At 36.1% G+C, this 72,089-nt stretch overlaps 3 protein-coding genes and 2 pseudogenes across 6 annotated transcripts in view; 3 read left to right on the top strand and 2 right to left on the bottom strand.

Moving 5' to 3' along the window:
- LOC120073811 (glucose-6-phosphate 1-dehydrogenase, cytoplasmic isoform) overlaps positions 1 to 735 on the top strand; it is an 8,554-nt gene extending 7,819 nt beyond the window's left edge. For all 3 annotated transcript variants that reach the window (XM_039026667.2, XM_039026668.2, XM_039026666.2), the window contains exons 14-16: positions 80 to 195; positions 264 to 309; positions 392 to 735. In XM_039026667.2, the coding sequence (XP_038882595.1) occupies positions 80 to 195; positions 264 to 309; positions 392 to 559 (330 nt within the window). In that variant the 3' untranslated portion in view covers positions 560 to 735. The remainder of the gene's footprint in view (positions 1 to 79; positions 196 to 263; positions 310 to 391) is intronic.
- Positions 736 to 25,255: 24,520 nt separating this feature from the next.
- Positions 25,256 to 28,604, top strand: NBP35 (nucleotide binding protein 35). The gene is made up of 4 exons (XM_039027101.2): positions 25,256 to 25,473; positions 26,154 to 26,237; positions 26,350 to 26,451; positions 27,466 to 28,604. The coding sequence occupies exons 2-4, from the start codon at positions 26,201 to 26,203 to the stop codon at positions 28,395 to 28,397; spliced, it is 1,071 nt and encodes a 356-aa protein (XP_038883029.1). The 5' UTR covers positions 25,256 to 25,473; positions 26,154 to 26,200; the 3' UTR covers positions 28,398 to 28,604.
- A 28,108-nt stretch (positions 28,605 to 56,712) lies between these two features.
- LOC150037523 (uncharacterized) lies at positions 56,713 to 57,842 on the bottom strand (annotated as a pseudogene).
- A 3,143-nt stretch (positions 57,843 to 60,985) lies between these two features.
- On the top strand, positions 60,986 to 66,899 carry LOC120074524 (Mitochondrial ribosomal protein L37). Of its 2 annotated transcripts, XM_090311742.1 has the most exons (3): positions 60,986 to 61,394; positions 64,883 to 66,148; positions 66,371 to 66,899. In XM_090311742.1, the coding sequence occupies exons 2-3, from the start codon at positions 66,133 to 66,135 to the stop codon at positions 66,778 to 66,780; spliced, it is 426 nt and encodes a 141-aa protein (XP_090167868.1). In that variant the 5' UTR covers positions 60,986 to 61,394; positions 64,883 to 66,132; the 3' UTR covers positions 66,781 to 66,899. The 2 variants fall into 2 exon arrangements, with proteins under 2 accessions (XP_090167868.1, XP_038883607.1); XM_039027679.2 differs by lacking the exon at positions 64,883 to 66,148 and having other exon boundaries at positions 60,987 to 61,394.
- A 2,248-nt stretch (positions 66,900 to 69,147) lies between these two features.
- Positions 69,148 to 70,236, bottom strand: LOC150037522 (uncharacterized; annotated as a pseudogene).
- Between the last annotated feature and the right edge of the window lie 1,853 nt (positions 70,237 to 72,089).

Here is a 72,089-nt window from a genome sequence, read left to right as displayed (position 1 = left end):
TGCCCTGGTTGAAAACACTTAACAAGACAACCCTGTTCATGAGTTCTATTACTTATCTTATTTGCTGTGGACTTTGCAGGTCAAGAAACCTGGACTGGAAATGTCAACTGTACAGAGTGAATTAGACTTGTCGTATCGCCAACGTTATCAGGGTGTTACAATTCCAGAGGCATACGAGCGTCTTATCCTCGACACGTAAGACCTATCCTTTATCCTCTAACATTCGTGGTAGAATTCATTAATCACGTTAAGCACCCTTGCAGAATAAGGGGCGACCAGCAGCATTTCGTTCGTAGAGATGAGCTGAAGGTAATGGCTTAACACATTAAAGAATTACAAATCATCTGATTCTTGGTGACTTTTTGCTCACAAACAGTTTTATTATATCCAGGCTGCCTGGGAGATCTTCACGCCATTGCTGCACAGAATCGACAACGGTGAGCTGAAGTCGCTTCCATACAAACCAGGGAGCCGTGGTCCAGCTGAGGCTGACGAGCTACTGGAAAAGGCTGGTTATGTTCAAACCCATGGCTACATTTGGATCCCTCCCACATTGTAGAAAATATTATTTGATTTCTGTTGTTGATGTAAAAGCCTGATCTGCAACAGTACAGAGTGGGTATATGAGTTTGCTATTTATCATCGATCCAAAATAAGGATTTAGTGTGGCGTGTATAAAACAATACTGAAGTTTTAAATCCAGTGGCAATAATCATAATTCTCCTTCCACTTTAAGAGTCTTCCAGTTCGTCATTTTTTAAGAGTCCAATATTGAAGCTTATAAGCTACAATGTCGAAATAGTAGTTGGTTAGTAAAGTTTGTGTTTCTAGAATTTCTATGCAACATTTAGTGGAGATTTAAATGAGATTCAAGACGTGATAAAGAGTGATGTCTGTGTGTTTGCATTGATATTCGCTTTGTGTGGCTAATTTTGTATGGAGATCTTAGTCAGCGTTGGATGTCACGAGAGATATTATGTTTACCAAAAGAGAGTGAAAATTCAAAGGCATTCGACGATGTTCGGAGATTGGGGAGGACCGAATTCAATATTCGGTAAGCGGGTAAGGAAGGAAGGGGGGATGAAGCGCAAAGCTGAAGGGGTTGATGTGGAGGGCCAAGCTGAGATTTGGATGGTGAAGAAAAATAAGAATGAGGTTATGTAGAGCTCTGATTTTGTATCAGTGGACACTGCTGCTCAGCAGCCCTACTGATGACAATGAAACTTGTGCGTTGGAACGTCCGGGGCATAGGAAACCCAAGGACATTTAAAGGATGTTATTCGTTGTAATCATCCCAAGTGGTTATCCCTACTAAAACAAGATGTGAGCAGGCGAGAATTGAAAGCATGAAGAGGGGTATTTAGTTTGACAGTTGTTTTATTGTGGATGGTAGGGGCCGAGCGGGAGGATGTATTATGTGGAAAGAGGAAGTGGAGGTGACTATCCGATCTTTTTCTCATAATCGTATAGATTGAGGTGACAGTTGATTCAAGATTAAAAGACACTTCGATGGTTCTATAGCTTTAGCCCATATTGGATAATTCATCGACTATGTTGGAAATTTACCGATTGTCTTTATAATTTTTCTAAGGCAGTTTCTAGTTTTTACAATTGTCGTAAGTATTGTTTTAACATTTGTCTCAGACAAGTCGTTATCTTGCATAATATTTTTTCTTTCCTAATCTAAATTCATTTGTGGAATGTTTTTTATTTTCTAAACTGGAAAATCTTAACAGCAGTATTTTGATCGATATTTTCTTTTTTATGGTGGATATTATTTTGTCAAAAAGGGAAAATATTTTCTAGACATTCTTTCCTTATTAGGCCACGATTTTATAAGAAGTTTTTTGGCCCTCTCCTAGGGCTACCAGTTTTGTTAATCAGGCAAGACATGTTTTGTTCTACAACCATATTGTGCATTATTGTATTCTTGCTTATTGCTCACTATTCTATTGTGCGAGTTCTTCAACCGTTGAATGTAACACATTTAGATTATCATAAGCTTAGGGGGAGCCTAAGCCATTTCCACTGGAGAAGGGGTTCTCGGTCTTGGGGGAGCCTAAAATTCAGCTTCGGAGAAAAAGTTCTCCATCTTAGGAAGATTCTAAGATTCATCAGTGAATGGAGTTCGATGACTGGAGGAAAGATATCATCAGGAGAGAATCTTACTCATCGTTAGAAGCCAAGTTGCTTAACATTAATATTATCAAACTTAGGGGGAGCCTAAGTACGCTTGACAAGAAGTCTCACATCTAGGAGGAGCCTAGTTGATCAATGAGCTGAACTCTACATGAGTTACTGTAGTGGTCGTGTATTACAAATAAGTACTACATTGTAAACTGTTTAACTTTTTAACAATAGTGAATTATCTTTCTTAGGCACATTGTACCCTAGACGTAGGTAGTTTATCATTGAACTAGGTCACCAGCTTTTGTGTGCCTTTACTTGTTAGTATTTTTGTTGCTACAAAGCTTGTCAGTGCTTTCCGTTTAACATTCGTATTTTAAGTGGGCAATCATTCTATTGCCTTTTTAATTGGTATCAAAGCAGGTCACCTTCACCTTAAGTGCTTCAATTATGGATGAGATCAAAGAAGGTGGCTCTATCACTCGTCCTCTGGTTCTAATGACAACCTTTCTGAAGTTGATAGATAGCAAAACTTGGAAGGTTGTGATCTCTGGGTGATCTCATCCCACCATTAAAACTGATGATGGAAAGGAAATCTTGAAGCCAGAATCTCAGTGGTTTGGAGAAGAAGTTGAAGCTTCACTGGAGAATTCTCGTGCCTTGAACGCCATATTTAATGGTGCAGACCACAACGTATTCGGACTAATTAATACTTGTGTCTTTACTAAGGAGGCACGAGATATCTTAACCACTACACATGAGGAAACTTCTAAAGTCAAGATGTCGAGGTTGCAATTGTTGGCATCAAAGTTTGAGAACCTTAGTTTGCATGATGAAGAATCCATTTCCTAATTCAACGTTCGACTATTAGACATTGCAAATGACTCATTTTCTCTTGGAGAGAAAATTTCAGAAGAAAAACTTGTTGTAAGGTGCTTAGGTACCTAAGAGATTTGACATAAAAGTCATTGCCATTAAGGAAGCTCAAGACATAACAAAGTTAAGAGAGATGAATTATTTGGTTCCTTACTTACGTTTGAGATGTCCCTAGATGGGAAGATAGAGGAGAAGAATAAGGGTATTGCTCTTCAATCCTTAGTTAAAGAAGAGCTTGTTGATCCTGATGAAGAGTTAGAAGATTCCCTCTATATCATTGCTTCTAAAATTGTTTAGTCATATTCTCAAACATTTCGGTAAGAGGTCTGACACATATAACAACTACAAGTCTGGCGCTTCTCCTCCCTCAAACAATTCAGATCTCAAAATATTAAGAAGGAAACTGACAAGTCAGGTACCTTGGTGTCTAATAAGGAAAAAAACTTAAAATGCAGAGAATGTTGGCGTTGACATTCACAAGCAGAAGCAATTCGGGATCTTAAGTACTTTAACTACATTAATTTTAGATCTAAAGCATGTAAGGTCAAGATACACATAGGGTTTCAGATTTTTTTTACCTTTGAATAATCCTCCAATCCAACAACTCCTTAGCTCGAAATTAATCATAAACTTGTTGTAGACTGCCGCAAGTGTCTTCTCTACTATCCTCTGGCCTCGGATTAGATTATGGGATCCAAAATGAGAATGAATTTTGAGAGAATTTTGGAGAGGATAACAGGATTCTGGTGTGAGAATTTTGAAGAACAATTCTTCAACAATTCCCTTAATTGCATGATCCTCTTTTCTACAATTGAATTTCTGGTTTTATAAAACTATTTCATGCATTCAAATAACATGAAAATTTGACATCAAAACCTCTCATGCACTAGTGGAATTGGAGGTGTTTAAGTGAGTGGATGAAGTAGGAAAAACTCATTCACTCAACTCATTTTATTTAATTGATTTTTTTTTTACCAAAATTAAATTTAATTTGAATTTCCTAAATTCAAATATCAAAATGTATTTTTTAAATTTCAAATAATATTAATTCAACAATTAATATTAAATGGAATTCATTAATTTTAAATCAATTAATTCTAATAATTGATTTTTAAAAATTAATTATACAATTTAATTAATTAAATTGATTTAATATCGAATATTAAATTAATAAAAAATCTATTCCCAACATGAATCCCTATTCATGTAATTAATATTTAAATCATATTTAAATATGTTTCTAATTCATTTAATTTGATGATTAAACGTTTAACTATATCGTCTATAATTAATAACTACCTTAAAACAAATTCGAATGTTTCAAATTCTCTCATCACACTATTTTAATATTTAGTTCATTTATGAGCTAGTAAGCGAACTTAATGGAACTATAGATCATGAGCTCCAACGATCCAAAATTAGTTGGCTAAACTCTTTTAACCGAATTAACCAACAATCGTTAACTATCAGGTCACTCCACTAAAGCCCAGTAGTTATACTCTCCTCACTATAAATAATATTCTATCCACTTGATTTAACCATGATCAATAATCCGATCCTTCACAGGTTGTTCATATTTACAGCTGGGTTAAAATTATCATTTTACCTCTGTAATACATCTTGTTTCTTAGGTCTCCATTGATCCACTAATGAACAACTGGTTTGTGGTCCTACCACTAAACCGAGTCTCTCTCAGTCATAGAAAAGAGTGGGACCTCTTATTCTAATGGGATCGGTCCCACAGCGAAAACGTTGTAAACGTCTTGCATCCCACAAATTGATTTTTAAATAAATAAAACAATAAATTAAAATACAATATGCATAGAAAAAACATGTAAATTGAAGGAACTCTTATACAAGAGTACCTTTGAGTGGAAGTAGATTTCCAAAACATTGTGATAGAATTTTCACATTTACATTCACACATATAGATATGCATCAAACTAGTAAATTACACATGCTTAAAGATAAATAAACAAGAGAATAAGAGAACTTACCAGTTGAAGACTTTTTTCTCAGAAAATCTTGCTCTCTCCACGAATGGACTCCTTGCGCTCTCGCTAGAACAATAAGCTTTAGTTCAGCAACACCCCGGTCATCTGCCACGAACGGCTTCACACGAACAATAGGAAGATGGGGATGACATCACCACTTGAAGTCCTTAGTATTCTCGGAGTGAGAATCCAAAGAGTGGACTTTGTTTGGATTTGATAGAGGGGAGGAGGAAAAGAGATCATATACGACGATCAAGCAAGTGGGAGAAAGTAGCGTCTATTGTATAGACAGGGTGCTTGATCGTTTAGGCAAGGTACACGATCGTGTAGGAAAAGCTAAGCAATCGTCTATACAATCGTTTAGTAAAGCTCGGGCACTAAGCGATCGTTTAGTAAAAAGGTGGGCGATCGTTTAGAAGAAGCGCGCGCGGATGTAAGCGATCGTCTGGTAAACTTGCACTATCGTATAGGCTCTAATTTACTAAGCGATTGAATGCAAAACACTCCTTGAGCTATTAACCGTGTACTTTGCAAAATGAAAACAATTTTTCATTTTATTCTTCAATTATGAAAACCGAATTGGAACTTCCCACTAACACATGGTTACGGAGAAAACGCCGGCCAATTATCCCATAACTGTCCAATTAATAAAATAATAAATATAATCATATTATATTCATAACCTATAGTTTGATATCATATATCAATCATAGTATTTTCTTCTCCAATAGATATAAATCATATTTATATCCAATTTCCTCCATATTAATGTATCTCATACATAAAGTCAATTATATCATATATAATTAACTAGTTCAATCATATCATATATAATCGAACTCACTCTTGTCAATTTGAATATTCCAAACTGACCAAAAAACTTATTCTTAACTTAAATTCAAGTTACCAAGGGGACCTTATGGATCTTGGCTCGAAGTTCTAACGGTACGTGAATAGCTGACTAAAATCTTTAGCCACGAGATCCACCATCCGTTAACTGTCGAGCATTCCATTAAAGCTGACAGTTGAACTCTTCTTATCACAGATATATTTCTATGTCCATCGGATATAACCAATCATCAGTACGATAACCCTTCACAAATGTTCGTAAGTACAGTTGGGCTAGCTGGGCCAATTTATCATTTTGCCCCTGTAGTTACATCTTACTCCTTAAGTACCACTGATCCCTCTAATGAACAATACAACATAGTCCTACTATGTATGAACACCTCTCGAGCCATGAGAAGATATGTGGCCTCACATCATTCAAGCCCTAGGTTCAGCCTTTAAAGGAGTAATCTATCTACTTACCCCTGGTTTGGGGAAGGAGTAAATTTCATCTTGTGTAGCTGAGTTCCCAGCTTCCAAATTAGACGAATCCTCAAAGTGGTAGGTTTGAGTCGGAGACCTGGTCACTCACACCCATGCAAATCAAAGGACCGCCCTCAATGGCAGGAGTTTCCAACTCACTCAGGATTAAGGTTATGTTACCTATGGTCATCCTAGTGAAGTGAAGTCTCTATCATGAACGATGTTATATAATGAGACATTAACACTTCGTGGTTACGCCTTATACAAACTCTTTGTATAGGACGCCCCCGCTCGCATGTCCCCACACGAATATCAAGATTAGACCATCTGTAGCAAGTCACAACACTTGTAACTATTCTACTAAGTGGGCCGCATCCGTAGCGTTACCAGGATAATGTTTCCCTCCTATATCCATATACTACATACCATTTTGGTTATCACTTAAGACATAATTCACTTGTATGTCAACACATACATGCTTAATTACATAATGACAACTAGGAATTTTAGTTTATTGGTTTGTGGTAAAGCAAATAAAACATCCAATGTGTAAATCAAGTAGTGAAGAAAATATCATATATTATACATCACAAGCAATCGTACAAAATGTGTTTACAAACTACAGGACACGAGACTTTAGGGCATCATCCCCAACAATCTCCCACTTTTCCTAAAGCGAGTGGGGTGTACAAAAACTAGTACAAAACAATAAACTAGAACACTAAGTTCCAGTACAATAAGATCTCCTACTTACCTAGTCCAGCCGCAGGCGGTCCCATAGACCAATGCTCTGAAGGTGACCCTCAAACACTATAGTCGTGAGAGCCTTCGTAAACGAGTCAGCAACGTTGTACTCCAAAGCGATCTTCGTGACGATCACGTCCCCTCGATGCACTATCTCGCGGATCAAATGATACTTCTACTCTATGTGTTTGTCGTGCCTATTACTCCTGGGCTCCTTGGAGTTTGCCAAAGCACCACTGTTATCACAATAGAGGGTGATAGGCCTAGACATATCTGGAACAACTTCCAGTTCTGTCAGGAACTTCCTGAGCCAGATGGCCTCCTTAGCAGCTTCACCAGCTGCTACGTACTCGGCCTCCATAGTGGAGTCGGCGATGCACCCCTGCTTAGTGCTTCGCCACACTACAACTCCTCCGTTAAGAGTAAAAGCTGACCCTGAAGTGGACTTGCGAGAGTCCTTATCAGTCTGAAAGTCGGAATCCGTGTATCCAGTAAGTATTAAATCCCTAGATCTATACACAAGCATGTAGTCCTTCGTTCTTTGAAGATACTTGAGGATGTTCTTCACTGCAGTCTAGTGACCCTAGCTTGGGTTAGACTGATACCTACTGACTATTCCCACAGCGTAGCAGGTGTCTGGTCTAGTACAGAACATTGCATCATCAAACTGTCAATGACAGATGCGTATGGGACCCGTTTTATCTCCTCAACCTCTTGAGGCATCTTAGGACACATGTCCTTAGACAAAATGACTCAATGCCTGAATGGTAGTAGGCCCTTTTTAGAGTCCTGCATCGAGTACTTGAGCAACATCTTATTAATGTACGATGCCTGAGACAGTGCTAGCACTTTGTTCTTACGATCCCGAAAGATCTATATACCCAGAACAAACTAAGCCTCTCCCAAATCTTTCATTTAGAATTGGTTCGCTAGCCAGTTCTTAACTGCAATCAGTAGACCTACATCATTCCCAATGAGTAAAATATCATCTACATATAATACTACGAAAACTACTGAACCGTTGACGATCTTCTTGTAGACACAAGATTCATCAAGCTTTTGATCAAAGCCATACGATTTGATCGTAGTATCAAACCGAATGTTCCAAGATCGAGATACCTGTTTTAGCCCATAAATGGACTGATTCATTTTGCAAACTTTTTGCTCTTGACCTTGGGTAGTGAATCCCTCGGGTTGCACCATGTAAATGGTCTTCTCAAGATTGCCATTCAGAAATGTCGCCTTGACATCCATTTGCTAGATCTCATAATCATAATAAGCGGCAATGAACAGGAGGATGCGGATCGACTTTAACATGGAACTAGGTGAGAAAGTCTCCTTATAGTCGACTCCTTCCACCTAGGTATAACCCTTTGCCACAAATCAAGCCTTGAATGTTTGCACCTTCCCATCAGCATCCCGTTTGTGCTTATAGATCCATTTACAACCTATAGGTCTAACCTTATCAGACTAATCTACAAGATCCCAAACTGAGTTGAAGTACATCGACTCCATCACGAGATCCATGGCTTTGACCCATTCATCCCGACCTATATCCTTCATTGCCTTCTGATAAGACAACAAATCCTCAACGTCGCCATCCGCTACCATAGCAAGGATTTCTGTGAAACCCAGATAGCGAACGGGTGGGTTCGCAACCCTTCCACTGCATCGAGGTTCCCTCAACTCTTGAGGTAGAACCGACTTACTAGATGAACTATCATCAACAACTCTTGCTGATGAAGCAGACCCTTCAACAACTCTTGTTGAAGTTTCAGTAGTTTCGTTGGAAAGCTCACGTAATATGACTCTACTACGTGAACTGTGCTCCCTAATATGATCCTCCTATAGGAAATTAGTAGTCGTGGAAACAAACACCCTATTTTTCGACGAATCATAAACAATAACTCTCTCATGTACCTTTAGGGTAACCTACAAAGAGATATAACCTCGATCGTGGTTCCAACTTCTTGGGATTTGCCTCAAGCACATGTGCTGGGCAAACCCAAATGCAGAAGTGACGTAAACTAGCTTTACGCCCATTCCACAACTCCAAAGGTGTTCTCGCAACACTCTTGGAAGAAACACAGTTGATATATAAACCACTGTCTATTTAATAAAATAATAAATATAATCATATTATATTCATAACTTATAGTTTGATATCATATATCAACCATAGTGTTTTCTCCTCCAATAGATATAAATCATATTTATATCAAATTTCCTCCATATTAATGTATCTCATACATAACATCAATTATATCATATATAATTAACTAGTTCAATCATATCATATATAATCGAACTCCCTCTTGTCAATTTGAACATTTCAAACTGACCTAACTGATTCTCAACTTGAATCCAAGCTCCAAGGAGACCTTATGGACCTATGACTCGAAACTCCAACGGTACGTGAATGGCTGACTAAATTCTTTGGCCACGAGATCCACCATCCGTTAACTGCTAGACATTCCACTAAAGACCGATAGTTGAACTCTTCTTACCACAGATATATTTCTGTGTCTATCAGATATAACTAATCGTTAGTACACGAATGATTAGAATCAAACCATTTGTAGCAAGTCACAACACTTGTAACTATTCTACAAAGCGGGTCGCATCCGTAGCGTTATCAGGATAAGGTTTCCCTCCTATATTCATATACTACAGACCATTTTGGTTATCACTTAAGACATGATCCACTTATATGTCACCACATACATGCTTAAGTTACATAATGACAACCATGGATTTTATTTTATTGGTTTGTGATAAAGAAAATAAAAAATCCCATGTGCAAAGTCAAGAAGTGAAGTAAATATCATATATTTGACATCACAAACGTTCGTACAAACTGTGTTTACAAACTATAGGACACGAGACTTTAGGGTATCATCCCCAACAGCTAAACGATCATGTAATTAGCATGCCTCATCGCATAGTCACTGACTACATGATCACGCGGTATACGATACAAAGGCGCTCGCTTAGCGATCATTTAGACTATTGTGCTTCATCGCATCGTTGTCGTTTAGACGATCGTATAAGGCTTGCGTTGTGAAGGGCATTGCACGATCGCCTATATCATGCTCCATCGCATAGTAAAAGATACACGATCGTTGCTAAACGATTGTTTAGTTCTGGAAGCATAGATAAACAATTGAGTAAAGTGTTTGTTCTTTCGTGTAGACGATCGCGTGGTTTTGGTACACGATCAGTGGAGACGCGTTACTTTGCCTGGACGGTTCAAGACTCGATTTTCCTGTTTGAACCGGGGACTCCTTGTTTTATAATAGTTAGCTTTAGTTTTTGAGGATTTGAGGCAATTTTACCCGATTCATCAACATTTGTTTTTTATACATGTGATGTATGGTGTTTATATGGCAAAGTGTTTGACATATAGATTTGAAACCCACCTTAGGTTGTGCAATTGTTCATGCATCATGTATTATAAGAGTTATAATATTGCATGAAGAAATTACTTAAAAGCATGTGCATGCATCATGAAATATAAGAGTTATATTTTGGCATGCAGTGAGCATATTCATTCATCATCTTTGTATTATAAGTGTTATAGTATAAGGGTGAATGGAAGCATGTTGTGCTTGATTTGTTGCTTGTTTGTATAAGAGTGATATAAAAAGGTAGCAATGAATGAACAATGCATGAAGCATGACACTTAGGCTATTTATAATCGTTATGAATGCCTTCTATGTGTTTGCTTGGCGTTGTGCATGGTTTTGGTTGTTTCCGTTATAAGTGTTATAATTGAAATTAGAACTAAAATTGATAAGAAAGAGTTGCATGCGGACTTAGGATGAACTCATGTTTTTTAAAAAAGGGTTTTAAAATTGGATTGAGATAGACCTAAGTTCAAAAGGTTCTAATGAGATTAATAACCTAGTTTAATCTTTTGAATCGGATTAATAGGATTAAATTGATTGACATAAAAGATTAAAATTGTATTAAATTTATCTATAAGGGACCTTTTGTCTAAGGAGGGTTCTGTCTAGGCTGGGTTCTTAAGTTAACGGAAATGGAACACCCCTACCTGGGAACCTACCTGGAAAGATGAATTAGATAGATTTTCTACAAGCATACGACAGTTGGTCAAAGACTCCATTAAAGAACAAGGTAAAAGTTACTCTTGGGCAAACCTAAAAAGTCACTTAGTTAAAATTCTTAGCCGTGTTTTTTCTAAGTAAACTAAACCCTAGGTTATAAAATACTTAGTGGGAGGAAGAAATGTATCTGATATGTTAATGATTCCACTCACGTTTCTCCCTGAATGTTCATGCCGTGAGATTCATGCTTGGCCTCGTGGTGCCCTGGGAGCATCCCCTTTCGAATGGTGTTTGCATGAGTCAATATCAAGGTGGGCAGAGAGAGTGTTTATGGTAAGTGAGTGAAGGTGTGTATCAACACGTCCTAACGGTCTCTGTCATTGGTTCACAACGTGAGATCATTCTATACTCCCTCATGTCGCCTTAGGTGTGTCCCCTTCGGATGGGTTTTATGTAGTTGGTCAAGATCAAAGTGAACTCTAGAAATGGATAGAGTCGCTTTAGGTTTTGCCCTAATCGCATTTTTCCCTTCGTATTGGCTACTTGGGGTGGATCTCTAAGGCCTAAAATGGTGGGTCACACTTACGGGAGGTTGTTAAGTAAGTTAATGATCTCTTGACCAAATCAATGATGGCTAGTCGTTATAGGAGCAAGAGTTGTTTTGGTATTAATGACTGGTTGAGAATTTCTCAATTCAGAGGAGGGATAATTGACCTCCCTTCGGCAGCTTTTGTCCTAAACCTTTGAAGCATCATTACGAAACTAGATGTCACATGGGGTTCATGTTATTTTTGTTAAATGTTATTGGATGTTGTATGTTTTTTCAACGGGTATTTGCTTAAAACCTAACGTAGGTCAATGTGTTTTTGTTTTCAGCAACGCATTAGTATTTCCGCTTAAAGCCTTTAATTTGACCGATTACATATAGTGGAAAGAATATTGTAAAACGTATTTCGTAGTAAACGAAATCGAATTTGTCATGGTTGAGGAATGTCCTCAAGTCCCGACCCTTGATGCACCGCGAAGTGTTCGCAATGTATATGAGGTGTGGATGAAGGCTAATTCATTGGCGGGACTTCACATTTTGGCTAGCATACCTGATATTTTGACCAAAAGGGTAGAGAATATGGTCATTGCACGTGAGATCATGGACTCGTTGCAAGATTTTTTTGAACGTCAGTTCATACTTTTCGAGCACAAAGGGATGGATGACAAAACCAGTAGTGTCAGTTCTAAAGTTAAACTCTAGGAAGAGGAAGCAAGTATTGCTGATTCTGTTGAGGTTCATGGAAGAGAAATGTTCTCTGAAATGCAACTTGGAGCTTATTTAGGTTCTGATACAGATCCCACTACTCTCCAAAAGAGGAGGATGTCTAAAGATAGTAAATCTGATTTATTGGTCTTGAAGACGTGATTGATAGAGAATGATAATTCTACCTGGATTCTTAATTCAGGTGCTACTAATCACGTCAGTTCCTTTTACCAAGGATTCAGTTCCTGGCAAACGTTGTCACAGGGAGAGATGATTCTTAGAGTCGGCACTGGTGAGGTTGTTTTAGCTGTTGCTGTAGGCAGGCTAAAGTTATTTTTGGACAAGAAATGTTATCTGTTACTGGATAATGTTTTCGTAGTTCCTTATATTAAGAGCAACTTAATATTGGTTTATTGTCTTATTGAACACAAGTATACCATCTCTTTTTCTGAGAATAAAGTGTTTATTTTCAAGAATGGAATAAAGATTGGTTTTGGTTTGATGAAAAGTAACTTGTATGTACTAAGACCATTAGTCATAAAAGCCTTGTTTAATACTGAAATGTTCAGTATAGTGACAACAGCTAAAAAACCAAAGGTTTCTCCTAAGAAAAATGCCCATCTTTTGCATTTAAGGTTAGGTCACATCAACCTCAATAGGATTGAGCAGTTGGTGGAAAGTGGACTTCTAAAGAGTTTAGAAGAAAACTCCTTGTTGGTATGTGAATCATGCCTTAAAGGCAAGATGACCAAATGACCTTTTACTGAAAAAGGTTACAGAGCCAAGGAAGCCTTGGAGCTTGTACATTCTGACCTTGGTGATCCGATGAGTGTTAGGGCTTGAAGTGGGCATGAATATTTCATCTTTTTCATAGATGATTATTCAAGGTACATGTATCTCTACCTAATGCAATGTAAGTTTGAAACCCTTGACAAGTTCAAGGAGTATAATGCTGAAGTTGAAAACTTATTAGGCAAGAAGATAAAAACACTACGATCTGATTGTGGTGGAGAGTATATGGACCTCCAATTCCATAACTATATGATAGAATATGAAATTGCGTCCCAACTTTCGGCCCCAAGTACACCTCAGAAGAATGGTGTATCAGAAAGGAGAAATAGAACCTTGTTGGACATGGTTCGGTCTATGATGAGTTATGCTCATCTTCCAGACTCGTTTTAGGGTTTTGCCGTAGAGATTGCTTCCTATATTCTGAATAACGTTCCCTCGAAAAGTGTTTCTGAAACACTTTTTGAGCTGAAGAGAGGCCTTAAATATAGTTTACGCCACTTCAGGATTTCGGGGTGTCTGACAATGTGCTTGTGACTAACCCGAAGAAGTTGGAACCGCGTTCGAAAGTTTGCCTCTCTGTAGGCCACCCCAAGGAAACGAGAGGTGGATACTTCTATGATTCGAGTGAGAACAAAGTGTTTGTTTCTACAAATACTATCTTCTTAGAAGAAAACCACATGAGAGATCATAAGCCACGAAGTAAGCTTGTTTTACGTGAGATTTCTAGTGAGATTGAGACTATTGATGGTTCAACAAGAGTTGTTGAACAGATCGACATACAATAAGAGTTGTTGATGTCGGTACATCTAGTGAACCAACTCAAGAATTGAGACTGCCTCGATGTAGTGAGAGGGTTATGAACCCACCGGATCACTACATGGGTTTGACTGAAGCCCAGAACATCATTTCTAATGTTGGGGTCGAGGATCCGTTGTCTTTTAAGAAAACAATGGAGGATGTTGACAAGAATGAATGGATTAAAGCCATTAACCAGGAGATGGAGTCTATGTACTTCAATAACGTCTGGGAGCTTGTGGATCCACCTGATATGGTAAGACCTATAGGGTGTAATTGGATCTATAAGCGAAAGAGAGGTGTAGATGGAAAGGTGCAAACCTTTAAGGCTAGACTCGTGGCAAAAGGTTATACCCAGGTCGAGGGAGTGGACTATAAGGAAACTTTCTCACCTGTTGTTATGCTCAAGTCTATCAGGATATTGATAACATGCAGAAATGCATGTCATCTTAGGCCTTTTATTTAGAATTATGAGGGCTGTTAAGCTGAATATGCGGCAATTATGTTAGGAATTCATGAGAAAACGAGCTTGCAGCATTCAGCTTTGATAATCTTGGCTAACCCATTATTATGTGTTATTATGCATTGAATTGTCTATTTTTGTAGCTAACGCAAGAAGTTGACGCAAACGCGGAAGCCGGATTACCGCATAGACGACTGCATGTGGAGAAACTCTTCATCACAAAGGCGAATGCGTTCGATCAATGCATGGGTGTTGCGGTAATCAATGCGTCCATCGCATGGGAGTTGCGCTCGTCAAGCGATTGCGGTCATCGTGTCGAAGTTGCGGTATTAAGTGAATGCGATCATTGCATGACTGCGGCTACACGATAATGCATAATAGAGGAATCAATGCAAGGTTGGTGGAATGAATGCATCAACGCATCTACCTCGGGAAAATCAAAAGATGATGTTGACATCTCACCCACCACACCGTTAGCAGCAGAGATTCAGAAAAGAATAATGCTCCGCGAATGTCAGAATCAGAGCAGTCTATTAATGCTGTCGACGATTCAGGCTCTATATAAAGAAGTTGATGAGTAGAATTTCAACTTATCCAAGGTTTTTGCCTGAGGTTTGCCTTTGGGCGGATCCTTGTGATCCAGATAAATGCATGAGAAGAAAGCTTGAGAGTTCTTCATCTCCCTCTTCCATTCTGAGTGATGATCGAAGCTTTCGACCGGAGTTAGATCTCGAGAGAGTCAGCTCCACCGCCCTTCCATGGCATCACCGGCAGCCTTGATGCACATCCATTGGAAGCAAGACATTGCTTCTAGCCAGTCATTTCATTTTCTCTTCCTTTCTTATATTGTATTGTATTACATTTTGTGATTAAAGAATTAATACATTATGTGTTCAATGCATCTCTGTGTTTTCTTCGATTCCATCTCCATCTTTCTTTTCTTAGCATCCTTAACTTTCATTGCATCACTTAGTGAGATTGCTAGAGCATCACATACTTAGTCATGTGGATTAGAGATATGAAGCATGTAGCAAACCACCAGAAGGTGTGTATTGCGAGAGTGTGTGAGAAAACCTTATTTGCTTAAAGTGAAGCTGTAGCACGCTTGTCCATGAGTAGAGTCAGCAACAAGTAACTACCCGGGAGGGTAAGTGGTTGGTCGCATTAAGCAATGTAAGCAAGTATTCACTAGATATAGGAATAATCTTACGTTCACCAAGTTTATGTGGTTACCTTGTCTTATGTATGCGTCCATTGCACCTTTAGAGCTACTCGGGAGAGAGTCTAAAGAAAGAACCTAAGACTCGAGAGAGCTAGGTTAGAATCGATGCTCGGAAGAGCTAGATTAGGTTTGCCTAAGTAAGAATGAAGACTTAGGAATAAGCTCCGTTTGCCATCATACAGCGTATGCACCCTACGGATAGGATATTGCATGCGTCCAGGAAGTAGGATATGGTGGTGATATGCGACCATCACGTCATGCGGCGAAAGCACGTGAGTGGGTTATAGGGGTTTAGGCTGGCATAGGCTTCTCGGCACTTTTGCATATACATCGCATACGTCCTAGAAGTAGGCTCAAGTGTGTGTAGCATGACAGCATAGCTTGCGTTGACTAAGGTTGCCCTTGCGGTCACTCTTAAGGGTTGCAATGAAGACATCCCCATATTTTATCTATTTTTCCATCCATTCACTTCCTGTCAATAGTTGTTGTGTATCTACCTCTCATTCATATTTTCATTGTGTTGTCTGTTACTTAGGAGTAAAAGTAGTGTTAGCGTAGAAACCTCCCATCCATTATTTTATTCAACCGCCGCATGCACATTACCGCATACATCTCGCTACAAGTCCCTGTGTTCGACCTCAAATCACCCGAGAAACTTGAGTTCACGTTATACTTGGCATGAGCGCAAGAAAACTTGTGACAGGATGCATGGTCATCATATACATTTGTTAACGCAAAGTCATTCCAATGCATGACCACCGACGCATGATAATCAACGCATACACTAAGAACATGCATCACATATTGTGTCCATGGAATTTTAGTTGTCGAGTAATTGACATCTAAATTTTCGTCATCAGATACTACTATCCATAGCCATATTTTATGATTGAGATCTGACAAATGGATGTCAAGACTGCCTTTCTTTATGGTAATCTTGAGGAGACCATCTATATGACTCAACCAGAAGGGTTCGTAGTTCCAGATCAAAAGCAAAAAGTTTGCAAGCTTAATAGATCCATTTATGGGCTGAAACAAACGTCTAGATTGTGGAACATTAGATTTGACACTGCAGTCAAGTCATTTGGCTTTGATCAGAATGTTGATGAGCCTTGTGTATACAAGAAGATCATCAACAGCTTAGTAGCGTTCCTGGTACTGTATGTGGATGATAGCCTACTCATTGGGAATGATGTAGGATATCTGACCGACATTAAGAAATGGCTAGCTGCCTAGTTCCAAATGAAATATTTGGGTGAGGCACAATATGTTCTAGAAATCCAGATCATTCGGGATCGTAAGAACAAGAGGTTAGCCTTATCTCAGACATCGTACATCGATCAAATGTTGATCAGGTACATGATGTAGGATTCCATGAGGGGTTTGTTACCCTTTAGGCATGGAATCGTTTTGTCTAAGGATCAGTGTCCTAAGACACCTCAAGAGGTTAAGAAGATGAGGCAGATTCCCTATGCTTCGGCTGTAGGAAGCTTAATGTATGCAATGTTGTGTATCAAACCCGACATCTGCTATGCAATAGGGATTTTCAGATGGTATCAATCCAATCTAGGATATTGGACGACGGTTAAGATGATCCTCAAGTATCTTTGAAGAATGAGGGACTATATGCTTGTGTATGGAGATAAGAATCTGATCCTTACAGAATACACAGACTCTGACTTTCAGACCGATAGAAATTCTCGTAAATTGACATCGGGATCAATGTTCACTCTGAATGGAGGGGCTATAGTGTGGCAAAGCATCAAGCAAAGATGGATCGCAAACTCCACTATGGAAGCCAAATACGTAGTTGCTTGTGAAGCAGCTAAGAAGGCTGTTTGGTTGAGGAAATTCCTTTCAGATTTGGAAGTTGCTCCAAATATGGATTTATCGATCACGTTCTATTGTGATAACAGCGGGGCTGTGGCAAATTCGAAGGAGCCTTGGAGTCATCGTTGGGGCAAGCATATAGAGCGGAAATACCACTTGATCAGGGAGATTGTGCATCACGGTGATGTGATAGTCACGAAGATCGCGTCGGAGCACAACGTTGTTGATCCCTTTACAAAGGCTCTCACGGCTAAAGTGTTTGAGGGTCACCTGAAGAGTCTGGGTCTGCGGGACATGCGACATCTTGCCTAGGGCAAGTAGGAGATAATACTGAGGTATGTTCTAGTTTATTGTATATTGTACATGTTTTTATCTTGTATTGTATATTAGTCTCCCGAGGCATTAGGACAAGTGGGAGATAGTTGGGATTGGTGTCCTAATTCTCCCGGAGTCTCGTTGTTTGTAATTTATACACATTGTTTATGAATAAAATAAGTGTTATTTCATTTTGGCATTTATTCATATCCAATAAACAAAGCTCTGTGGTTATTGTATGTAAACTCAAGCATGTATATGAGATATACAAGTGGATCATGCCTTAAGTGATAACCTAAATAGGTCTGTAGTATAAGGATTAAGGTGGGATACCTAATCCTAATGATACTACGAATATGGCCCGCTTTGTAGAGGTTTGCAAGTGTTGTAAACTATTACATATGGTAGATCCTGACCATTCATGTGGAGACATGCAAGCGGGGGTGTTCTATACAAAGTATTTGTATAAGACCGGACCACGAGATGATTCATCTCTGTATATAACGCCGTTGATACTGGAGACTTACATCTCACCTAAACGACTATAGGTGACATGACCTCAATCCTAAGTGTTTTGGGAACTCCTGCCTTTGAGGGCGGTCCTTTGATTAGTATGGGTGAGAGTTACCAGATTACCCACTCAACATGCCTACCTTTTTGAGGACTTGTCTGATTTGGGGGATGGAAACTCAGTTACACAAGATGGAATTCACTCCTTCCCCAAAGCAGGGGTAAGTAGATAGATTGCTCTCTTAAGAGCTGATTCTGAGGCTTGAACATAGTGGCCACAACTTCTCTTTGGAAGAGAGGACTCAGTCATAGTAGGACTATGACTTATGTTCATTAGAGGAATCAGTGGAACTTAAGGAGTTAGATGTAACTATAGGGGTATAATGGTTATTGGTCGAGCTGTACTTACGAGCGATCTGTAAAGGGTTGTCGCACTGTTGATTGGTTAAGATGGACACATAATATATTTGTAATAAAGAGAGTTCAGCTGTCGGTCTTTAGTGAAGTACCTGGCAGTTAACGGATGACAGATACCGTGACTAAAGAGTTTAGTCAATTATTCACGTACCGTTGGAGTTTCGAGCTATAGGTCCATAATGTCCCTTTGGTAGCTCAATGGATTCAATTTGAGGATCAGTTCTTGGTGTTGATTTGAAATATTCAAATTGACAAAAGGTAATTCGATTATAAATGATATGATCGTTTTGGTTAATATAAATGAGATTTACATTAAGTCCCATGAAATAGAAAAAGAGCTATGGTTTGTATGTTTCATGAGATGAAATATTAAAACTATAGGTTATAAATATAGTATAATAAGTTGGTTATCATTTATATTTATAATAATAATAATAATTGGATAATTATCTCTTTTTCTCTAATAACCAATTGAGTGGGAGGTTATTGGTAGTTTCATGGTAACCGTGAGATAAAAGGAAAAATGTTTTCCTAAATTTAGTAGTTGTTGATTTGAGATTTCCATTCTCGGAAATTACTCACGGAAAGGTTGACAAGTAAATACGATTTACTAAACAATAGCTTGGAGAGACTAAATGATCGTGGAGTGTTTTTATATGATAGACACTACTCAGTTGGCCAATTAGCTAAACGATCGCATAGCTTTTTCCAGACGATTGCAAAGCTTTTGTTAAACGATTGGGCATCGTCTATAGGATATACTTTGACATCTCCCACTTGTTCAATCGTTTACATGATTGTCATCCTCCAGTCTCATCCTTTAACCAAGTCTACACAGAACCCACACTTCTGGATTCTCACACCAAGAATACCAAGGTAGCCATTGTGGTGGTGTCATACTCAACTTGACACTGTCGAGGTTATTCGGAGGCCTAGTGGTTTCATTGTTCGTGATATTGGAGATCATTCTGCTCGAGTTCGCTACGATCATGTTGTGTTGCGGTTGTGGTGTATAAGCGTTCAAGTGTTGCAATGTTGTTGATTGTTCGAGTGTTCATGATCAAAGGTGTTGAAGATGAGTCTTCAAAGGTATGTGAATTCTATCCCTTGATCGTTTAGTAAAGCATACTGTAATTTCGTTTTATGCATAGCCTGTTGTTTCTATTTGTGATTGTAATTGTAATGTTCATATACGATTGAAATTTGGAACGATCTTTCTGCTGCTCATGGAAATCCTCATGCACGATTTCCTTCAATATCTAGACAACATCTTGTAAATATAAGAGGTTTGAGATAAGGCTAGCGTTCTATTCTTGTGATTTCGAACTATTTGGATTCCAAGAACATACTATGCATCTCCCAAATCTTTCATTTGAAATTGTGATGCTAGCCATAATGTTAGCCAAGAATTTTACCTCATTTCCAATGAGTAGAATATCATCAATCTACAATACTAGAAAAACTACCGTCGTGTTGACAACTTTCTTGTAAACACAAGGTGTGTTAAATCTTATATTCCAGGATCGAGATGCTTGTTTCATCCCCTAAAATCTAAACATTTCAAATCAAATGGCTGACCCAACGACACCAAAAATATATGAGGACATAAAAGAATGAATTACAATGTATTTCTTTAAGAATCAAACACAAAATCTCCTTTGAACTCCAAGCTAAGAAACTCTCAATTACAAAGTAAGATTGGTTGGCAAAAAAAATAATTACAGTATAATTCCTCTTCATAAGTTTTTTTCTTAAGTTTTCAAGAAATCTAAAACATTGAGATCATAAATAAACTTGAGGAGATATAATCCAACATTGCAAAATTTAAACAAAATTGTGGGTTATGGGTATTTTAAACAAAATTTCGAGCATAGGGGTGCTCCATGGCAATATTAGCACTGACGATGACATTTGTAAAGTTGAAAAAAAAAGAAAATCGAACCTAGAGTTAAGATCCTCGATTAGCCTCTAGACCTCCATTCTCAAATAATTCTTCTTCAATCAAGTTTCACTGTTTTTCAAGAAGTTGTTAACGAGAAAATTGATGCTCCCTATAAGGTATCATCCCAGTTATCATAAAAAAGAAAAAAAAACTTTGGTGGTTAAAAAGCCATAACAAGATGAAAAAAGTTCAAATAAAACAACAACAAAAGATTATGGATGCTTATTTAGAGAAGCAACAAACCAAAAACAAGAAGCATATGGATGCTTATTTGAATTTGGTTGGCAAAAACAAAAAAAAAATGAAAATAAATTTGAAAAAAATCTAAATTTCAATTAGAATAAGCGTTTATTGAATTCAAAATATTATAGAGGTAAAAAAGCAAAAGAAATAACACAAAGTGATATAATATATTAAAATTAGAAAAGGCAAAAATAGGTTAAAATGAGGGAAAACTAAAAATAATTAGATAAATTAAGATTATTTGATATTTAAAAATAAAATCTAAGATTCACAAAAATATGTGGATAAAACGAAATAATTAGTTAAAATTGATTTTTGAAAATAAAGATTTGATCAAATTTCAAGATTCAAGACAACTTAAATAGATTCTGTTTATTATGAAATCTTTAACCAATCAGATTTAATTACGCTATATGGAGAGCATTTTGGGATTTTGCAGAAGTCCGATCTCATGAAAAAGGGTCAGTTTGCTACATTTTTGAAGATTTTCATATTTTTCTATTTTTCCAAATGAAAGTGTAATAATTAATGTTATATGACTAAATATCCATTTTTTTTAGGGGACAAATTAGAAGGGTTTCTTTTGAAAGTTGACAAGAAGTTTTAGAAATAATAAATATGGCAAATGGTTTTTAAAGATATTTTTGAATAAATAGAAAATGACCAAAATACCCATAAAACAAAATTAGCAAATAAATTAAAAAACCAAAAAATAAAAATCATAACAACCCAATTTTTTCTCAAATCATGACAACTCAATTTTTTTACTTATTTATTTTACTGAGTACCGTAGAGATTTTCTATATTTTGAAAAAAAAAAAAAAAAAAAAAAGGTTTGAAATATTCCAAAAATTGAAATAAACTGACGAAAAAAAATTCCTCCATTGCAAAACAAACCAAAAAAGAAAAGAAAAAAAAAAGAAGAAAAATGCTGAACACCATGGATGCTCCTGCAAGAATTCAAAGAAATTAGAATGGAGAAAGAATCTGGATTTTCAAAAAATCAATCATAGGAGCTTCTATTTCTGCCAATTTATCTTTATAATTAAATCTTCATTACTCCTTAAATATGAATATATAATACATATAGTATAGCAATAAAAGTACTCCATAATTTTGTAACTAAATCTCCGTGCCTCCTTGAACAAAAATTGTGTCCTTACCTAAATGCAATTATATTGTATTTGTTATCTACAAATTAATCAAGTATAACCTCTTAAATAAATAATAAAATATCAAACCTAGTATATAAAAACCATATAACGTAGGACAAAAATACAAATACTTTGTATTTTTTATGTGTAGATTAGAACTTTGTAATTACTTATATACAAGTAGAAAGTACACATTGTTCTTTGAATGTTCAATAAAATGCAAAATCAATTAACAAAAAAAAAAAGTGAAGTTGGAAGTTCAACTAGATATAAAACACCAAGGTTCACATATACCAAAAAAAAAAAAAAAAGGAAAAAATTAAGATATCATGTAAAAATTGAGGAAAAATCATACTTTTATTGAAACAATACGAGTACCTTGTATTTGCAAGAAAATATAATGGTATGAGAATGTAGTTGATTGCAAGTTGAATTTCTCACCAAAAATTATCTTCAATCCTTGAATTTTTCATCTCATATTGAATTAAATATGACTCATCCAAATTGTCTTCCTCACTTCCATCCTTACATACTTTATGCCGTTGATTTGGTGATTGGTTTTCATTTGTTATTACATTTAATTTTGTAGGAGTTGCTAGATGTCAACTACTACTAAAAGAGGAGTTGTGTGTGTTGTTGCAAAATAAGAGTCCAAAGTTAAATCTTTTACTTTTATCGTTAAAAAATAAAGGAAGTAATTGTAACGACCTGACTTTCTAGGACTTATACTAGGCCATTATTACATGCATGTATAAATCTCAAAACGACTTATCTCACAAATTTCTTTTAAATCAAACGAATTTTATTAAATAAATAACTTTTATAAAATCCTTGATCGGGGTCCCCCTAAAATATAAGTTCAAAATAATTTTTTATAAATAAAAATTTCAACCATGAAACTCTAAGTTCAAACATCAAGACTGGAATTTAAAACACTAAAATATGAAAACATGAGCGGAAGTAATGACACAATCATGGATTCCTTCTTCCATTCGCTGGTATGTCCTTGCACTTACTTGAAAAACATAAAATAACCCCACTACCGGGGCCAGGCTAAACATCTATCTCCTTTAGATGTCACTCTCTAGAGGGCGTGCATAAACCTCTACTTTCTATAAGATGGCTAACTAGTGAATAGTTGAACCCACTCAACCACAGATTAGGTATACCCACAAACCTATGGTGAATCCTAAATGAACACAAACCTCTAGTGAAATCACGAAAAACATCATCACCTATGGTGAATCCCGAAGGAAACACGAAACTCTGGTGAATCTCGAAAGAAACATGAAACCTCTGGTGAATCCCAAAAAAATACGAAACCTCTGGTGAAATCTCTAAGGAAATTACCGCCTTTGGTGAATCCCGAAGGAAACACAAACCTTTGGTGAAATCCCTGAGTAGATCACCACCTCTGGTCGGTGTCTAATTATGGGTAGGGGTAACGACCACTATCATAAACATAACATGCATCATATAACATAGTCCCACAACATGCAAATACATATCTTCATGCTCATTATTCTTCTAGTAAAGCATATAAAAAATTTAATCCATGCTTGCACTCCTAACATGCTTCAAAACATAATTGAGATAAACTTATTTTTCCTCGTGCATCTCGATGCAAACAATCTTATAATCCTCAAAATTATTCTTAAATTTATCGTCTGACACAAAAACGGATCCAGTAGTAAGATTACTTACCTCGAATTGAAATTCCAAAATTAATCTAAGAAATCAACCTCCAACAAAAACTTGAATTAATGTCTCTAACGATTTGTTTACTCCAAATTTATTCCAAACTTCACTCAAAGATTCAAATCAATTATGCACTCCAAAGCTCCGAAACTTGTTGAAAGTACACTAGTGACTTTCAAAAACTTGAACTGAGCGATGGTGAACGGCAGACGCACAATGACGAATGACTAAAAAAATATGAAAGTAACAAGAATTTCTCTCTAATTGACCTCCCTTTGGAATAAAGGGAATGGTTTGGAATGGATGGTATTTATAGAGGAAAAATACTCTTAACATTAAATTATTTAGATTCCATAACTTGAACTAGCGCATAAGACATTTTATGTAATTAGAAAATCCATATTTTAATTAGTTAGAAAATCCACCATCTAATTAATTTAAATTGAATTTTGAAATTTCTCTTATCAACCCAATTTAAATTAATTATCTTCTCTATTTTTTTTCCTTTTCTTTATTTTCAAATATTTATCCAAAATAATCCAAAAATTCCAAATCTCTTATCAAATTATTCGCAATCCAATTAACTTCTCAAACTAAGTTAATTTTGGGTCCAAACTAAATTTAAAGGAACATACAATCTAATAGTTGAGATAAATTACATCCTCCCACATGGTTAATCAATTTAAAAACACACTTTTCCCAAAATAAATTAATCCAATTTCTCCTTAAATTGAATTAAAATTATAATTCTTTACAAATATCTTTTAAATTGAAAATTTTGGAATGTTACACTAATAATACAAAATACTTAACGACACCAACCCAACAATCAAATAACAAAGGAAATAGTAGGTAGAGAAGTAGAACTAAGAATGAAACATAACTTTGGATACATATCATTCATTACAATAACATCATTTGATGTCTCCCGTAAAATATTACTACGTTCTCAAAGTGATTTATTAGTTTTGAAGGTGCCAAGCGAAGCGGCAAGAATCGAACACAATGCAGGAAATTAAGTTAGATCATTAAGGGTGATAGGACTCTTCCATTCGATTTCTTCATATGCTAGACCACTTGTTTTATGGTGAGCGGAATTTGAAAACAAAATAATATATCCATAAGATTTATATATTGAAAGTTTTTTCCTTTTATTTTTTTTATTACTTTTAAAAAGATATGGTACAATTAAATTTCATATAAATTGAATGAAAGATTCTATTTTGAGTGGATTTGGAATATGGATTTATTTGAAGATTTAATTAAAGAAAATTAGTTGCACAGAAGTTAGAGGAATGGTAAAGAATTGGATCACGTGCAAAGTAGTTCCTTTGCCATAAATTTAAACAAATTTCGTTTTTAACATTTTTTTCAAATCATACTATAGGCTTTGCTATGCAGTCAAATTTCCCAAAAGAACAATTGAAACCGGCCCTTTTGGGTAAGCCCAAACCAATCCCAAGCCCAAGCCCAAGCCCAGCCCAACTTTTTAAAACGAATTTAGGGTTTTATGTTTTTGTTTTGTTACTGTCTGCTGGAGAGCTCCCCTGCGATCACCCACGATTGTAGCTCCTTCGTCAGACTCCCCCGAGCTCCTTGCTTCCTTCATCCCACGACACGATTTTAAGACTCACCCACCGCCGGCGATTTGAAAACCCTCCACGCCGGCGACTTGAAGCCCCTTACACCGGCGACTCGAACCCTCCACGCTGGCGACTTTGGTCTCTTTCTCTCCCGTTTCCTTTTTTCTTTTATTTTTATTTTTTTCCTTTCCCGATTTCTGTTTGAGCATCCCGTATTTGTTATGATTTATATTTTTAGACCGTTCATCTTATCTAGTCTTTTACATAATTTGTATCGTTGTTATTTTGATGTTTGAAGGTAATATTTTCCGACGTGTTGTGACTTTTTTTTTATTGTTTTTAAAATTTGTTTTAGGAGGAGTGGAAGTTAATAAGATCCCATAAGCCAAGAATACTCATCTGATTTCGTTCAAGCAACATGTGTCATAGGATAGCAACCAACCTATTCTTTGTTTACATCACTTATGTTAAATCATTATTATATACTAGGTTAAATAGTTGAAGTACAAATTTATGCACCTAACAAAGTTCCACTACAAATTAGTTCATCAGAAATTATGAATTAATTGTTACAAGTTCATTTTGAATTAATCAATGTGTCTGTTTCATGTTAATGGTATATTGTATGTGTTGCAAGAGAAAATAGACTATCAGCCAAATTTGATTCTTTAGAAGAAGCTTGTCAATTTTTGAGAAAACCATGTCAGTGTAAAAGAAAATCCAGCAGGCTCGATCCACAGTAGGACTTTTACTTCTTTAACCACTAACCCATTCATATAATAAAGCTAATAGGCGAACAATTTTTCTTGTAAGGGCAGACTTCAAACTCACAAAAACCTCATCGGCATTGAAGCAGACATAGCCAATGGAGAATAACGAAATCCCAGAAAACGCCAATGAAAGTAATGGATTTCCTTCCTTTCATCGTTATTGTATATTGTTCAACTTATTAGCCTTTTTTGTTTTCTGTATTTCATTTTCGTTGATGTTCTCTTTGTGGGTTTTGGGGTTCAGATTGCCCAGGTCCTCAGTCGGAGTCGGCGGGGAAATCCGATGCCTGTCAAGGATGTCCTAACCAATCAATTTGTGCTACTGCACCTAAAGGCCCTGACCCAGGTTCCCTTTCTCCTCCTGTGAATCTATTTGCTTTTTGTTGCCTGTAGTAGAAATTTGGATTAGTTTAGAGAGATTGCTTTGTTGTTACAGCTCATGAGCTTTTGGGGCTGACTGGTTTATTCTGTTTAAATAGTTTTTGAAGCTAACTTGAATGTCAATTGATGAGATTACTATCCTATCCATATGGCTTTGTTTGAGATTTTTTCTTGATAATCTGGGTTTTGCTTCTTCATGGCCCACCCACTACTCTTTGGGGATTTGTCCATTTTGATCCTTGAACGTTTAAGAAGGGGTTATTTCCCCTTCTTTTTTGTTTTATATAGCTTTTGTTATCTTAATTTTAGCATAACACTGCAATCATAAGTATGTAAAAATATTTTCATAGTTTTTACATGGAAGGTTTTCACCTAGTATAGAATTTGTGTTGAGATTTTACAAACAGACACTTTCTATAATTACAGGAACCAAGAAATTGACAGGTTAGAAGTACAGGGACCAAAAAAAAAAGTTATTAAGTTTTCCTAAAACGAATGGTCACTTTCTAAAAGTACAGGAACCGAGAGTGAACGTTTTGAAAGTACCATCAAAATAGACAAGTTAGAAGTATTGGGACCAAAAAGGAAGTTATTAAGTTTTCCTACAACATTGTAGGGTTGCACAAGAGACCTCCTATTTCTATTTTTTATTCTCTCAAACCAAGCAAAACATGTAAGCTAAACTTTGCAAGCTTTAGATGTTGTTGGTTTACTGTACTACCACTAGGTGAAATTGTGGTGTGAAAGGCGGAAGTACTTTTAGATGTTGCCTTGTTTAGAATATACCTTAGTTCTCTATCTTCCTTTTATTTGGTTCAGGGGTTGCTCTACATTTTGGCAAATTGCTTCTTGGTCATAAAGGCATTAGTGTTTGGAACTCTGTGGTTTTCTGAATCCTATATATGAATACACTAGTCGAATCTATTATGTGTTTGTGTGTTTATGCTTTATTTACTATTCTTTCCTCACCTTTTTCCAGACCTGGTTTCAATAGCAGAACGAATGGCAACGGTTAAGCACAAGATTCTTGTTCTATCAGGTAAGGGTGGGGTTGGAAAGAGCACGTTCTCTGCTCAGCTTGCATTTGCGCTAGCTGCCATGGACTTTCAGGTGGGTCTCCTTGATATTGATATTTGTGGCCCGAGTATCCCGAAGATGCTCGGTCTAGAAGGTCAAGATGTGCATCAAAGTAACCTTGGATGGTCCCCTGTTTACATAGAGTCCAACCTTGGAGTTATGTCGATTGGTTTCATGCTCCCTAACCCTGACGAAGCGGTCATTTGGAGAGGCCCTCGAAAAAATGGACTCATCAAGCAGTTCCTAAAGGATGTGTATTGGGGAGAACTTGATTTTCTGGTTGTTGATGCTCCTCCAGGGACTTCAGACGAGCACATATCAATTGTACAATGCCTTGAGGCTAGTGGAATTGACGGTGCAATCATCGTCACCACACCACAACAAGTGTCTCTCATCGACGTGCGAAAAGAAGTGAGTTTCTGCAAAAAAGTAGGTGTAAAAGTTCTCGGAGTTGTAGAGAACATGAGCAGCTTGTGTCAACCACTTTTAGATATGAAGTTTCTGAAGACGACAGAAGCAGGAGAGCAGACAGACGTAACGGAATGGGTGGCAGAGTACATACGGGAAAAAGCACCAGAGCTACTAAACGTGATTTCTTGTAGTGAAGTGTTCGATAGTAGCGGGGGTGGTGCTGCGAATATGTGTAGGGAGATGGATGTGCCATTTCTAGGGAAGGTACCATTGGATCCACAGCTTTGCAAAGCAGCTGAAGAAGGAAGGTCCTGTTTCGGTGACCAAAAATGTGGGGTAAGTGCCTCAGCTCTGAAGAAGATTATAGAGAAGTTGATACAAAATCAAGGGTTTTCAACAATGTCAATAGATGATAAAGCGTAGGACAGCCCCTTTTTCTTTTTCTTTCCTTTTTTTTTTTTGAGAAGCGTAATATATATATGTTTTTTTATCTTTTTTATTTAATGTGGTCGTGCAATTATTTCATAGACTATATGTTTATTCTCTTTTGCCCTCGCAAATCATAGGGTTATTTCTCTTAGCTTGTAAGATATCATAATATAATCTCTCTTCCATCACTCTTTCACAAAACTTTGTTGTATTTTCCTCTGTTCAAAACACACCTTTGAATACCTTGCTCTTGTTGGTTTCAATATCTTGGCCTTTCATTTATTTCATTCTATCTTGTTTAATTTGTATTTTTTTTTAATATTATATCGCTAGACGGTAAGAATTTCGATCTATGATCAACAATTTGAGGTAGGAGTAGGATATCTAAGGTCATACTAAACTTTGCACATCATTTTATGTTTTCTAATACTGTATAGAGTTGTTAAAAAAAATTGATGACTTGAGAAAATCGATCAATCCAATGTATGATTTGGATTGGGTTATCAATTCTTTTGAATTGGGATGAGTTTAAATAAAAGAAAAAGTTATGGATTGGGTTGGTTCATAGGTTCATTTAAAAAATTTAAACCAACCTGAATCAATCTATATAAGCTTTAAAATGTATATTATTTTATTTATGATATAATTAGATATGCATATATTTATTTTAGTTTTATTTAATTTCATTAGTTTTTTTAAGATAATTTGTTCCCCAACTAATCCTAAAATATTCAGCACTTTGCAAAGAGATTTTATATTATAAACATTAAAATTGAGTTGTTAATTTGCTACATGATCGTGTAGCATTTACTACAAGATCATGTAGATTTTGCTACACGATTGTGTAACATTTGCTACAAGATCGTACAACAAGTTTGCTACACGATTATCGAGCAGTTCAAGATCTGGTTCACTTGTTTTGAACCGAATGACTCTAATAGTTAGCCTTTTAACTTTCTTTTAGGTGTCCTATCCCGGTCCATTTTAAATATAAATATGATGTATGTTTTTTCTTATAAGTCATATAGAATCAAAACCTACCATATGTTATACATTTAATTTCATGCATCATTTATATTATAAGTGTTATAATATATGTATATATATGATTTAATTTTATAGCATGCTCATGCATCATATAATATAAGTGATACTATATGCCTGCATGCATAAATAACATAGTCATGCATCATTTATATTATAATCGTTATAATATATAGTTTGAATGAATGCATGTAATGTATTTTATTTAATTTCATTACTTTGTTATATATAAGTGTTATGTATATGTAGTAATAAAATGAACATTGTGTGATGCGTGACATTACTTTAGGTAATCTTATAAACGTTATAATTTTATAAAGTATGTCAATGCAATGTAGGTTTAATTTTGTTTCATTTACTTTATAAGAGTTATAAATAAATGAAATTAGAAATTAAAATCAATAACTAAGAGTTGCATGCGAACTTATGTAAAATCGTTTTTTAAAATAGAGGTAATCTTATAAACGTTATAATTTTATAAAGTATGTCAATCAATGCAATGTAGGTTTAATTTTGTTTCATTTACTTTATAAGAGTTATAAATAAATGAAATTAGAAATTAAAATCAATAACTAAGAGTTGCATGCGACCTAAGTTCACAAATTTCTAATGAAATTAGAAATTAGATTAATCTTTTTTAATCGGTCTAATAGGATTAAATTGATTTCAATAAAATATTAAATTTGTAGCAAACATATCTATAAGGGACTCTTTATCTAAGGTGCGTTTTGCCTAGGCTGGGGTACTTATGACGGAAATGTCGCACTCCTACCTGGAAACCTACCTAGAAAGGTGAATTGGATAGATTTGCTACAAGCATGCAATTGTTGATTAACATTTGTTAAAGTGTTTAACAAATATTAATCAAAATTGTTTAACTTTCCAAAAGTAAGTGTTACTTTTGGGCAAACTTAAACAATCACTTAGTAAAAATAATTAGTCGTATTTTTCCTAGTCGGAGGAAAATATGTATATGATATGTCATTTTTCACTCATATTTCTCCCTTAATGTTCACACCGTGAGACTCATGCTTGGCCTTGAGGCGCCTTGAGAGCGTCCCCCTTCAGATGGTGTTTGCATGGGTCAACATCAAAATAAATGGAGAGAGTATTTATAGTAAGTGGGAGAGGAATGTGTGTCAACATGTCCTACGGTCTCTTTCATTGGTTTGCATCGTGAGACCTTCTTGCATGGCCTCGAGGCGCCCTAGGAGCATCCCCCTTCGAATGGTTTGTGCAGTAGGTCAATATCAAGGCAAACTCTAGATATGGATAGGATCACTTTAGTTTTTTGCCCCAAACAGTTTTTCCCTTCGGTTGGCTCATTGGGGCAGAACTCTATGATCTAAAATAGAGGGTCACACTTATGGAAAATTATTAAGCAAGTTAATGATTTATTGACCGAATAAATGATGACTGATTGTTATAGGAATAAGAGTTATTCTAGTGTAATGATTGGTTGAGAGTGTCTCAATTCAGTGAATGGACAACTGACTACCCTTCGGTGACTTTTGTCCTAAATCACTGAAGCATCATTGAAAAATTAGATGTTAAATGGGGTTCATTTAGATTTTTCTAAAACTGATTGGATTTTTTAAAAGTCATGCTAAAATCTAATGTAGATCAATGTGTTTATTTTTCATCAAATATGCCAATAGCGTTTTTTCTAGTTTGATTAATTTCAATTACACGACGTGGAAAGAATCCATTAAAACGTTTTTCATGGTAAACAACCTCGAAATTATCATGATTGAGGATTGTCCTCAAGTCCCAACCCCTGATCTACCACGAAATATTCGTGATACATATGAGGTATGGACGAAGGTTAATTCTAATGGTCGAGTTCATATCTTGGCAAGCATACCTGATGCGTTGGCCAAAAGGTTTGAAAACATGGTCATTGAACATAAGATCATACAATCTATGCGAGAATTGTTTGAATGAAAGTTCTCATGATTCAAGCAAAACGGTATTGATGACAATGAAACCAATAGTGTCAGTTCCCAAGATAATCTCCAGTCCATATTGAATGCCAAAGAACTAACAGAGAAAGCAATCATTGCCAAGTTTGATGAAGTTCATCGACGAGGATTGTCCTCTAAGATGAAACTTGGAGTTTATGACTTGGGTTGTAAAGCTAATCCCACTACTCTCTAGAAAAGAAAGAACTCCAAAATAAATAAATCTGATTTATTTGTCTTGGAAACGTGCTTAGTAGACAATGTTGATTCTGCCTAGATAGTTGATTCAGAAGCTACTAACCACGTGTATTCTTCCCATCAAGGATTTAATTCCTGAAAACAGTTGGAAGCTGGAGAGATGACTCTTAGAGTCGGTACTGGTGAGGCCGTCAGTTGTTGCTATAGACAAGCTTAAGTTGTTTTTGGACAAGAAATGATATATGTTATTAGATGACGTATATGAAATTCCTCATATCAAGAGGAACCTAATTTCTGTTTCCTGTCTAATTGAACAAAAATATTTCACATCCTTCTCTGAGAATAAAGTGTTTATTTTTAAGAATGGAATGGAGTTAGGTTTTGGTTTAATGGAAAATAACTTATATGTACTAAGGCCGTTAGTCATAAAAGCTGTGCTCAATACAAAGATATTCAAAATAGCAACAAATGTAAGAAACCAAGAATTTCTCCTAAAGAAAATGTCCAGTTTGGCATCTAAGGTTAGGTCACATCAATCTCAATAGGATTGAGAGGTTGGTGAAAAGTGCACTTCTAAATGGTTTAGAAGAAAATTCTTTACTAGTATGTGAGTCATGCCTTGAAGGCAAAATGACCAAACGACCTTTTATTAGAAAAGGTTATAGAGCCAAAGAAACCTTGGAGCTTATACATTCAGACCTCTGTGGTCCGATGAATGTAAGAGCACAAGGTAGGTATGAATATTTCATCTCCTTCATAGATGATTATTCTAAAATTGAGTATCTATACCTAATGCAACATAAGTCTGAAGCTCTTGAAAAGTTCAAGGAGTACAAGACTGAAGTTGAAAACTTATTAGGTAAAAAAAATAAAAACACTATGATCTGATCGTGGTAGAGAGTATATGGACTTAAGATTCCAAAACTATATGATAGAACATAGAATCACGTCCTAACTCTCAGCCCCAGGTACACCTCAACAAAATGGTGTATCAGAAAGAAGAAACATAACCCTTTTAGACATGGTTCGGTCTATAATGTAATGGGATTGGTGTCCTAATTCTTCTGGTAGTCTCATAGTTTGTAAACAGTTTGTAAACATATTGTTAAAATAAATGTTATTTTATAAGCTTTTAGTCAATCCAATAAAATAAGATCCGAGGTTATTTTATGTAACTTAAGCATGTATGTGAAGACATACAAGTGGATCATGCCTTGAGTAATAACCTAAATGGTCTGTAGTATAAGGATAAAGGAGGGATGTCTTATCCTAGTGACACTACGGATACGACATGCTTTGTAGATATTACAAGTGTTGTAAAGTGTTACAAATGGTTTGATCTGACCATTCATGTGAGGACATGCAAACAAGGTATCCTATACAAAGAGTTTGTATAACGTCGTTCATAATTGAGACTTACATTTCACTAGGATGACCATAGGTGACATGACCTTAATCCTGAGTGAGTTGAGAACTCCTACTCATAAGGGCGGTCCTTTGATTTGTATGGGTGAGAGTGGCCAGATTGCCAACTCAACAAGCCTACCACTTTGGGAACTCGTCTGATTGGGGAGCTGGGAACTCAACTACACAAGACGAAATTCACTCCTACCCCTAAGCGGGGGTTAGTAGATAAATTGCTCCCTTAAGGGCTGATTCCGGGTCTTGAACATAGTGGCCACACGCTCTCTTGGGAAAAGAGGACTTAATCATAGTAGGACTATGACTTATTGTTCGTTAGAGGAATCAGTGGTACTTAAGGAGTTAGATGTAACTACAGGGGTAAAACGGTAAATTGACCTAACTGTACTTACGAGTGATTTGTGAAGAGTCTGTTGGGGTCGATGCCCTAAAGTCTCATGTCTTGTAGTTTGTAAACAGTTTGTACGAACGCTTGTGATGTATAATATATGATATTTACTTCACTTTTTGACTTTGCACATTTGGATGTTTTATTGGCTTTACCACAAACCAATAAACTTAAAATCCCTAGTTGTCTTTATGTAACTTAAGTATGTATGTGGTGACATACAAGTGAATCATGTCTTAAGTGATAACCAAAATGGTCTGTAATATATAGATATAGGAGAGAAACTTTATCCTGGCAACGCTACAGATGCGGCCCGCTTTGTGGAATAGTTACAAGTGTTGTGACTTGTCACAGATGGTCTGATCCTAATCATTCGTGTAGGGGACATACGAGCGGAGGCGTCCTATACAAAGAGTTTGTATAAGACTTGACCACGAAGTGTTAACGTCTTGTCATATAACCCCGTTCATGATAGATACTTCACTTTACTAGGATGACCATAGGTAACATGACCTCAATCCTGAGTGAGTTGGGAACTCCTGCCATTGAGAGCGGTCCTTTGATTTGCTTGGGTGTGAGTGGATAGAACGCCGACTCAAAGCTACCACTATGGGGATTCGTCTGATTTGGGAGTTGGGAACTCAGCTACACAAGATGGAGTTCACTTCTTCCCCGAAGCAGGGGTAAGTAGATAGATTGCTGGGGCTTGAACAATGTGGCGCCACACATCTTCTCATGGCCCGAGAGGTGTTCACACATAGTAGGACTATGTTGTATTGTTCATTAGAGGGATCAGTGGTACTTAAGGAGTAAGATGTAACTATAGGGGCAAAACGGTAAATTGGCTCAGCTGTACTTATGAGCATCTGTGAAGGGTTATTGTACTGATGATTGGTTATATCCGATGGACATAGAAATATATCTGTAGTAAGAAGAGATCAGTTGTCGATCTTTAGTGGAATGTCTGGTAGTTAACGAATGGTGGATATCGTGGCTAAAGAGTTTAGTCAGTTATTCACGTACCGTTGGAGCTTCGAGCCATAGGTCCATAAAGTCCCCTTGGTAGCTTGGATACAAGTTGCGAATCAGTTTTTGGGTTATTTTGAAATGTTCAAATTGACAAAAGGGAGTTCGATTATATATGATATAATTGAACTAGTTAATTGTATATGATATAATTGACTTTATGTATGAGATCCATTAATTTGGAGGAAATTGGATATAAATATGATTTATATCTAGTGGAGGAAAAATACTATGGTTAATATATGATATTAAACCATAAGTTATGAATATAATGTGATTATATTTATTATTTATTAATTGGACAGTTATGGGATAATTGGTTGGCATATCTTCTTTTTTCGTAACTGATGAGTAAGATGAAGAATCATTTTTTAGACGCAAGATGAAGCATCGTTTTTTAGACGCTTAAAATAGCTCACGGTGTATTGCGATTCAAGAAGGTCATCGCTTAGTAAATCAAAGCATATACAATAGTGTTGTTTACTAAACGATCGCTTACTCCTGCGCACGCTACTTACTAAACGATCGCTTATCTTTTATTAAATGATTGTTTAGCGCCTGAGATTTTCTAAACGATCGTATAGATGATCGCTTAGCTTTTCCTACACAATTGTATACTTCACCTAAACGATCAAGCATTTTTTTTATACAATAGACGAGTCTTTCTCCCACTTGCTTGATCGTTGTATATGATCTCTTTTCCTCCTCCCCTCTACCAAATCCGAACAAAGCCTACCCTTTAAATTCTTACTCTGAGAATATTGAAGGCTCCAAGTGGTGGTGTCGTCCCTGTTTACTTGTGTTCGTGTAAAGCTGTTCGTGTAGATGACCGGGGTGTTGCTAGATGACTGGTCTAGCAAGAGCGAGAGGTCGTTCATGGAGAGAGCAAGATTTTAATTGACGAAAAATCTTCAACTGGTATGTTCTCTCGGTCTCTTATTTATTGATCCTTAAGTATGCCAGTAATTTAGTGTTGTTAATGCATATCTGTATGTTTGAATGTATATGTGGAATTTATGTCACAATGAATTGGAAAGATCCGCTTCCACTCAGAGGTACTCTTGTAAAGCTTCTTCCGATTTGCTCTCAAATTCTCCTTTTAAGTGATTGTTGATGCAAATGTGTTTGTGAACTGAAGTGAAGTCATCGGCTCTATTTATAGGCGCTCCAACTCCTCCTAGTGTCGACACCTCCTACTGTCTGCATGCCCAAGCGTTCACTACTTAGGCTACCAACGCAATTACTTGCCACCACAAACATGAAGTGTTCACTCCATCTTCATCCAACACAACACATTCAATTTGCATGCCTTCTCATTCGCCCACCTCAAATTGCATGGACTCCAGACATCCCTTTTAATTGCCACATGTTCGGATAAGTTTATTAGCCAATAACTCTCTTATCATCGCATACCCTTTATGGCTGCATGTCTTTTCACACAATCCTTGGCGCATGCGTTCATTAAGGTCACTGCATATCCGTTATTGCATGCTACTCACACTAACCTTGTCATATGCGCCCACATGTCCTTCGAATGTCCTTGGTGCATAATTCAGTCTTAGCGCATAGCACATAATCATCGCATGGCCAAGCCTCGTTAACGCATGATTTGGCCCTTCAGCGCATACCCTATCCTGGCCATAACTCTTAGCGAACAACTCTATGTGCCCAACACGTTTATCATGTCCCGCCTAGTCATATGCGTTCAACCAGCTTCCCCAAGGCCAATGCTTAGTCCACATGACTGCATTCTCCTTCCCATACCCAGCCTTACGATTGCCGCATACCCTACAGACCATCGCAAAGCACCTTTAACACAGGGTTCTTCAAGCCTTGCCATCACATGAGCTTTGAGGAAATCAGACATGAGGATTTCCATGAGCAGTCGAATGATCGTTCCAAATTCCATTCGTGTTTGAACATAAACAATTATAGTCACAACCGGAAACTAACTGGTCATGCAACATACGAAATTACAACATGCTTTTATCTCACGGTTACCATGAAAACCACCAATAATCTCCCACAAAATTGGTTATTAGAAAAAAAGAGATAATTATCTAATAATTAATATTAATAAATATATATGATAACCAACTTACCATAGTATATTTATAACCTATAGTTTTAATATTTCATCTCATGAAATATATAAACCATAGCTCTTTTTCTATTTCATGGTACTTAATGTAAATCTCATTTACATTAATCCTCCACTTGATATATCTCATACATCACACCGATCATATCATATATAATCGAATTACTACTTGTCAATTTGAACATTTCAAATCAACACCAAGAACTGATTCTTAACTTGAATCCATTGAGCTACCATGGGGACCTTATGGACCTGTAGCTCGAAGCTCCAATGGTACGTGTGAAGGAACTTTTATTCAAGAGTACCTACGAGCGGAAGCGGATCTTTTCAATTCATTATGACAGAATTACCGCATATATATTCAAACATACTTTCATGATACAAAAGGGATCAAGAAATCATACTAGATGAAGATTTCTTCTTCACAACGAGTCTAAAGCCCAACCGTCTACCTCAAACAGTCACCACTCGGACAGAAGGAATCGGAGAAGACAACACCACTTAGAGCCCTCAATATTCTTGGAGTGAGAATCCAAAGTGTGGGCTTTGTTCGGATTTGGTAGAGGGAAGGAGGAAGAGCGATCATACACAACGATCAAGCAAGTGGGAGAAGAGATCGTCTATCGCATAGATAGGATGCTTGATCGTTTAGGTGAAGTATATGATTATGTAGTAAAAGTAAATGATCGTCTATAAGATCGTGTAGGAAAAGGTAAATGATCGTTTATACGATCATGTAGGAAAAGGGTGAGCGATCGTCCAATATGATCGTGTAGGAAAAACTAAGCGATTGTCTATACGATCGTTTAGTAAATACCGAGAGCTAAACGATTGCTTAGGAAAAGGTAAACGATCGTTTAGATAATAGCGCTCGACGGTGTACTTGGTATGCGATCGCTTAACAATATCGTATATGTAAATGATCATGCAGTTCTATCGTGTAGGCACTGAATTTCTAAACGTGACACTATCTTTTTCACAATACCCGCACACTCCGAGATCAACATACCGTCTGCTATTTATAATGCACTCGTTCGTTATTTTAAACAAAGAGGCGTCTTCCCATTTCCTTTAAAACCATCCAATTATTGTGATCTTATCACATTCATAACTTATAAATTAATATCAAATATTAATTATAATATTTTTTTCCTCTACTAGATATAAATCATATTTATATCCAATTTCCTCCAAATTAATGTATCTAATACATAAAGTTAATTATATCATATTTAATTAACTCGTTTAATTATATCATATATAATCAAACTCCCTCTTGTCAATTTGAACATTTCAAATGGACCCAAAAACTGACTCTCAACTTGTATCCAAGCTACCAAGGGGACCTTATGGACCTATGGCTTGAAGCTCCAACAGTACGTGAATAGCTGACTAAACTCTTTAGTCACGATATCCACCATCCATTATTTGTCAGGTACTAAAGACCAACAATTGAACTCTTCTTGCCATAGATGTATTTCTATGTTCATTGGATATAACCAATCATCAGTACAATGACCCTTCACAGATGTTCGTAATTACAGCAGGCCAATTTATCGTTTTGCCCGGTAATTACATCTTCCTCCTTAAGTAACACTGATCCCTCTAATGAACAATACAACATAGTCCTACTATGTGTGAACACCTCTTGGGCCATGAGAAGGTGTGTGGCGCCACATCGTTCAAGCCCTGGAATCAGCCTTAAGGAAGTTATCTATCTACTTGCCCCTGCCTCGGGGAAGGAGTAAATTCCATATTGTGTAGCTGAGTTCCTAGCTCCCAAATCAGACGAATCCCTAAAATGGTGGGTTTGAGTCAGTATTCTGGTCACTCGCACCCATACAAATCAAAAGACCGCCCTCAATGGCAGGAGATCCCAACTCACCCAAGATTGAGGTCATGTTACCTATGGTCATCCTAGTGAATTGAAGTCTCAGTTATGCACGGTGTTATATAACGAGACGTTAACACTTCGTAGTCAGGTCTTATACAAACTCTTTGTATAGGACGCCCCCGCTCGCATGTCCCCTACACGAATGATCAGGATCAGATCATATGTGACAAGTCACAACACTTGTGACCATTCCACAAAGCGAGCCGCATCCGTAGCGTTACCAGGATAAGGTTCCCTCTTATATCCATATACTACAGACCATTTTAGTTATCACTCAAGACACCACTTGTATGTCACCACATACATGCTTAAGTTACATACAGATAACCAGGGATCTTAAGTTTATTGGTTTGTGGTAAAATGAAAAAAACATCTAAATGTGCAAAGTCAAGTAGTGAAGTAAATATCATTTATATTATACATCACAAGTGTTTGTACAAAGTTGTTTACAAAATACTGGACACGAGACTTTAGAGCACAAACCCCAACAACGTGAATAATTGACTAAACTTTTTAGTCACGAGATCCACCTTCTGTTAACTGCCAGGCACTCCACTAAAGACCGACAGCTGAACTTTTCTTACTACAGATATATTATGTGTCTATATCAACCAACAAATAGTGCGATAACCCTTCACAGATCGCTCGTAAGTACAGCAAAGCCAATAACCGTTATGTCCCTGTAGTTACATCTAACTTCTTAAGTACCATTGATTCCTCTAATGAACATAAGTCATAGTCCTACTATGACTGAGTCCTCTCTTTTAAAGAGAAGCTGTGGCCACTATGTTCAAGACCCGAAATCAGCCCTTAAAGGAGCGATCTATCTACTTACCCCTGCTTCGGGGGAGGAGTGAATTCCATCTTGTGTAACTGAGTTCCCAATTCCCAAATCAGACAAGTCCCTAAAAAGGTAGGCATGTTGAGTTGGCAATCTGACCACTCTCACCCATACTAATCAAAGGACCACCCTCAAAAGCAGGAGTTCTCATAACACTCAGGATTGAGGTCATGTCACTAATGGTTGTTTAGGTGAGATGTAAGTCTCAAGTATGAACGACGTTATATACAGAGACTAGTCATCTTATGGTTTGGTCTTATACAAACTCTTTGTATAGGATACCCCCACTCGTATGTCTCCACATGAATGGTTAGGATCTATCATCTGTAGTAGTTCACAACACTTGAAAACCTCTATAAAGCGAGCCATATTCGTAGTGTCACCAGAATCAGATATCCCTCCTTAATCCTTATATTATAAACCTATTTAGGTTATCACTTAAGGCATGATCCACTTGAGTTTACATACGATAACCATAGAGCTTTGTTTATTGGATATGAGTACATGCCAGATAAAATAACTTTTATTTTATTCATAACAATGTGTACAAATTACAAACTATGAGACTCCGAGAGAATTAGGACACTAATCCCAACAAGCATCACACAGCCTTGCCATGCTCATCGCATAGCTTTAACGCCCTTCGCTTAGCTTCATCGCGTATTTCTTACGCACACCGCATGCCCATAACCTTGCTTCATTGCATAGCTCTAGCGCACATTGAGTAGCCAGCACCTTGTGCTCATCACCGCATACTGTTCCGCACGCATGCCCAGCCTCAATCGCTTAGCTTTGTGCTCATCGTCTGGCACTATCGTGTAGCCCCGTAAACAGCTATGCGATCACCCTCGCACAATGCTTCAATGCCCAGCGCCCACACTTGCGCAATTGAATGCATCCTTACTTGTGCCCGACCCCTCCTTGCCACTAGATGACCCTTCCTCGTTGCTTGATCACGCAACCTCTTGTCACCCGAATGCATGAGTAGCCCTTATCATGCCTACGCTTGGCCAACGCCTCATGCTAATGTACGGCCAACATGTGTCCACCACTTAGCCATCAAGACCTTGGTGTTTGCCTAACCTCTATAGCCAAAGACCAACACTTACTCATGGCACCTTACGTCCATGGCTTGGCCTCATATCCACGTATCAAGGAGGTTTAACCTATGCGTCCAAGCCTCCACTTCAACGCCTAACTTATCCTTGGGTTCAACAAAACCTTACACATCCTTTACAAGTCTTGGCTGCTCATATACAAGGCCCCATGCGTTCAAGTTTCTTAACACCAACACATGTCTATTTTGTACTTAGCCAATTTTACTACCATACTTAATCATCCTTAGGGGAGGGTGTCATAATGATCATAGGAAAGCATTTAAATACTCATACATTAAGCAAACAGATTTAACCCTTAACGGTTTAACTTAGTTCATAACATTAATCTTCACCCTTACCCCGTGACGATTATCTATTCATGATGAAAGAAAAAGTGAAAATAGAGATAAATAAGATGATGGAAATAAACATGGTAATATATAGATAGAAATTGAGTTGTTGTTTACAAAATGATTAATCTCTTAAAAAAACAACGTAATACAACAAAGTAAAGAAGTGAAAGGATAAGGGTAGTTGTCAGCAATTTCTTATTTCCAACAGATGAGTATCAAGGCTGCTGGTGATAAGATGATCATGTGAAATGGAGAAGGCCCTCTCAGAATCTTACTCCGACGAAGCTTCAATGAGAAATCGGGTTGAAGTTTGGGTATGGAAGCTCTCAGAAAAATCTCTAATTCTCTTTGCTCTCCTCTTCGTGGGCGCCAAGCCTCTATTTAGAGAGCCATGCATCGACAATTTTGGGACTTTTGCTTTGATAAATCGTCACTCTGACGCGATAGGTGAGATGTCAGCACTGTAACCATGGTCAACATTCTAAGGATTTAACAGAAGATCTACTGGCATAGGCTCAGAGATCTCGAGTCATGCGATCAACTATTTGTTCATCGGGTGGAAGATCAGCGCATGTGATAGATCCTATAGTCAACTGCAAAATAAAAATTTGGACGCAATAAAACTCATGAAATGCGATCATCGACCAGCCTTAAAGTATTTAGCGCAAGCATCATTTCAAGCATGAATTCTTAGTAAGATTGACGCATATTTTGCATTCCAATCCTCATTATTCTAAGTAAAAGAATAAAATAACTTGTACTACAAGTTATCAGTCATTAATATAAAATTCTCTTATTTGATTCGAATAATTTAAATCATTCATCACTACTATTCTTTAGTGAGCTAACAAGAGGACCTTATGGGCCTATAGATTAGAAATTCCAATGATATGAGATTAATTGATTAAACCCCTTTAATCCAATTAATCAATATTTATTAACTATCGATCATTCCACTAAAGACAAATAATTACACTCTTCGCACTATAGATATATTTTTGTGTCCATAGATATAACCAATCAATAGAGCGATGGCCCTTCACAAATGCTCATAACTACACCTGGGTCAAAATATTGTTTTACCTCTGCAGTTACATCTAACTTCTTAAGTACCACTGATTCCTCTAATGAACAAATAGTCTATAGTCCAACTATAAACTAAAACCTCTCGGGCCAGTGAGAGGTTGAGACCTTATTATTCAAAATCTAGAATCAGCTATTTAGGGAGAAATTTATCTACTTTCCCAAGGAATGGAAAGAGTGAATTCCATCTTGTGTAGCTATGTTCCCAGCTCCCTAATAAGACAAATCCCAAACATGGTACATTTATTGAGTCGGCTATTATGGTCACTTTCACCCATATAGATCAAAGGACTGTCGTCATATACAGAAGTTCACAACTCACTCTGGATTAAGGTCAAATCTCTTATGGTCATCCTAGTGAAATATTAGTTTCTTAAAGTAATGGTGTTATGAAAAGATACTAATTATTTCGTGGTTTGGTCTATGTATTAACTCCTTTATTCCACTCACATGTCTTTACATGAACAATATGGTTCATATTGTTTGTAACATTTACATCTCATGTAACAATTACAATGTGGGTCGTATCCACAGTGTTACCAGGATAAGACACTCAACCTTCATCCATTTACTGTAGACCTTTTAGGTTATTACTTCAACATGAACCTCCTGTATGTCAACCATATACTGTTCAAATGACATCATATAACCTTGGATCTTAGTTTATTGGATTGAGTTAATTTTGTCTAAATGTCAAATAAAATACCTCTAATTTTATTAGATAAATAATTTGTGTTAACAAAACTACAAACCACGAGATACACTAGATTTAGGACATTAATCCCAACACAAGGTTATCTTTTATAACTTAAACATGTATATGGAGACATATAGTGGATCATGTTTAAATGATAACCTAAACGGTTTGTAGTAGACGGATAAGGTTGGGTACCTTATCTTGGTGACACTACGAATACGACCCACTTTATAGTTGTTATAATTGTTATAAAGTACTACAAATGACCTGATCTTGATCATGTGGAGACATGTGAGCGAGGGGTATTTTATACAAAGAGTTTGTATGAGAACGGACCACGAAAGGAATAGTCTTTCTATATAACACCATTGCTAGAGGAGACTTACATTTCACCAAAATGTCTATAAGTGATTTGATCTAAATTTTGAGTGAGTTGTGAACTCCTGCTTATGAAGGTGGTTCTTTGATCTGCATGGGTGAGAGTGATTAGTTTCGCTGACTCAATAGGCCTACTATTTTGGGGATTCATCAGAATTGAGAACACAATTACACAAAAAGGAATTCACTCATTCTCTATAGTTAGAGTAAGTAGATAAATTGCTCATTTAAGGGCTGATTCTAGGGCTTGAACAGTGTGACGTCACACCCTCTCCTGGCCCGAGAGGGGTTCAGTTATAGTTGGACTATAAGTTATTGTTCATTAGAGAGATCAATGGTACTTAAGGAGTTAGATGTAACTATAGGGGCAAAATTGTAATTTTGGCCAAACTATACTTATGAGGAATTTTTTGAAAGGTCAATGCACCATTGATTGGTTATATCCAATGGACATAGAAATAAATCTGTAATGCAAAGAGTGCAGCTGCCAGTCTTTAGTGGAGCGATCGACAGTTAATGGAAGTTGAATAATTTAATTAAAGAGTTTAATTAATTAATCAAGTACCATTAGAGCTTCAATAAGTCCATAAGGTCCTCTTGATAGCTCAATTGAGATTAATGAGAATCAAATTAATTTTGGATTAATTTGAATAGTTCAAAATAATATAGGGAATTAACTATGTATGATATAATTAATATAAAATTAATTACATGTGATATAACTAGGGGTGATTATTGAAACCGCTAAAATTGAACTGAATACTAAATCGAACTGAAACCGAATTAATGTGGTTCAGTTTGGTTTGATATATTTTCAAACCAAATTATTGCGATTTGGTTTGGTTTCAAATTTGAAACCGAACCGAACCACTTTTTTAATAAAATATATTAAAAAACAATCTATATAATTTAGAAAATATGAAAAAGCATAAAAAATTAAAAATACAAAAAACTGTGAAATCGAACTGAACTGACCACTTATATGTGGTTCGGTTCAGTTCAATTTCAGAAAATATACTTCTTAAAATTTGCGATTCAGTTCGGTTTGAGCCCCAAATTGAACCGAACTGAACCGTGAACACCCCTAGATATCATTAATATAATATATATGATATATTATAATATAAAGTTTTTATTTGAGATGAAATAAATATTTGAATATGATTCGATTATTAATTATATGAATGTAACCCATATAAATACTATAGGTTAAATTTAATATGGATTTGATTCATATTAAATACTATAGGTTAAATGAGAGAATGTTAAATTATAGGTTATATTATATGTGATATATTAAAAACTATAACTTATATGTTATATTAGATATAACATAAAGTTTTAGTATATGATATAGTTAATTAATTAATTTTAAAATGGTTTTTTAAATTAGTTGGTGATTGATAACTCCCTCCCCTTAATTCTGTCATAAGTTTATTCTGGGACATTATTCTTCTTCCTTCATTGGTAGAGATAGACGCAAGCTCTCTCAGAAAATTACTCTGCAAACTTTTCCTCTCAACAAAAAAATTCCTCCCTGCCAAAATTAAATCGAAACCTACAACTCTTGACGATTCTCACCCTTTGAGAATACCAAGGTTTCGTAGATGGTGGCTTCGTGTTCGAATTGTTCGTGATTGGAGAGGATTTGATGAAGAGATTGGTCTTTAAGAGTAAGTGGTTCTAAATTCCTTATTTCCTTTTAAAATTCTGTATAACATGCTTAATTGGAATGTATTCCATGTTTCCATTCTCTGTCAATTTGTGAGTTTCTGTGAAATTAAAAATTGAGTTACGATCCGCTTCCGTATCGAGGGTTCACACATCCTTCATATATAACCTCATCCATTCATTTGATTATGTTTTTTTATACTAACTACTTGAACTTCTTCAATTCTTCTTAAGGATTCATAAAGAATATCTTTGTACAACTAATGATGAAAGAATTGGTCAAAAAGGAGATTACGAAAAAGATTGATGCATGTGTGATCTACCCTGTCGTAGACAGTAGTTAGGCTTACACCTAGTTGGAGCATTCTTATGCATGTATGGACAATCACTACTCTCATACACTTATTGTCAATGAAGGATGCAAAGTCTAGTAGATTGATATGATGATAAAATTAAAAGTTTAATTTATAAAATCAAATGCATAAGAATGAGATTTCTACAACTTGGGGTCCAATTTTAGCGTATAAATTTGAAGGTTAAATTTTTATTATTAATTGTTTGTAGGTCCAATTTCTACAACTATGTAAATTTGAGCATCTAATTTTAACACATGTAGAAGTTTAACGGTGTAATTGCAACTACCCTCTCCTTCTCGGTTTCTCTCCCTCCTTTTCGCAATTCCGCACCTCCCACCGGAATTGTCACTAATCTTCTTTGCATCGACGGTAAGGATCTTCACTCTCTCATATATATTTCACGTGGTTTTCCTCTTCCTTTTTCAGTCCCTGCTGTCGCAAAAACCACTGAAGCCAAATTTTTTTTTGCAAAACCTTAGCCCCAAAACCACTAAAACCCAAAATTTATGAAGAATCTTTGCGGAAAAACTGTAACATCCAGAGATTTAATAAAATTTAAATCAATTATTTAAAAGTATTGGATTTTATTTTATATTAATTTTAGATTTGGAGCCAAAATTCATTTAATTAAAAAACATAATTCGTTTTATTTTATTTGAATTTGAGAAATAACTAGGGATGTCCATTTATCCCGCGTGGTCTCCGAACGGGACGGAAAATCCCCCATTAGACAAGGAATGGGGATATTATTTTCCCCGTTGGCTAAACGAGGACTGGAAGGGAGATTATATTCCCCATCCCTGCCTTGGTTCCCTACCCCGATGAATATATTATATAATTATATTTATATAATAATAATTATGTATTATTATTATTATTATTATTCGCACGAGATTTCAAGAGAAATTTATTTCATGGAACTTGAACTTTGTATTTGTATTAATTTTGTGGAAAGTGAGTACAATCTCTAATACACAATATTTTGATGCTTTCAAAATAAACTATAAACTTTAAGCTAGTTGATCTTCTTGAACGATCGACCTTTGGGCTTGTTGATCTTCTTGGGTGATCGGCCTTTGGGCTTGTTGATCTTATTGGGTGATCGGCCTTTGGGCTCGTTGATCTTCTTGGGTGATCGACCTTTGGGCTTGTTGATCTTCTTGGGTAATCTGCTTTTGGGCTTGTTGATTTTCTTGGATAATCGGCCTTTGGGCTTGATGATCTTCTTGGATCATCGACCTTTAGGCTTGTTGATCTTCTTGGAGGATCGGTCTTTGGACTTGTTGATTTTCTTGGATGATCGGCCTTTGGGCTTGTTGATCTTTTTGGATGATCGGTCTTTGGACTTGTTGATTTTCTTGGAAGATCGGCCTTTGGGCTTGTTGATCCTCTTGGAGGATTAGTGTTTGCATGAGGCTTCCGGAGAAACTTTTTTTGTGGAGTTGAACTTAAGTTGGTGTTGGTGTTGATGTTGATTTGATGCGATATAGTTCGATCTCTAGTACTTGATCCTCTGATTCTCTCCCAGTTGAATGAGTACGCTTGATTTGAGGAAGCGAAGCGCGTGATGATCATGGAGTTGAAGTCTTGGAAGAATACTTGTATCTCCGAAGGACTTCAGTCTTTAAGGGTCTTCTATCTTCTAAGAGTGCAGCTTTAGGAGTCTTGGGAGTCTTCTGCTTATTGTTGAATTCTCTTTAGACTCTCTAAATGTAGAATTGCTTGTATCTTCAAAGGACTTCAGTCTTCAGAATGCTTGCATCTTCAAAAGACTTCAGTCTTCAGAATGCTTGTATCTTCGAAGGACTTCAGTCTTCAGGTGTGGTCAGCTTCAGGAGTCAAGGAGTCTTCTGATTGTAAAGAATTCTCTATAAGCTCTCTAGAGTATTGTCACACCCCGCACCAGATTATCCTCTTATCCTGGACGGAATGGTGACTGTAGTAGTTACCAACCCTTTTGGTGGCACTTACTGCCTATCTTACCTGTTAAAGATTGCTCAAAACCCTGAATACATACAAATTAACTCAGAACTTAACACATTTACATTATAGGATTTGGCAGCATTATTCATACATGAATATTACAACTTAGTGAGCCCCATCTAGAATACTAGTCACTAGTCAGACACATGTGTACTAACTAATACCAATCTTCAATTACGCTTCCTTTAACCCGTTTCTTTGAGTGGCAGAGCAGCAGCAAAAAAGTCTTCTGGGAACTGACCGCTACCTAGAAAGGAAAACATTTGAAAACGTGAGCTAGAAGCCCAGTGAGTGACTTAATAAGACGTAAAACTCATGCTTAAACTGAAAGCTTGAAAACATAATACTGGAACTTAAAATACACCAAGCAAACGTGTACATAAAACCTTTTAAACCATTGTATCTGCAACCTGAATCTTAGTTGAGAATGAACATTCACTACTCTAATACCCAACGTCAAGCCATGGCCAGATGAGACCTCTACTTCGACCTGTTCACATTAAACTATGGCTAGAAGAGATCCCTACGTCGATCTCTTTAAATATACCGATGGCATCTCAAATAACATCCTTAAAACATAAACGTTGTTAACAACTCTTAAACATCAATAATCATCATTATTCCCTAGTTGAGAACGAGCATACATTGCTCTAGCTCCCAACATCTATTATCGGCCAAGAGACCCATACCTCGGCCTCTCATTCAGACCTACCTACATACACATGGAGTTTGCTATGTACCGTCAACATCTTAGGTACATTTATTCAGATACCTTCTCTACCTTCAGTATCCCTATTCATTATGTTTAGAAATACCAACGCATGTACTTTGGCAACCTTAGGTATTTAAAACATAGTTCGTCAAGTTTCATTCAACCTTAGCTTTAACCCTAACGCATGTTTCATACTATGTGAAATAAGTTGGCTTAAAACATATTGAACTAGCTTGTAAAACCACCAGCATGTGTTAGACATGGAAAACATACTTAGAAAACTCATACATTAGTAAACATCATGCGTTGATACACATTCATAAGCATTAGAAATTCCTTACTATCCTTCTAGCCTAGGAGAATATATGACTGCCTTTATCCTTAGTTGAGAATGAACTACTAGTTCTAACCCTCAACGTCAACCTTAGTCGAGGAAAATCCCTTTTTGCTCAGTCCCTCGACGTTGTATTACCTACGTGCACGTGGCTATAACTAAGTACCATCGTACCTTATGTACCTGACTAGGATACCTTCTCATTGTCCTTCAGTATCCTTAGGTACTTCTGCTCAGATACCTTCTCAAACATCCTTTAGTATCAAGCTGCTAAGATACCTTCTCAAATGTCCTTCGGTATCAAGTTGGTCTAGTACTTTCTTGAATGTCCTTCGGTACCAAGTTGGTCAGATACCTTCTCATATGTCCTTCGGTATTTGGTTGGGCGGATACCTTCTTAAATGTCCTTCGGTATCGCATTGTAAGTAAAACTAATCATAACCATTTAGTTGAATACTAAGGCTTAGTGCTCAAATCATCATACTAGTTCATCCATCAGACTAGATCATCATAAAAATGGAGTTACTTAAACATGCTGAAAGTATTTGGACAAAATAACATATTTAAATCATGCTTTACTTAGCATGAAAAACCATTTCATGAACGTTGCTTGGCACCTCATTTAAACACTTAGCATGAGAAATATCTTCAAGAAATCACAGTTTCTAAATCATTAAAACAGTAAGTCATCACATAGTCACTCACAACTCGTTGGCCTCTTAACGGGTTATACGCCTCTCCTAGCTCTTCTTTGCCTGAAAGAACATAATTCCCAGTTAAACTACTTAGAATTCTTAGCAAAATACCTCAAAATAGTTCATTTACTAATAGAACTTTTATCAACAAAATCAGTATTACTAGCGAGAAAATCATCATGAACGAGATCACCCACATGAGTGAGATCATCCTTATGAGCGAGATTTACCATTCCCAGCGAGATTTGGCACTTTCCAGCGAGATCCAGTGCAAACTAGCAAGATTTCCGTCCCTAGCGAGATCCACTTCTCGCTCTCGCTCTCGCTCTTGCTTCCTCTTGCTCTCTCTCGCTCTCGCTCGCTCTCGCTCACTCTCGCTCTTGAGCTGCCTGCTTAATCCTCCTAAGCAGCCGTCTGCTTATGCCTAGATCCTCTATTACAACTTCAAAAATTCATAACTCAAAATCCAACCCTCTTTTGAAGAAACTTCCTTCTACAAACATGTTTAGAATTGAGTTACCAATATTACCTAAAACTTTCAGCTCAAAATTCCTCATCGTTTAATCTGAGATTCAAAACTTCATCATTGGCCCCAATTCAAGCAGTTGCCTGCTTGTTCAACAATTTCTAGTTCAACATTCAAAATTATATAACTCGATTTCCAGGCCTCATCTTAAAAAGTTTCATTCTACAAAGTTGTTTATAACTGAGTTAAGAATATTATCTCAAATTTTTAGCTCAAAACGCTTCGTAATTCGTCCTAGAGCTTTAATTCTTCACTGATGGCCTAGATTCACCCAAGAAACGAACCCTTCATCTTTATTTTGCCCCTCCGGCCTTATTCCGGCGAGTTTTCCTTCCAACAGCCCAGCCACAGAAGATAGATACACAGAGCTTTTGAATTCCACTAGAATTAACAAATAGCCTAAGTAGTCTGTCCAAACCGACCCAATGAATTCGACCTTCTTGCTTATATTACCGCCCAAAATCCAGCATAAACCCTCCTCATGCCACCTGGCTCACTATTGGTGATGAAGGGCTAGGATTTAGCAAATTTCCTTTTGTAACTTCACTCACAATATTACTTCAGCACTACTCCTCATTAGATAGCATGGTCTCATTCATATGCTTATTATGCATTCCATCTTCTATCCTTCCTGAGACATGGCATTATTTAGCTCATTAGAAGACTTCACATTACTTAAAGTAATTAGGGTTCAGATTTTACAAGTATAGAATTGCTGACCCCCACAAATGAGGAGAACTCCTCTATTTATAAAATTCTCTGTTGGAATTCATGGGCTTGGACTTGATCGGTCCATGGGCCTGACTAATTGGATTTGGGCTTAGCCCAAATAATAATATCAAATTGGACCAAAGTAATTTTATTCAATCCAACGGTTATGAAGGAAATATGTGGCATCATCGAACTTCGCCAATTTATGTCTGCAACTTCAATTTGGGACAAATGTCAACTTCTAATTAGTTTCGAATTCAATTATTTGTAATTTCGTCATTAATTTAGTAAATGACGTGGCAATTTGCGATCGGTCCAAAATTTCTCATTCAACAAATGTCCCCTTTTCAAGATTTATGCACGTTTATACGGTGGGTGGATCTCGAAAAAGATAATTCGAAATCAAAGTATGATTTTAACTCCATTAATTTGATGCATCATTTTGATCAAAATATGAGAATTTAGCTCAAAATTTTGATTTGAAATTTGTTTGATTTGACACACTTTCGCCAAGTAAACAAAAGATGAATTTTAGTCCTTGACTTTCTTGCTCCCAAGTGAACTTTAATTTGAACTAAAGTAGAATTTATGTTCACTTTAATTTCAAATTTAATTTAATATTCCAAATTCTAACAATCGTTTTTTTTTAAAAAAATTCACGTGAATTTGAAGTAGAATTTGTCATCTTGTCTTTATCTTTCCTTTAACTTTGATTTGGTGGATGTTTGGAGTGTGCCTATATTTTGATTTGACACAACACTTAGATTATGCCAAGGTCTTGACATTAGGATGAAATTTTATTGGTACCCAAATCTTGGCTTGAATTTTGGAATAGAATTCGAGGTGAAATTGAATCTTGATCAATTTTGGTTTGAGATAAAAATTTGGGATATACCCAAATTTTAATAAGAGACTAATTGAGACATATTTTTATCCGCAATTTATTTTGATTCAAGATAAAAACTCAAGGTCGAATAATTTGAATTTAAAATAAAATTTGGAATATGACCAAATTTTAATTTGGGATAAATTTTAGATCTTTCCTGCAATTTAAATTGAAAATAGGGATGAGAGAACCTAAATTTGGATGAATTTAATATAAAATTTGGAAGATCCCCAAATTTGAGATTTTATCCACAATTTAATCTCAAAATTGAAATTTTGATTTTGAATAAAATTTGGAATATGGCCAAATTTTAATTTGAGAGAAATTTTAGATCTTACCACAATTTGATTTGGAACTAAAGATATGAACCTAGATGAAATTGAAATAAAATTTGGAATATGCGCAAATTTGAATTTTAACCGAAATTGAAATTCAAAATTTGATTTGGATAGAATTATAATCTTAAACTAATTTTGATTTGAAGCTTGGATAATCTAGGACTTTGAACTTGATATTTGGATAATATGGATTCGAATCTTATTCCGACCTAAATTATTATTATTATTATTATTTAGTGAAGTTGAATATGAGCCTTCAAACTTGCCAAAAATAAAACCACTTCTTTTGTTAAATTGGATAAATCCCCAAAAAAAAAAAAAAAAAATCAATTTAACCCAAAGTTTGTTAGATCTTCTCAAATGCTATGTGTCAATCTAAAATCTAAACTTCTTCTCCAAATTTGGCTTTTAAATCTTAACCCTTTGGTTATTCATCTATAAATTGAACTCAGAAACCTCATAGAATTCACATTGAGTTAATCACCTCCATTGCATCTCTAAAAACTTCTTCAAGACCTTTTTATTATTTCTTCAGTTTTTTTTTTTTTTTTTTTTATGCTTCTTGTTTTGCTTTGCCGAATCGATGGAAACAGAGCACTCTCTCGTGATCGATCTTTTTTTTTTTTTTTTACTCTTTCGTGACCGATCTTCTCTTGTTTTCTTTTTTTTTTTTCTTTTCTAATTTTTTAAGCATGCTTTCAACCTTTCTTTTTCCTCACTTTTTTTTAAGGATTTTGTGGTTGATCATCTCTTTGGAACCCATCAGCATTATGTTGCACTTGATGTATGGTCATCGACAACATAGGCTTTTGCTTCTACTAGATTTTTTTTTACCACCTGTTTCTCATGGTTCTAAGAGGATGTGTGAGAGAGGAAGAGAATAGAGTCTTTTTTTTTTTTTTTTTTTTTAATTTTAAGGATAGGGCATGCTGACATGAACTCAGTGACATAGTAGCGAGAGATTTAGTGGGAAGTGAGAGAAATTTTAGGGGGGGTTGGATGTGTAGAAGAAGAAGAAGATTTAGGTTTTTTTTTTTTTCTAATAAAGGTCTGGTTTTATCTTTTAACCAAAATTTTTTGTATTATTGTCATTCTTAATTTCCTTTCTTTTTTATTTAGAATTTTCTTGTTACACATTTTTACTTTTTTTTTTGTTTCGCATTTTTTTTATTTTGTTCATATTATTCTTATATTTTTTTAATAAATTATTTTTTCATTTTTTTCTTCCTTTCTTGTACTTTTTTTTTCTTTTTCCTTTTTTTTTTGTTTTGTTTTCTTTTTTTCCCAAAGTTTTTTTTTTGCTTTCTTTTTTTTCGATTGTTTTTTTCATTCTTTTTTCTTTTTTTTTTTCAAAGTTTTTTTTTTTGCTTTCCTTTTTTTTTCGATTGTTTTTTTCATTCTTTTTTATTTTTTTTTTTGTTTTCTTTTCCCTTTTTTTTAAAAGTTTTTTTTTTTGCTTTCTTTTTCTCTTCTATTTGCTTTTATTTTCCACACTTTTCTCTTTTTTTTTTCACATGTTTTTTTTTGCTTTCTTTTGTTTTATTATTTTTTTTACTATTTTTTTGTAGGCATTAGAGTGCAACCAAATGAGCACAACAAAACAAATTTTTTAATCTCATCGACCCATCTTTGGTGCACATAAGGACGACCTTGGCATGGTCTATCTATTGTATCCCTATTCGTGCTTCCTAATCATCATGCGGAAACATACAAAGGTGCAGCACCGTTCGTGCATCCTGATCATCATGCGGAAATCTGCAAAGGTGCAGCGCCGTTCGTGCATCCTCATCGTCATGGGGGGGGGCCCCGCAAAGGCTTACAACTCTCCATTCGATCACCCTAGGTGGATCCCGAAAAGGTCTACCTTGTAGTACTGTTAAGTCACCTTGTAGCACTGTTCGTACAACCTGATCCTCATGGGAGGGGCCCCGCAAAGGCTTACAACTCTTTCATTCGATCACCCTAGGGAGGATCTCGGAAAGGTCTACCTTGTAGCGCCGCTCGGGTATCCTGATCGTCATGGGAGGGGTCCTGCAAAGGCTTACAACTCTTTCATTCGATCACCCTAGGTGGATCCCGAAAAGGTCTACCTTGTAGCACTGTTCGTACAACCTGATCGTCATGGGAGGGGCCCCGCAAAGGCTTACAACTCTTTCATTCGATCACCCTAGGGAGGATCTCGGAAAGGTCTACCTTGTAGCGCCGCACGGGTATCCTGATCGTCATGGGAGGGACCCTGCAAAGGCTTACAACTCTTTCATTCGATCACCCTAGGTGGATCCCGAAAAGGTCTACCTTGTAGCACTGTTCGTACATCCTGATCGTCATGGGAGGGGCCCCGCAAAGGCTTACAACTCTTTCATTCGATCATCCTAGGGAGGATCTCGAAAAGGTCTACCTTGTAGCGCCGCTCGGGTATCCTGATCGTCATGGGAGAGGCCCTGCGAAAGCTTACAACTCTTTCATTCGATCACCCTAGGTGGATCCCGTAAATGTCTACCTTGTAGCACCGTTCATACATCCTGATCGTCATGGGAGGGGCCCCCCAAAGGCTTACAACTCTCTCATTCGATCACCCTAGGGAGGATCTCGGAAACGTCTACCTCGTTATGTTACTCCTTGATCAAAATTTGAAGATGAAGATGAGGCGGATATGCCATCAAACCTTGAAGATGAGAAGAATGTGCCATCAAGATTTTGAACAGAGTCAGGTTGGCTAGAGTCGATCTCGCGTACAAGGAGGAGCCAGACGGACCAGAGTTGTCCTCGCATATGAGGTAGAGCTAGGCAAACCAAACTTGATCTCGCATATGAGATGGAACCACACCCACATTTTTTGAGAGGAAGCGAAGCTACACCAATTTTGGAGAAGAGGTGAAGTTGTACTAATATTTTGGAGAGGAAACGAAACGGCACCACGACTTTGAAGATGAAGTGAAGTCGCGTCATCAATTTGGAGATGAAGTGAAACCGCGCCATCAGTTCGGAGATGAAACGAAGCCACATCACGACTTTGGAGATGAAACGAAGCCACGCCAACATTTTGGAGAGGAAACAAAACCGCATCACGACTTTGGAGATGAAGCGAAGTCGTGCCATTAGTTTGGAGATGAAGTGAAGCCACGCCACAACTTTGGAGATGAAGCGAACCACGCCAGACTTTGGAGATAAAGCGAAATTGTGCCAACATTTTGGAGATGAAGCGAAGCCACGCTATCAGTTCAGAGATGAAACGAAGCCACGCCACGACTTTGAAGATGAAGTGAAGCCACGTCATCAATTTGGAGATGAAGCGAACCACGCCAGACTTTGGAGAAAAAGCGATGTTGCGTCATGATTTTGTAGATCGAGTCATTGAAGATGGAGCCGAGCCATGCACACCGACCTTGAACTTAAAGATGGAGCGGAGTCATGCACACCGACCTTTAACTTAAAGATGGAAGTAGGGCCACACACGTCAATATTGAACTTAAAGATGGAGAGGCATCAAACGAAGCCTCTAAACTTGAAGATGGGGGAGTATCGATGGAGCCTTTGAACTTAAAGATGGAGAAGCATCGACGAGACCTTTGTACTTGAGTTTGACAAAGCATCGGCAAATTCTTCGCATTTAAGTTTGACGAAACATCAATCAATGCTTCACATTTGAGTTTGATAAAGCATCGATAAATCATCGACATCTGAGCTTCAAAAAGCATCGGCCAATCCTCTGCACTTGAGCTTGAAGTATCGGCGAATCCTTCGCATTTAAGTTTGAAATATCGATGAATCTTCCGCATTTGAGTTTGATGAAGCATCAATGAATCTTTGGCAGTAGGCTTGATTTTGTGACTTTGAGCATGGAGATGGCATTGCAAAACCTTTAGACTTGAGCATGAAGATGAAGCATCAATGAAACCTCTAAACTTAAAGATGGAGGAGCATCGATGAAGCCTCTGAACTTGAAGATTGAAGAGTATCGATGAAGCCTCTAAACTTAAAGATGGAGGAGCATCTAAGTTTAATTTTAAAGAGAAAGCGAAGCGCATTCTAGGTGTGTGCCTTTTATTTACTGTGTTGGCTCCTTACGAGGGATGAACATCTTCAATCTGAAGTGTTATTCTTTAATGGAGATGATCAACATCAATCTTGTAGTATTATACTTAGGTGGTTGTGATACCTTTTCTGATGAACTAAACTTAAATTTCTTTAAGTTTCCTTCATACCTTTAAAGAAATGGATCAAATCATGACGTAGTTCAAGCTTTTTTTTCTTTTTTTTTTTTTTTAAACTGAACTGAACTTGAAGTTTCTATCAAGCTGCCTACATATCCTTCTTAATGATAGGGATCAAGTCATAATATAGTTCGAAAAGAATGTTTTTTTTTTTTTATGCGCGACTGAACTTAAATTTCTCTAAGTTGCCTACGTACCCTTTATAATGACAGAGATCAAGTCGTAACGTAGTTCGTACAATTTTTTTTTTGGGCCGTTCACATTTTAAGCTCATGCGGGCTAGGAGCATTATGCAGTTTAGGCTCGTGCGATGAGAAGCTTCTTTATTTAAACTACAGAAGCTCTTATTTCATCATGGTTTTGATTATCCTTTTCATTTGTAGGATTCGTCAATATGATAAGTTTTGACTTCACTATCAAGGAACCTTCTGTACTTATGTCAACAGAAAATTTCCTCTTCATGCGTGAAGGGACACGACTGTGAATCTTTCCGTCGTTGTTTTTTTCATGGAATGATGTTGGCTTCAAGATTTTCATCCTTCCTTTACATTGATCGCTTGTTGTCTTGAGACGATCAAAAGCATATGCTGAAAGTTGATCTTTCTTTGATGTGGATATACTTAACCTTTTGAAGGCTGAAGTTCGAGCAGAAGTAGTCGTTGGACATTGGTCTTCTTCTCCCACAGTGGCCATACTCAATCTTTGAAAGACTGAAGATCGAGCACTTGAAGGCTTAATACGATCGAAGACAGAAGTTCTTTGCTTCATTTCTTCTGAGTTGTTGACTTCTTTAGCAGTCACATGATTGTTGTCGACTTCCACTATGCCGACAGTGTGACATGCAATAACTTCTGATACTTTCTCTGGATGATTATTAAGAAAGCTTATTGGGAGAAATTCTGCCGAAGTTGCCAGCCATCAGAATTGAGGGAAGTCCTTGTCTTCTTTCTTAGCAGGTTTAGGCTTCTATGTCATCTTTTTGCCTTTCTTTTTATGAGTTTTGTTTCTTCTTCTATAGCTTCGATAGGAACGCGACTCTTTTTGGGTGGAGTTTGGTTGTCTTCTCTTTCAATGAGTCACTACTATCCACCATTCGTTGTCATCTTCAACAAGCTCATCTTTCTTTTCGGAATTTGCTGTTTGAATCTCTTGTTGGAACCGAACAACTATAGGCTCGAATTCTCCAAACTGGATCGGGCTTTCTCTTTGAGCATGAGACACAGACAATATTGGAACATTTGAAGTCGCCGCTACTGTAGCGTGGTTTGTCTGAGCTACTTCATCCAAATCTAGCTCAATCTTCTTTTCACGAGCCAACTTCATAATTCGTTCCTTCAGCACGAAGCATCTTTCAACTAGGTGACTAATGACCCGATGATACTTGCAGTAGTTAGGATCATCTATTTTTCCTTCTTGTTCCGGCCGCTTGCATTCCGGTAGCTGAATAAGTTGCTTCTCTAGTAGTGCTCCAACATATCTGCCACATCAGAGTCAGGGAATGGATAAACCTTCTCTTGTTGTTCTTTAAGAGTTAGACGATGTTTCTCGCCCTCTTGTGCCTTCTTTCAAATTTTGTTTGTTTTCCTTTGGAGGAAAATTTCAGCGGGGTCACATGAACGACCGTAGATTCTTTTGTGGCACTACCCACGATCTTTTCAGTGCCCTTGGCATCATTTTTGTATTTTCTCCCTTTAGAGACTAGGAAATCTTTAGTTCCCCTATTGGCAATGCTCAACTCTATATCATGAGCATGTGTTGCCAGTTCCTCAAACATACGAGGTTTTATCCCTTGTAGGATGTAGAGAAGCTCTCAGTGCATGCCTTGAGTGCACATCTCCACTGCAGATAATTCAGTAAGTCTATCTTTGCAATCCAGACTTAAAGCTCTCCATCGATTGATGTAATCGATGACTATCTCTCCCTTCCACTGTTTGGTGTTCGTCAGCTCCACCATGCTAACAATACGCCTTGTACTGTAGAAGCGATTCAAGAACTCCCTTTCTAGTTGTTCCCAACTGTCAATCACTTCTGGCTCCAAATCAGTATACCAATCAAAAGCATTTCCTTTCAAGGTACGGACGAACTGCTTGACTAGCTGGTCTCCTCTGGTTCCTGCATTTTCACAGGTTTCAATGAAGTGTGCAACATGTTGTTTTGGATTGCCCTTTCCATCGAACTGCTGGAACTTTGGAGGTTGATACCCAGCTGGCATTCTCAGGTTGTCGATTCTCTTGGTGTATGGATTGGAGTACATAAAGGAGGTTTGCAACGGTCCTTCGTATTGAGCTCTTATGGAGTTTGTGATTATATCCTGGAGCTGTTGAACTGACAGGGAGGCAACAGAGGTGGATTGTGGTGGCTAACTTTCCTGCAAGACAATCTTTCCTTTGTCATTGGCTTTTGTAGTTGGGGATTGACTTGATTCAACAGTATCTCGAGCATGTATCTGATCTCTTAAAGCAGCAATTTCATGATCTCGCTCTTCTACAGCCTTCATTAGGAGGTTTATCTTTACCTCCATCTCTGCCATGGTCGACTCAGTCGTTACGTCAGTCATCATGACAGACACTACATCAAGATGTGATTCTTTCTCTGATAGATCAGTAGCAGAAACATAGTTGTCAAACAAGGGATTTTTTCTGATGACGATCTCGCCTTTAGAAGATTCCATCAACTGGTCCCAGATTTCCTCCGTGATGACAAAGCTTATGTAAGTGTTACTTGCGACGGTAGCTTTGGATGCAACTTTCTTTAGTGCCATTTGTAGATTTGTTAGACTTGGATGACGAGAGAGAGATGAGAGGTAGAGATGTCCCACTGGGCGTGCCAATTTGTTCGCACGAGATTTCAAGAGAAATTTATTTTATGGAACTTGAACTTTGTATTTGTATTAATTTTGTGGAAAGTGAGTACAATCTCTAATACACAGTATTTTGATGCTTTCAAAATAAACTATAAACTTTAAACTAGTTGATCTTCTTGAACGATCGGCCTTTGGGCTTGTTGATCTTCTTGGGTGATCGATCTTTGGGCTTGTTGATCTTCTTGGGTGATCGGCCTTTGGGCTCGTTGATCTTCTTGGGTGATCGGCCTTTGGGCTCGTTGATCTTCTTGGGTGATCGGCTTTTGGACTTGTTGATCTTCTTGGATAATCGGCCTTTGGGCTTGATGATCTTCTTAGATGATCAACCTTTAGGCTTGTTGATCTTCTTGGAGGATCGGTCTTTGGACGACTTGATTTTCTTGGATGATCGGCCTTTGGGCTTGTTGATCTTCTTGGATGATCGGTCTTTGGACTTGTTGATTTTCTTGAAAGATCGGCCTTTAGGCTTGTTGATCCTCTTGGAGGATTAGTGTTCGCACGAGGCTTTCGGAGAAACTTGTTTCGTGGAGTTGAACTTAAGTTGGTGTTGATGTTGAAGTTGATTTGATGCGATGTGGTTCGATCTCTAGTATTTGATCCTCTGATTCTCTCCCAGTTGAATGCGTACGCTTGATTTGAGGAAGCGAAGCGCGTGATGATCGTAAAGTTGAAGTCTTGGAAGAATACTTGTATCTCCGAAGGACTTCAGTCTTTAAGAGTCTTCTATCTTCTAAGAGTGCAGCTTTAGGAGTCTTGGGAGTCTTCTGCTTGTTGATGAATTCTCTTTGGACTCTCTAAATGTAGAATTACTTGTATCTTCAAAGGATTTCAGTCTTCAGGATGCTTGTATCTTCGAAGGACTTCAGTCTTCAGGTGTGGTCAGCTTCAGGAGTCAAGGAGTCTTCTGATTGTAAAGAATTCTCTATAAGCTCTCTGGAGTATAGAATTGCTGACCCTGGAGAACTCCTCTATTTATAGAGTTCTCTGCTGGAATTCATGGGCTTGGGCTTGGTCGGTCCATGGGCCTAACTAATTGGATTTGGGCTTAGCCCAAATAATAATATCAAATTGGACCGAAGTAATTTTATTTAATCCAACGGTTACGAAGGAGAAATGTGCCATCATTGGACTTCGTCAATTTATGTTTGCAACTTCAATTTGGGACAAATGTCAACTTCTAATTAGTCTTGAATTCAATTATTTGGAATTTTGTCATTAATTTAGTAAATGATGTGGCAATTTGCGATCGGTCCAAAATTTCTCATTCAACAATTATTATTATTATTATTATTATTATTATTATTATTAACTGTTTACATAAACAAAATATGAGTTTATAATTATTATTATCATTTTATCTATATATTTTTTACAAAAATTGTGGTATAAAAAGTTAGTTATTTTCTAATTTTCATTTCAACATTTTTGTAATTTAATACATTTCTAAATTGTTTTGACTTTCTACCTTAAACTATAAATGTTGTAGTATTTAAATGGAAAGCTTGACTATGATATTGTGATATTTAAATTTTAACTTTTAGAAATTATAGGATTAAATCATATTTTTACACTTATAATAGTATTATTTTTTTAATGAATTTTTATACTGTTTTATTTGAATGAAAAATTTATTGGAAATAACTCATTTAATATTACATAATTTTATTTGGCTAAGAATAAACAAAATTGCTAAAAATGAATATATTAAAAAAACAAACGGAGAAATTTTCTCTGCGGGGAACCCAATCCCCGCGAATTCCCTGCAATGAATCCCCGTCCCGATCCCTACAGGGAATTTTACGAGGACGGGGAATGACTGCTACTTAGATCTAAATCTATTACATTGGTAAGCTAAATTCCTCTTCCTTACAATTCAGTTCTTGGATGATAAAGACATCTAGGGTCCATTTATTCACCTAGTTATTGATCCAATTTGATAACTCCTTTGAGTGCTAGTTCAATTCTTCCATGTTTGAGCAGTAGTATATTGTTCCATGGAGCTAAGGTCCAAAATATGGAAGAAATTGGTGTTTTCACGACTCTATCACCCGGTCAATTAGGAATTCATTAGGACCTTTAGGGGCAGCTCCTCAAATTGTGAATTTTTATTCATTTTATGACTTAATAACTCATAATCCGATAAAGCCAAGGATCGTAATTCTCGAAGGAGCAATCGAAAAGATTATGGAGTATCCTCAAGTTTAGGTATTGTTCCTCCAATGATTGTAGTACCAAGTACTTCTTGCCGAGCTCTAATATGATCATATTTATAAGTAAGCATCTCTTGTAAAATATGAGCAACACCAAATCCTTCAACCTAATAGGATGCAGTGCTTTCTGTTTTTTTGTTTGTGTGTGCAGTAAGGAGATGTTTTGGATTGAAATTCAATTTCTTGATCTGTATCTTCAATTTTTGGAAACTTATAAAGTTCTTCTGTTAAGCCAGCCATGATCAATGAACCTACAAAAACCTTCAAATTGTATATGAACTGAATTGACTAAATTATTCGATTCTCCCAAAACGCTAGCTAAGCTAATAAATAGTCATAGGCTAAGCCGGAGACAAGATATACTACTTTTCCTACAACAAGGTTGTTTACTATCTATCCTCTTTCTACTTTTCAAGCTACTACAGTGCGGGGAATGACTAACTCTTGCTTCAAAATAGGCAGACTATCCCCACCCATGGACATCTCTGATAACTAACAATATTTGGAATCTAGTAGAGATGGAAGAAAATTTGACTTTAACCTAATCAAATTCAAATTTAGGTTAAGTTTAGAATTATATATATAAGAAAAGAAAATATAGAAAGGTTTTCCTTTAATTGGCGTGAGAACACTCCCCGTCAGATCCCTCCCTCTCGCGTCTCACCCTCGCTCTCAAGGTCTAGCTCGCACGCCGGCAACCCACCGCAGCCAGCCACGTCCACGCCCGCCGTCCGTCGCCGGTGCTCCAGTTCCGTCACCGTCGCTGCAGTTGCGCCGCCGCCGTCCACATCTTCGCCGCCGGTCATTTCCTCCTTTACCCAATCTCTCTCTCTCTCGATCCCTCTTCCGCACGCAGCAATCAGCCACAAACGTCGATCGCCGTTCGCTGATCTCTGCGCCGTCGTTACGAGTCGCCGCCGCTGGAGTTGATCGGGTCCGCGTGCAGCAGCGTTAAAGTTGGGGTTTTGTGGGTTTCAGCGTGTTGAACGGCCCTGAAAATTAGATTTTGGTAAGTTTTATGGCTTATTCTTCAATTCCTTGGATACCCATTAACTTTTGGCATAGATTTAATGTTACCCATAATGTTTCGATTGTTAAATTGAAGATTTGGAGTGTTGTGAACCACTGTCCAGTTTTGGAATTGGTTTAGGCGGGGACGTACTTACCATTCTTATTTACTTGATTAAGTCATGTATGGGTAAGTATGAACTAATTCAGACTGTGAACTGCGAATGGCTCATTAAATAGGAGGTTGTGCGCATTAGGGAGTCGAATGCCAAAAAAATGATTGGCTAGTACGCATTGTTTGGATGCATACCTCCAACCATTTGTCATACGTTTTCAAGAAGTTAGATGAGTTATGACTAGATTTCAATTCCATATCTTCTATTTGAATTTGATTCATTAGGAGAGAAATCATTTGTGTGGCTTTCTTCCGTTTGAGATTGAGATTTTAGATGAATTCAAGGTGTTCCTTATAAATTTTGAAGTAGTTGATTCAGATGTTTCTTCAAGTATTAATCTGTTTAAGCAAGGTAATATTGTTGCTAGAGTTTACAAATGCAGTAGATCAAAACCAGAATTAGTCAAGTTTTGTTAGATGGGAGGATTAGGTTAAGAGGAGAAGTTGAAGAGTCACTAAATGTGTCTGTTCATGAAGTGGCCGATCATTAGAAGAATGTAAAAGTGACTGTTGAAAATATTGAAAAAACTGACTTTTTGAAAGACCCAATTATTACATGTTCTTTATGCAAGAAGACCACAAGGTGGAAGCTGAAGTCCTTCGAAATCCCGTTTGAAGTGGTGCCTAAATTTATTGATAATTTTAATGATAAGACAGTTCATAAAAGTTTTGAAAGTGGCTCCTCGTTGGCTGTTGGTTGCATTAACCCCAGCGTTGGGATTGATTTTTTAGTCATTAAGAGGAATGATGTTCACGCTCATGAAGTTAATGAGATGATTACTTTAGACAAAGGTCTTTCTCGAAAGGATTTGTTAGATGAAGAGTCTGTTTTGAATTCCAATGAGTTGGCGCCAGCTGTTTTAATTTCTCCCAGTAAAATGCAGCATCCACAAGTTGTTTCACCATGTTAACAAGGTCAGTTTGATGATGGTTCATCAGTGTCAGCAGTGATGAACCAGAAATTTTGACCTTAAATTCTGTTCCAGAAGGGAGGATGACTTCTTTGGACGAGAAATTTCAGGGTTATGTCAACTCTTTTGAAAAAAAGTCTGATCAGCCTCCTTCTAGCAAGTTCTCTTTGATTGATTCATCTCTAGTTCCATCTAAATTCTCAACTTTAATTGAGAACTGTGGTTTGAAGCTTGGGAAAACCACTCATCATTTTTCTAAGTAGCATTTTTTATCGTTTTGTTTCTTTAAAAGAGAGGATTTCTTTTTACTTGGATTACTAGAGGCCCTAAAAAGATTTCTCCAATTCAGCTTCCAGATGTTGTCTTTTCCAGAATCGTCAAAAGAGAAAGTGGATGGTCTTCTTACTAAAGTTTTCTGGAGTTCAAAGGTTGTTGGTTGGTCTTTTGTTTGATTCTTTTGGTAAATCAGGAGAGTAAATAGTCCAGTTGGGCTTCAGGCAAATTACAGAAAATATTTGATCTTAAATCTTAGAAAGGTTAAAGTGGCAGTTTACAAGTGGTTTGCGGTGGATGGAGTTGAAAGTAAGGGCAAGGAAAAAGCCTCCTTAACGAGCTTACTTATTTTGTCTCGAATGCTGAAGCATTTGATTTGTCATTTATGGATTTGGATATTTGTGTTGCTACTAAAGCCTTAATCACTAATTTTTGGTTTGAGAAGATTCAAAAAGTTCTTGTTAACTCTCTTCAGTGGTGTATTCGTTTTGAAGCAGCAAGGATCTTCGATTCTTCTTGGTGTTCTCTTTCTATGTTTTATGTAATTTTTTTTCTTTTCATAGTTTATTGTTTCTTTTTGTTTCATTTTAGTTTATTTAGTCTCTTTTCATCATATAAATGAAAAGTTATCTTTGTTTTTTTTTTTAAAAAAAAGAACTAATGGATTTCCTTAATATTCATCGTTAGTTAGTTATTTGTAGGTAGTCAATTTAACTTTTTTTTAATAATTTATTTATTGGTGCCAGTTAGCTTCTTTTTGATTTTGCAGTTTTATTTGATTATTTTCTTTAATGCATAAGCTGTTTGTTCAATTTAATCATCATTTGGAATTTTAAGTTTTTGTTATTTTGTTTTTTTTTTTTTTTTTTTTTTTTTTTTTTTTTTTTTTTAAAAGTTTCCTTAGAGGAGTGATAAATCTCAAAGTAGAAGTCTTATACTGCAATTGCAATTGTAGTTTTATAGTCCATCCATTTGAAGAATGGAGTGAGCTGGTATTGACTCAACTTGTTTTGATATCATAGACTGATATGCATTGTTGCAAGTCTAATTTGATGCTATTATGAATTGTTTGTATTTAGTATATCTTGACTAAATAGTAGAAATATTCTGAGTATTTTGTTATAGGAAGAGCGTATATCATTAATTTTTTGGAAAATTATAGGTTGAAGGAATTGGCCCACACACGACAAACACTCTCTTCCCTTAACTCACATGCCTTCTTTCCTTCCCCTCCTCTTTCATGTATATACTTTAGTGATTGGGAGCCTCCTCTTGCATGTATATACTTTAGTGATTGGGGGGTTATCATTACTCGCCCCCAACAAGCCACCTTATCTTCAAGTTGGAAATCCAAAGATTGTGCTTGGATTGTCGAAGCAATCTTCCATATATCATCCTCAGGATTAGAAAGTTCTCAATGGATCAGTATCTCAAATTCACCCTTGTTGGAGGTTGATTTCCATAGCCCTAACAAATCTGATGGCTTGTATTGCACAAAAATGACAATGAAAGCCTGAAGGAACTGGAAACATGGCCAAACTCGGTCTTATAGCTTTGCGAAGAATCGAAACATGAAACATTGGATGAATTTTCAACCCTTCGGGTAAAGCCAATTTGTGTAAGCCACAGACTCAACCTTGGCCTTGATTTGAAAGGGACCAACGAAATGTGGAGCTAACTTTGGATGCTTGTGGCAGAAAACAGAAAGTTGCTGATATGGCCTCAGCTTAGATACACCTGTTTATCAAGTTCAAAGCTCACACTCCTTTGTTTTAGATTAGCCATGTCAGTAATTCATTATTGGGCCTTCAATAAATAATATCTCCTTCAGAGTATGTAACATCACATCCTGATACTGGAGTTGGACATCAACCTCTGCAATCACGGTAGAGTCAGCGTGATAGCTAATAACAGGTGGACAGCCGACCATGAACAATACGAAAGGTTTTGGTGGAAGTACAGTATAAACTAGAATAAATACTAATCTTCATTTGTAAACAAGCAGCTTCTTTATAATTAAAGTTTTATTTACTGTTTGTTTGCAACCCATATTTGTTCAATCATCATTTGATCCTAGTTTCACTGTGAAAGTAGGAACTTCAACACATAACACATTGTTCTGTGAATTAGATTTGAAAGGGACCAACGAAATGTGGAGCTAACTTTGGATGCTTGTGGCAGAAAACAGAAAGTTGCTGATATGGCCTCAGCTTAGATACACCTGTTTATCAAGTTCAAAGCTCACACTCCTTTGTTTTAGATTAGCCATGTCAGTAATTCATTATTGGGCCTTCAATAAATAATATCTCCTTCAGAGTATGTAACATCACATCCTGATACTGGAGTTGGACATCAACCTCTGCAATCACGGTAGAGTCAGCGTGATAGCTAATAACAGGTGGACAGCCGACCATGAACAATACGAAAGGTTTTGGTGGAAGTACAGTATAAACTAGAATAAATACTAATCTTCATTTGTAAACAAGCAGCTTCTTTATAATTAAAGTTTTATTTACTGTTTGTTTGCAACCCATATTTGTTCAATCATCATTTGATCCTAGTTTCACTGTGAAAGTAGGAACTTCAACACATAACACATTGTTCTGTGAATTAGATTTGAAAGGGACCAACGAAATGTGGAGCTAACTTTGGATGCTTGTGGCAGAAAACAGAAAGTTGCTGATATGGCCTCAGCTTAGATACACCTGTTTATCAAGTTCAAAGCTCACACTCCTTTGTTTTAGATTAGCCATGTCAGTAATTCATTATTGGGCCTTCAATAAATAATATCTCCTTCAGAGTATGTAACATCACATCCTGATACTGGAGTTGGACATCAACCTCTGCAATCACGGTAGAGTCAGCGTGATAGCTAATAACAGGTGGACAGCCGACCATGAACAATACGAAAGGTTTTGGTGGAAGTACAGTATAAACTAGAATAAATACTAATCTTCATTTGTAAACAAGCAGCTTCTTTATAATTAAAGTTTTATTTACTGTTTGTTTGCAACCCATATTTGTTCAATCATCATTTGATCCTAGTTTCACTGTGAAAGTAGGAACTTCAACACATAACACATTGTTCTGTGAATTAGATTTGAAAGGGACCAACGAAATGTGGAGCTAACTTTGGATGCTTGTGGCAGAAAACAGAAAGTTGCTGATATGGCCTCAGCTTAGATACACCTGTTTATCAAGTTCAAAGCTCACACTCCTTTGTTTTAGATTAGCCATGTCAGTAATTCATTATTGGGCCTTCAATAAATAATATCTCCTTCAGAGTATGTAACATCACATCCTGATACTGGAGTTGGACATCAACCTCTGCAATCACGGTAGAGTCAGCGTGATAGCTAATAACAGGTGGACAGCCGACCATGAACAATACGAAAGGTTTTGGTGGAAGTACAGTATAAACTAGAATAAATACTAATCTTCATTTGTAAACAAGCAGCTTCTTTATAATTAAAGTTTTATTTACTGTTTGTTTGCAACCCATATTTGTTCAATCATCATTTGATCCTAGTTTCACTGTGAAAGTAGGAACTTCAACACATAACACATTGTTCTGTGAATTAGTTCATCGGAACTAATGAGTTTGTTTCTGTGTTGCAGGAAAAAAAATGGTTATGAGCCAGATTAGATTGTTTAGAAGAAGTATTGTCAATAGCAAAGATCTAATACAACTGACATCTGTGCGAACATTCGCTGCCGGAGGCAAATCAAAGAAGGGATCTAAAGGGGGTGCAGCTGCCGATGCTCCTAAAGCATCAACTTTAAGTAAAGAGGTGAAGTCTACTACCGTAGTTGGTGCCAATATTCTCAAGGAAGGTGCAGATCCAAAAATTATGGCAGACTCAGAGTACCCTGTTTGGCTGTGGCATTTGCTTGATAAACATCCACCTCTAAGTGAATTACGAAGGAAGAATGTCGAAACCCTTCCCTACGTGGATCTCAAACGCTTCGTTAAATTGGATACTCGAGCAAAGATCAAGGAAAACAACTCTACTAAGGCCAAGAATTGATGTAACAGTCTAGTAGGGGCAGGCTTTCTTATTGTTTCTTTTGTGAATGTAATGCAACTCTCAGACTCTGGAATGATCATCAATAACTAGTAAGTCTCATCTGTTGATTTGTCTTGCTATCACATTTTCTTCATTTTTCCATCACTGGCTGTTTTCGAAGTCCATTTTGATGTCTTACTTTCTGTTCGTTTCTTCAAGCATATTGAAACCCGACCGGTTTGGCGCAACCGGAAAACCAATCTTGTTATTTTTTATTTTTATAGGAAAAATGAGAGTCGAGAGTCAAGTCAATCTCATGCTAAGAAAAAAAGGAGACAGTGGAAAGAAACAAAAAGAAGCCATGAATAATGATTAGTGACAACATTTTTATACTAAGATGTTGATATGAGTAAGTAGTCCCTTCACATTTACAGTGTTGATATTCAATTAAACGAGAAACTTCTTACTCATATCAACAATGCAGTGTTGTTCTATTTTATCTTTCAAAAAGACTCTTATATAGCATGTTTAACTTAAAACGATTTCGAGAGGGTTAAAATCACTCAAATTTTTTTAACCATTCAAAATCACTTTTAACAGTAAAAAATGTGCTGAAAGTGATTTTAACAATTGGTGTTGAATGATTAAAAACTTAAACATTGAATTAAAAGTTGCTTTGAAATATACCTTTAATCATTTAAAATTAATTTAATATTTAATTAGATATTTTTAGATGTAATTTTCATATCATCAAAATTGGTGTGGAATGATTAAAAAAATATTATACTTTTTAAAACAACAAAACGATTTTAATCATTTGAGAATCACTCTCAAATATACCCTAAAAATGTCTTTTAGAGTGATTTTTAAAATGACAAAAGTGATTTTAATAATCCTAAACAATGTCTGCTAAAATATTCATCAATATAGAATCGATATTTTTAAAAACACATTGAAATTCCTTTTGTTTTTCTTTTTATGCCTCTGCCAAATTTATGTAATTATTTATTGCTTAGATTTTTACGAAATTTTCTAAAATTATATCAAACAGTGCCTTTATTCAATGGGAATTGGTTGTATTTGTATTTGTTTGGCAGTATTTTTAAAAACAGTGATTTTAACCTTTAACAAGTGATTTGATCAAAGTGATTTTCATTCTAATATTTTAATTTTTGGGTTTATACTTTTGATTAATTTGTAGAATTATAGTCCTCCTTAAAAATTCTCCAGAATATAAACAAATATGTAATGATGTGTGGTTGTTGCATTACATTGTCTTGTAATTTGCTTCTACACAAAGGACATGAGTTGCTGGTTTGAGACCTAGTGAGAATGCATGATTTGTTAAACATACAAAGTATTACATTGTATCTGCATGTCAATATTTCTATAGATATTTTCATTATTTTCATGAGTTCTTTTCTACTATATCGTAGAAAAAATCACGAAACATAAATATATATATATATATATATATATATATATATATATATCGCTAACGTAAATATAATACAAATAGTAGGTATTTGCAAAGACTGTAACGAACAATGGAGGTATTTGCGGAGTAAAGCATTATTATTGTTTGAAACAACGATTTGAGGGTTTGAATTTAATATTTTGGGCAAATATCAATTTATAATTATGAACTTCGAGGTTGTATAAATTTAAATTCTAAATTAATAATTATATCAATTTAAACCCTGAACTTTTTTATATGTGTATTAATTTTAAACCTTCCATTATGTTTTATTTGGATAAACATCGTTTGAGATTTATAATTGTATGAATCAAACTTTAAACTGGCATAAATGAATTAATTTAGACTCTTGATTAAGATTTATTTGAAAATTGTCTATTCAAATTATAATCATCAATTTTGTTAAATTGACATTTGTAAAAGTCTACACATGTATACATTGACGATTTTCAAATATAATTCTAATGAAACTTCTAAATTGTTTCACTTATAACCGTTTATAAGTTTAATGGAAAAAAAATAAATATTTTGCATAATATTTTTCATATTAAATATGAATGAATGCGTAAATTGATACATTTATAAAAGTTCAAGGTTAAAATTGGTATAATTATTAGTTTATGGTTTAAAGTAATACAACTCTTAAAATTTAAAGTATAAATTGATATTTACCTCAACATTTATAATAATTAATAATTCATGAGTCTGAAAAAGAAACCAACTTCCCATTAGGAAATTAAATTAGAGATTATTTATGGAAATTCTCCGAACTTTATGAACATATTCTCTAATCTTATTCATAAAAGTCAATATAATTTATTAAAGCCATTTTTGAAAAATATAGATATTAAAAAGAATTTGAAAGATATTTTTGGACCTGGGTCCTTTCTGATTTAATCACGTCCACAATATTTTGAAGAAGAAAATTATATATTCATAAAAGAAAAAAGATTTGAATTTGATGTCTTATTCTTGTAATTCCTTTCTGCACAAAGGACATGAATTGTTAATACTAACCCATTTGATGATGAAGGATTGGTGATACACGTGCCCGCAGGGGATTCTTGTCCTCACCTCTGTTTCGCCATGGACGTCCTCATAACAGATACTGCACTTTTCTCCCATCTCTTCTTCACCCCCGTTCCCATCATATTTCTCCTTCATCAGCCTCTCGATCACCGCTGTCGGCGCCCCTTTCGTCGCCGCTGCTGATTCTTGCCCAAGGTCCGCCTCCACCCAGATCGTGTACAGTAAATCCACATCGGCGATGATGTGGAAGTTGAGATCGAGGTTGCCGCCGCCCAATTGAAGAGCGAAGGAGGCGATATTATCAAAGATGGCGTCGGAGGCAGCGGGAGGGAGGTTGAAGGGGGAGAGAAAGCGATGGAGAAAGTAGTGGGAGAGGAAGGGTGGTTCTTCAAGCTCCGACACAGGAAAATGGAACAGAGCATCGGAAATTAGAGTTGGGGCAGTTTGTTGAACAATTTGTGGGGAGGTGGAGACACCAATTTGCTGGAACGCCACAATCGGAGTTCCACGAATTGCATTGGGTTGCCGTCGGTGGCAACGCTGCCGTCGCGGTTGCTGCGAATACAATGTTTGAGGGACAGAGTGGTAGTCAAAGACATGGCGATGGATGGATGAGTGTTGGAGAAAGACGGAGTGGGTTTCGATTTATCAGTGAAGTGAAGAAGATGAGTAATTTTATTTTTGGAATTTCTTCTGAAATCGGCTGTTGGGTTACAAATTTGGAAAATATTTTGAATAACTTGAAGTTGCATAGTAGTTGTAAGAGGGTGTTGATTATGGAAAATTTTAGGGTTTTTTTTCCTAAATTATAATTACAGGTTGTTTAGTTTTGATTTTTCCGTTCAACGGCACACTGTATTCCGTCCATCACCGCACACCCATCACAAAACCCACCTCTTTTTTTTTTATTTATTTATTTATTTAATTAATCTTCTTTCCCTTTCTCATTTCATTTCATCCCTACACAAATTTGTTCCATTTTTAATTTTAATCCTTATATTTTTAATAAATCATAAATTTAACCCCCAGTTAATGGTTGCTTTTTATAGCCTTTTTATCATAAATTTTAAAAATATTCACATATTATTCCATTAATTTTGAGGAATTTATTAAAAATATGGAACTAAAATTAGAGAATTGAAAGTACAAAAGATCAAAATTAAACCAACTTCATGTAGATTAAAATTATATTTTAACATTCTTGTAATTGTTGGTTTATTTTTTAAAATGACTTCTTAAATATTTTATTATTTGTTTTGAATACAAGATTAAAATAGTTTCAAAAAGTTGACTGTGTGGTGGATAGTTGTATAAATTTAGATTCTGTAAACTTTTGATTTTATTTCATTTAATTCTAAATTAGTGTTATAAAAAAAAGCTCATTTATTTTATTTTTGACTATAAAAAATTAACTAATAAATACATTTTATCGAAATTCATAAATTTCAAAAGAATAAATCGAGCTTTTTTTTTATTTTTATTTTTTATAAGTTTATTATTTCCCTATCAGATTCATATATATACTTTTAACAATTTTGAATTCGCGAGTGAAAATTTTTCAATAATATTTGGAGATAACAACTTGTTAAAGGATTAAAATTGTAATCCTTCTAAAAGCAAGTTTACTTCACAAAATTTTGACAAGTTCTTGAAGTCAATTTTTTTTTTTAAATAAAAATAAAAAGAAATGGTGAACAAATTTATTGAAAGAAAAACTTGGTACTCTATCCACAACTAAGTTGGTCAATTGTGGTATTGTCCAACTCTTGTGAGGAAAAAAACGTATTTGAGAATTAAAATATAATAAACTCAATACTAAATCTTTTAAAAATTCTCAAATTTACTTTAGATTTTTTTAAAATGGTAAATTAGGTATTTTATTTAAAGAATGGTTAAGATGAAATTGCTTCCAAAGTATATAGTTTTTTTCTTAAAAAAAAGAAACTTGGAAATATACATCTTAATTTTTCTTTGGAAGCACCAGTTAGATATATTTAAATAATAATATATTTAATTAAAGTATGAACTATGTATGTGTATTAATAATTTATCACATTGGGTTATTTTATTAGCTTGGACCCTATTGTGTGATCTAATTGATTAAGATTCTAGATTGCTAATTGAGTTTGAACTTATATAGAAACTTATTTCTAGTTCATTAGAGTTTAATGGGAACCCTAATTGAATTAGTATATAAATAGAGCTTAGGGTTATGGTCTCCAACATACCAAAACAATAAACATTCAGTTTATGTTGAATCTCATCTAGAGAAAAATCCACTAAGAGCATTCAAAGTTTTGGTTGAAAAAAATCATAGTTATCATCTATCATCATCTTCATATTTGAAATTAATTAAACAATTTTCATATGTTCCACATTACTTTTTTTTTTTTTAATAATAATAATTATTATTTAACTATCTTCCGTTTAAAGGTTCTACTAGAAAAAACAAGACTGATGACGGGCTTTCAAATCCCCAATGTGCATTTTCACCGATTTTTTCAAAATTATATTTACATAATTCTAAAAAACAATTAAAAAGAATTAAGATAATTCCATAATTAAATTACGATATTTAATGTTGTATGAATATGAAAAAAATAATAAAAAGTTGTACAAAAATCTTGAACACAAATTAATTGGCTAAAGACATCATGAATTTTTTTGTTTGATAAATTAATTAAAGTTGGCTTTGGATTAAACTCGTGTTCTGTTTTATTTTATTTTTAATATTATAGGCTTAAATCTCCATAGTTGCTTATAGTAAAAGAAACATTGACGAATAGAACCTCAAATCCATATCAATTGTTAGACAAAATAAATT

This window comes from Benincasa hispida, chromosome 3 (genome assembly GCF_027475165.1).
Source record: "Benincasa hispida cultivar pf3 chromosome 3, pf3_genome.v1.1, whole genome shotgun sequence".
In the NCBI taxonomy this organism is placed as follows: Eukaryota; Viridiplantae; Streptophyta; class Magnoliopsida; order Cucurbitales; family Cucurbitaceae; genus Benincasa; species Benincasa hispida.
Note: the sequence above shows the minus strand (reverse complement) of the source record. Positions and strands in the feature narration are given on the sequence as shown.

Coding starts and splice junctions, on each gene's coding strand:
- NBP35 (XM_039027101.2), top strand. CDS start 26,201: ATGGAGAATAACGAAATCCCAGAAAACGCCAATGAAA. Junction 26,238..26,349: donor CCCAGAAAACGCCAATGAAA/GTAATGGATTTC, acceptor TTTGGGGTTCAG/ATTGCCCAGGTCCTCAGTCG. Junction 26,452..27,465: donor ACCTAAAGGCCCTGACCCAG/GTTCCCTTTCTC, acceptor ACCTTTTTCCAG/ACCTGGTTTCAATAGCAGAA.